This window comes from Xenia sp. Carnegie-2017, unplaced genomic scaffold (assembly GCF_021976095.1).
Source record: "Xenia sp. Carnegie-2017 unplaced genomic scaffold, XeniaSp_v1 HiC_scaffold_21, whole genome shotgun sequence".
Lineage (NCBI taxonomy): Eukaryota > Metazoa > Cnidaria > Anthozoa > Malacalcyonacea > Xeniidae > Xenia > Xenia sp. Carnegie-2017.
This window is the reverse complement of record NW_025813484.1, coordinates 7,248,941-7,321,029: the sequence shown is the minus strand read 5'-3', so window position 1 is coordinate 7,321,029 and position 72,089 is coordinate 7,248,941. Positions and strand designations below refer to the sequence as shown.

At 35.5% G+C, this 72,089-nt stretch overlaps 3 protein-coding genes across 4 annotated transcripts; all 3 read left to right on the top strand.

Moving 5' to 3' along the window:
• The first annotated feature begins 33,423 nt into the window (after positions 1–33,423).
• On the top strand, positions 33,424–56,219 carry LOC124443504. The gene is made up of 4 exons (XM_046993957.1): positions 33,424–33,791; positions 34,051–36,421; positions 55,521–55,523; positions 56,154–56,219. The coding sequence occupies exons 1-4, from the start codon at positions 33,424–33,426 to the stop codon at positions 56,217–56,219; spliced, it is 2,808 nt and encodes a 935-aa protein (XP_046849913.1).
• On the top strand, positions 43,195–44,989 carry LOC124443791. Of its 2 annotated transcripts, XM_046994319.1 has the most exons (7): positions 43,195–43,328; positions 43,437–43,623; positions 43,747–43,814; positions 43,901–44,072; positions 44,247–44,418; positions 44,531–44,682; positions 44,754–44,989. In XM_046994319.1, the coding sequence occupies exons 1-7, from the start codon at positions 43,233–43,235 to the stop codon at positions 44,966–44,968; spliced, it is 1,062 nt and encodes a 353-aa protein (XP_046850275.1). In that variant the 5' UTR covers positions 43,195–43,232; the 3' UTR covers positions 44,969–44,989. The 2 variants fall into 2 exon arrangements, with proteins under 2 accessions (XP_046850275.1, XP_046850274.1); XM_046994318.1 differs by having other exon boundaries at positions 43,437–43,814.
• On the top strand, positions 52,871–55,396 carry LOC124443793 (zinc finger MYM-type protein 1-like). The gene is made up of 2 exons (XM_046994320.1): positions 52,871–53,411; positions 53,749–55,396. Exons 1-2 carry the CDS (start codon positions 53,259–53,261, stop codon positions 54,046–54,048), a joined length of 453 nt encoding a protein of 150 aa, XP_046850276.1. The 5' UTR covers positions 52,871–53,258; the 3' UTR covers positions 54,049–55,396.
• Positions 56,220–72,089: the final 15,870 nt, after the last annotated feature.

Here is a 72,089-nt window from a genome sequence, read left to right as displayed (position 1 = left end):
GCAGTAGTCACCTTTAATGTCAAGTTGTCTTTCTTTAGGACTCTTCTAACAATGACGATCTACATCTAGAAACATGTAACGATACGTCCAGTTCAAAACGACGTTATTACAGTTATTGATGTTGACTGACGTTTTGACTTCTTTAGCAGTGGTCACCTTTAAAGTCAAGTTGATTTTCAGGACTTTACTAACCATGACGATCTACATCTAGAAACATGTAACGATACGCCAGGGTTCAAACCATTTACGTTATTACAGTTATTGATGTTGACTGACGTTTTGACTTCTTTAGCAGTGGTCACCTTTAAAGTCAAGTTGATTTTCTCAGGACTTACTAACCATGACGATCTACATCGAAACATGTAACGATACGCCAGGGTTCAAACCATTTACGTTATTACAGTTATTGATGTTGACTGACGTTTTGACTTCCTTAGCAGTGGTCACCTTTAAAGCCAAGTTGATTTTCTCAGGACTCTACTAACCATGACGATCTACATTAGAAACATGTAACGATACGTCCGGGTTTGAACCATTTACGTTATTACAGTTGTTGATATTGACTGACGTTTTGACTTCCTTAACAGTGGTCACCTTTAAAGTCGTTGATTTTCTCAGGACTCTACTAACCATGATAATCTGCATCTAGAAACATGTAACGATACGTCAGGGTTCAAACCATTTACGTTATTACAGTTATTGATGTTGACTGACGTTTTGACTTCCTTAGCAGTGGTCACCTTTAAAGTCAAGTTGATTTTCTCAGGACTCTACTAACAATGACGATCTACATCTAGAAACATGTAACGATACGTCCGGGTTTAAAACCATTTACGTTATTACAGTTATGTTATTGACTGACGTTTTGACTTCCTTAACAGTGGTCACCTTTAAAGTCAAGTTGATTTTCTCAGGACTCTACTAACCATGACAATCTACATCTAGAAGCATGTAACGATACGTCCGAGTTTAAACCATTTACGTTATTACAGTTGTTGATGTTGACTGACGTTTTGACTTCCTTAGCCTTCGTCATCTTTAAAGTCAAGTTACTTTCTCAGGACTCTACTAACAATGACGATCTACATCTCAGAAACATGTAACGATACGTCCGGGTTCAAACGATTTACGTTATTACAGTTATTGATGTTGACTGACGTTTTGACTTCCTTAGCAGTAGTCACCTTTAATGTCAAGTTGTCTTTCTTAGGACTCTTCTAACAATGACGATCTACATCTAGAAACATGTGTAACGATACGTCCGGGTTCAAACGATTTACGTTATTATAGTTATTGATGTTGACTGACGTTTTGACTTCTTGTAGCAGTGGTCACCTTTAAAGTCAAGTTGATTTTCTCAGGACTTTACTAACCATGACGATCTACATCTAGAAACATGTAACGATACGCCTGGTTCAAAACGATTTACGTTATTACAGTTATTGATGTTGACTGACGTTTTGACTTCTTTAGCAGTGGTCACCTTTAAAGTCAAGTTGATTTTCTCAGGACTTTACTAACCATGACGATCTACATCTAGAACATGTAACGATACGCCTGGGTTCAAACCATTTACGTTATTACAGTTGTTGATGTTGACTGACGTTTTGACTTCCTAACAGTGGTCACCTTTAAAGTCAAGTTGACTTTCTCAAGACTTTACTACCATGACGATCTACATCTAGAAACATGTAACGATACGCCGGGTTCAAACCATTTACGTTATTACAGTTATTGATTGACTGACGTTTTGACTTTAGCAGTGGTCACCTTTAAAGTCAAGTTGATTTTCTCAGGACTTTACTAACCATGACGATCTACATCTAGAAAGATGTAACGATACGCCTGGGTTCAAAACGATTTACGTTATTACAGTTATTGATGTTGACTGACGTTTGACTTCTTTAGCAGTGGTCACCTTTAAAGTCAAGTTGATTTTCTCAGGACTCTACTAACCATGACGATCTACATTAGAACATGTAACGATACGTCCGGGTTTGAACCATTTACGTTATTACAGTTGTTGTTATTGACTGACGTTTTGACTTCCTTAACAGTGGTCACCTTTAAAGTCAAGTTGACTTTCTCAAGACTCTACTAACCATGATAATCTACATCTAGAAACATGTAACGATACGTCAGGGCTCAAACCATTTACGTTATTACAGTTATTGGTGTTGACTGACGTTTTGACTTCTTAGCAGTGGTCACCTTTAAAGTCAAGTTGATTTTCTCAGGACTCTACTAACCATGACAATCTTCATCTAGAAGCATGTAACGATACGTCCGAGTTTAAACCATATACGTTATTACAGTTGTTGATGTTGACTGACGTTTTGACTTCTTTAGCCTTTCGTCATCTTTTAAAGTCAAGTTACTTTCTCAGGACTCTACTAACAATGACGATCTACATCTAGAAACATGTAACGATACGTCCGGGTTCAAACGATTTACGTTATTACAGTTATTGATGTTGACTGACGTTTTGACTTCCTTAGCAGTAGTCACCTTTAATTTCAAGTTGTCTTTCTCGGGACTCTTCTAACAATGACGATCTACATCTAGAAACATGTAACGATACGTCCGGGTTCAAACGATTTACGTTATTACAGTTATTGATGTTGACTGACGTTTTGACTTCTTTAGCAGTGGTCACCTTTAAAGTCAAGTTGATTTTCTCAGGACTTACTAACCATGACGATCTACATCTAGAAACATGTAACGATACGCCTGGGTTCAAACCATTTACGTTATTACAGTTATTGATGTTGACTGACGTTTTGACTTCTTTAGCAGTGGTCACCTTTAAAGTCAAGTTGATTTTCTCAGGACTTTACTAACCATGACGATCTACATCTAGAAACATGTAACGATACGCCAGGGTTCAAAACCATTTACGTTATTACAGTTATTGATGTTGACTGACGTTTTGACTTCTTAGCAGTGGTCACCTTTAAAGCCGTTGATTTTCTCAGGACTCTACTAACCATGACGATCTACATTTAGAAACATGTAACGATACGTCCGGGTTTGAACCATTTACGTTATTACAGTTGTTGTTATTGACTGACGTTTTGATTCCTTAACAGTGGTCACCTTTAAAGTCAAGTTGACTTTCTCAAGACTCTACTAACCATGATAATCTACATCTAGAACATGTAACGATACGTCAGCTCAAACCATTTACGTTATTACAGTTATTGGTGTTGACTGGCGTTTTGACTTCCTTAGCAGTGGTCACCTTTAAAGTCAAGTTGATTTTCTCAGGACTTACTAACAATGACGATCTACATCTAGAAACATGTAACGATACGTCCGGGTTTAAACCATTTACGTTATTACAGTTGTTGTTATTGACTGACGTTTTGATCTCTCAAATATGTCACCTTTAAAGTCAAGTTGATTTTCAGGACTCTACTAACCATGACAATCTACATCTAGAAGCATGTAACGATACGTCCGAGTTTAAACCATTTACGTTATTACAGTTGTTGATGTTGACTGACGTTTTGACTTCCTTTAGCCTTCGTCATCTTTAAAGTCAAGTTACTTTCTCAGGACTCTACTAACAATGACGATCTACATCTCGAAACATGTAGCGATACGTCCGGGTTCAAACGATTTACGTTATTACAGTTATTGATGTTGATGACGTTTTGACTTCCTTAGCAGTAGTCACCTTTAATGTCAAGTTGTCTTTCTTAGGACTCTTCTAACAATGACGATCTACATCTAGAAACATGTAACGATACGTCCGTTCAAAACGATTTACGTTATTATAGTTATTGATGTTGACTGACGTTTGACTTCTTTAGCAGTGGTCACCTTTAAAGTCAAGTTGATTTTCTCAGGACTCTACTAACCATGACGATCTACATCTAGAAACATGTAACGATACGCCTGGGTTCAAACCATTTACGTTATTACAGTTGTTGATGTTGACTGACGTTTTGGCTTCCTTAACAGTGGTCACCTTTAAAGTCAAGTTGACTTTCTCAAGACTTTACTACCATGACGATCTACATCTAGAAACATGTAACGATACGCCGGGGCTCAAACCATTTACGTTATTACAGTTATTGATTTTCACTGACGTTTGACTTCCCTAGCAGTGGTCACCTTTAAAGTCAAGTTGGATTTTCTCAGGACTCTACTAACCATGACGATCTACATCTAGAAACATGTAACGATACGTCCGAGTTTGAAACCATTTACGTTATTACAGTTATTGATGTTGACTGACGTTTTGACTTCCTTAGCCGTCGTCATCTTTAAAGTCAGTTACTTTCTCAGACTCTACTAACAATGACGATCTACATCTAGAAACATGTAACGATACGTCCGGGCTCAAACCATTACGTTATTACAGTTATTGTTATTGACTGACGTTTTGACTTCCTTACTAGTCGTCACCTTTAAAGTCAAATAGACTTTCAGGACTCTACTAACCATGACGATCTACATCTAGAACATGTAACGATACGCCAGGGTTCAAACCATTTACGTTATTACAGTTATTGATGTTGACTGACGTTTGACTTCCTTAGCAGTGGTCACCTTTAAAGCAAGTTGATTTTCTCAGGACTCTACTAACCATGACGATCTACATTTAGAAACATGTAACGATACGTCCGGGTTTGAACCATTTACGTTATTACAGTTGTTGTTATTGACTGACGTTTTGACTTCCTTAACAGTGGTCACCTTTAAAGTCAAGTTGACTTTCTCAAGACTCTACTAACCATGATAATCTACATCTAGAAACATGTAACGATACGTCAGGGCTCAAACCATTTACGTTATTACAGTTATTGGTGTTGACTGACGTTTTGACTTCCTTAGCAGTGGTCACCTTTAAAGTCAAGTTGATTTTCTCAGGACTCTACTAACAATGACGATCTACATCTAGAAACATGTAACGATACGTCCGGGTTTAAAACCATTTACGTTATTACAGTTGTTGTTATTGACTGACGTTTTGACTTCCTTAACAGTGGTCACCTTTAAAGTCAAGTTGATTTTCTCAGGACTCTACTAACCATGACATCTACATCTAGAAGCATGTAACGATACGTCCGGTTTAAAACCATTTACGTTATTACAGTTGTTGATGTTGACTGACGTTTGACTTCCTTAGCCTTCGTCATCTTTAAAGTCAAGTTACTTTCTCAGGACTCTACTAACAATGACGATCTACATCTCGAAACATGTAACGATACGTCCGGGTTCAAACGATTTACGTTATTACAGTTATTGATGTTGACTGACGTTTTGACTTCCTTAGCAGTAGTCACCTTTAATGTCAAGTTGTCTTTCTTAGGACTCTTCTAACAATGACGATCTACATCTAGAAACATGTAACGATACGTCCGGGTTCAAACGATTTACGTTATTACAGTTATTGATGTTGACTGACGTTTTGACTTCTCTTTAGCAGTGGTCACCTTTAAGTCAAGTTGATTTCTCAGGACTTTACCAACCATGACGATCTACATCTAGAAAGATGTAACGATACCCTGGGTTCAAACGATTTACGTTATTACAGTTATTGATGTTGACTGACGTTTTGACTTCTTTAGCAGTGGTCACCTTAAAGTCAAGTTGATTTTCTCAGGACTTTACTAACCATGACGATCTACACTAGAAACATGTAACGATACGCCTGGGTTCAAACCATTTACGCTTATTACAGTTGTTGATGTTGACTGACGTTTTGGCTTCCTTAACAGTGGTCACCTTTAAAGTCAAGTTGACTTTTCTCAAGACTTTACTACCATGACGATCTACATCTAGAAACATGTAACGATACGCCGGGTTCAAACCATTTACGTTATTACAGTTATTGATTTTGACTGACGTTTTGACTTCCTAGCAGTGGTCACCTTTAAAGTCAAGTTGATTTTCTAGGACTCTACTAACTATGACAATCTACATCTAGAAACATGTAACGATACGTCCGAGTTTAAACCATTTACGTTATTACAGGTTGATGTTGACTGACGTTTTTGACTTCCTTAGCCGTCGTCATCTTTAAAGTCAAGTTACTTTCTCAGGACTCTACTAACAATGACGATCTACATCTAGAAACATGTAACGATACGTCCGGGCTCAAATCATTACGTTATTACAGTTATTGTTATTGACTGACGTTTTGACTTCCTTAGTAGTGGTCACCTTTAAAGTCAAGTTGACTTTCTCAGGACTCTACTAACCATGACGATCTACATCTAGAAACATGTAACGATACGTCCGAGTTTAAACCATTTACGTTATTACAGTTATTGATGTTGACTGACGTTTTGACTTCCTAGCAGTGGTCACCTTTAAAGTCAAGTTGATTTTCTCAGGACTCTCTACTAACCATGACAATCTACATCTAGAAACATGTAACGATACGTCCGAGTTCAAACCATTTACGTTATTACAGTTATTGATTTTGACTGACGTTTTGACTTCCCTAGCAGTGGTCACCTTTAAAGTCAAGTTGATTTTCTCAGGACTCTACTAACCATGACAATCTACATGTAGAAACATGTAACGATACGTCCGAGTTTAAACCATTTACGTTATTACAGTTATTGATGTTGACTGACGTTTTGACTTTAGCCGTCGTCATCTTTAAAGTCAAGTTACTTTCTCAGGACTCTACTACTAACAATGACGATCTACATCTAGAAACATGTAACGATACGTCCGGGCTCAAATCATTACGTTATTACAGTTATTGTTATTGACTGACGTTTTGACTTCCTTAGTAGTTGTCACCTTTAAAGAAGTTGACTTTCTCTCAGGACTCTACTAACCATGACGATCTACATCTAGAAACATGTAACGATACATCCGGGCTCAAACCATTTACGTTATTACAGTTATTGATATTGACTGACGTTTTGACTTCCTTAGTAGTTGTCACCTCTTTAAAGTCAAGTTGACTTTCTCTAGGACTCTCTACTAACCATGACGATCTACATCTAGAAACATGTAACGATACATCCGTTCAAACCATATTTACGTTATTACAGTTATGATGGTGACTGACGCTTTGACTTCCTTAGCAGTCGCTCTTAAAGTCAAGTAGACTTTCTCAGGACTCTACTAACCATGACGATCTACATCTAGAAACATGTAACGATACGCCAGGGTTCAAACCATTTACGTTATTACAGTTATTGATGTTGACTGACGTTTTGACTTCCTTAGCAGTGGTCACCTTTAAAGTCAAGTTGATTTTCTCAGGACTCTCTACTAACCATGACGATCTACATTTAGAAACATGTAACGATACGTCCGGGTTTTCTGAACCATTTACGTTATTACAGTTGTTGTTATTGACTGACGTTATGACTCTTTTAACAGTGGTCACCTTTAAAGTCAAGTTGACTTTTCAAGACTCTACTAACCATGATAATCTACATCTAGAACATGTAACGATACGTCAGGGCTCAAACCATTTACGCTATTACAGTTATTGGTGTTGACTGACGTTTTGACTTCCTTAGCAGTCGTCACCTTTAAAGTCAAGTTGACTTTCTCAGGACTTTACTAACAATGACGATCTACATCTAGAAACATGTAACGCTGCATCCGTTCAAACCATGTACGTTATTACAGTTATTGATACTGACTGACGTTTTCACTTCCTTAGCAGTAGTCACCGTTAAAGTCAAGTTGATTTTCTCAGGACTCTACTAACCATGACGATCTACAACTAAAAACATGTAACAATACGCCCAGGTTCAAACCATTTACGTTATTACAGTTATTGATGTTGACTAACGTTTTGACTTCCTTTGCAGTCGTCACCTTTGAAGTCAAGTTGACTTTCTCAGGACTCTCTACTACATGACGATCTACATCTAGAATTATGTAACGATACGCGCAGGTTCAAACCATTTACGTTATTACAGTTATTGATGTTGACTGACCTTTTGACTTCCTTTGCAGTCGTCACCTTTAAAGTCAAGTTAACTTTCTCAGGACTCTACTAAGCATGACGATCTACATCTAGAAACATGTAACGATACGCCCAGGTTCAAACCATTTACGTTATTACAGTTATTCACGTTGACTGACGTTTAGACTTCTTTACCAGTCGTCACCTTTAAAGTCAAGTTGACTTTCTCAGGACTCTACTAACCATGACGATCTACATCTAGAAACATGTAACGATACATCCGGGTTCAAACGATTTACGTTATTACAGTTATTGATGGTGACCGACGCTTTGACTTCCTTAGCAGTCGTCACCTTTAAAGTCAAGTAGACTTTCTCAGGACTCTACTAACCATGACTATCTACATCTAGAAACATGTAACGATACGCCAGGGTTCAAACCATTTACGTTATTACAGTTATTGATGTTGACTGACGTTTTGACTTCCTTAGCAGTGGTCACCTTTAAAGTCAAGTTGATTTTCTCAAGACTCTACTAACCATGATAATCTACATCTAGAAACATGTAACGATACGTCCGGGCTCAAACCATTACGTTATTACAGTTATTGTTATTGACTGACGTTTTGACTTCCTTAGTAGTTGTCACCTTTAAAGTGAAGTTGACTTTCTCAGGACTCTACTAACCATGACGATCTACATCTAGAAACATGTAACGATACGTCCGGGTTTGAACCATTTACGTTATTACAGTTGTTGTTATTGACTGACGTTATGACTTCCTTAACAGTGGTCACCTTTAAAGTCAAGTTGACTTTCTCAAGACTCTACTAACCATGATAATCTACATCTAGAAACATGTAACGATACGTCAGGGCTCAAACCATTTACGTTATTACAGTTATTGGTGTTGACTGACGTTTTGACTTCCTTAGCAGTCGTCACCTTTAAAGTCAAGTTGACTTTCTGAGGACTCTACTAACAATGACGATCTACATCTAGAAACATGTAACGCTACATCCGGGTTCAAACCATGTACGTTATTACAGTTATTGATACTGACTGACGTTTTGACTTCCTTAGCAGTTGTCACCTTTAAAGTGAAGTTGACTTTCTCAGGACTCTACTAACCATGACGATCTACATCTAGAAACATGTAACGATACATCCGGGCTCAAACCATTTACGTTATTACAGTTATTGATATTGACTGACGTTTTGACTTCCTTAGTAGTTGTCACCTTTAAAGTCAAGTTGACTTTCTCAGGACTCTACTAACCATGACGATCTACATCTAGAAACATGTAACGATACATCCGGGTTCAAAACCATTTACGTTATTACAGTTATTGATGGTGACCGACGCTTTGACTTCTTTAGCAGTCGTCACCTTTAAAGTCAATAGACTTCTCAGGACTCTACTAACCATGACGATCTACATCTAGAAACATGTAACGATACGCCAGGGTTCAAACCATTTACGTTATTACAGTTATTGATGTTGACTGACGTTTTGACTTCCTTAGCAGTGGTCACCTTTAAAGTCAAGTTGATTTTCTCAGGACTCTACTAACCATGACGATCTACATCTAGAAACATGTAACGATACATCCGGGCTCAAACCATTTACGTTATTACAGTTATTGATATTGACTGACGTTTTGACTTCCTTAGTAGTTGTCACCTTTAAAAGTCAAGTTGACTTTCTCAGGACTCTACTAACCATGACGATCACATCTAGAAACATGTAACGATACATCCGGGTTCAAACCATTTACGTTATTACAGTTATTGATGGTGACCGACGCTTTGACTTCTTAGCAGTCGTCACCTTTAAAGTCAAGTAGACTTTCTCAGACTCTACTAACCATGACGATCTACATCTAGAAACATGTAACGATACGCCAGGGTTCAAACCATTTACGTTATTACAGTTATTGATGTTGACTGACGTTTTGACTTCCTTAGCAGTGGTCACCTTTAAAGTCAAGTTGATTTTCTCAGGACTCTACCAACCATGACGATCTACATTTAGAAACATGTAACGATACGTCCGGGTTTGAACCATTTACGTTATTACAGTTGTTGTTATTGACTGACGTTATGACTTCCTTAACAGTGGTCACCTTTAAAGTCAAGTTGACTTTCTCAAGACTCTACTAACCATGATAATCTACATCTAGAAACATGTAACGATACGTCAGGGCTCAAACCATTTACGTTATTACAGTTATTGGTGTTGACTGACGTTTTGACTTCCTTAGCAGTCGTCACCTTTAAAGTCAAGTTGACTTTCTCAGGACTTTACTAACAATGACGATCTACATCTAGAAACATGTAACGCTGCATCCGGGTTCAAACCATGTACGTTATTACAGTTATTGATACTGACTGACGTTTTGACTTCCTTAGCAGTAGTCACCGTTAAAGTCAAGTTGATTTTCTCAGGACTCTACTAACCATGACGATCTACAACTAAAAACATGTAACAATACGCCCAGGTTCAAACCATTTACGTTATTACAGTTATTGATGTTGACTAACGTTTTGACTTCCTTTGCAGTCGTCACCTTTGAAGTCAAGTTGACTTTCTCAGGACTCTACTAAGCATGACGATCTACATCTAGAATTATGTAACGATACGCGCAGGTTCAAACCATTTACGTTATTACAGTTATTGATGTTGACTGACCTTTTGACTTCCTTTGCAGTCGTCACCTTTAAAGTCAAGTTAACTTTCTCAGGACTCTACTAAGCATGACGATCTACATCTAGAAACATGTAACGATACGCCCAGGTTCAAACCATTTACGTTATTACAGTTATTCCCGTTGACTGACGTTTAGATCTCTTTACCAGTCGTCACCTTAAAGTCAAGTTGACTTTCGTGACTCTACTAACCATGACGATCTACATCTAGAAACATGTAACGATACATCCGGGTTCAAACGATTTACGTTATTACAGTTATTGATGTTGGCTGACGTTTTGACTTTAGCAGTGGTCACCTTTAAAGTCAAGTTGACTTTCTTAGGACTCTGATTAACCATGACGATCTACATCTAGAAACATGTAACGATACGCCAGGGTTCAAACCATTTACGTTATTACAGTTATTGATGTTGACTGACGTTTTGACTTCTTTAGCAGTCGTCACCTTTAAAGTCAAGTTGACTTTCAGACTTTACTAACCATGACGATCTACATCTAGAAACATGTAACGATACGCCTGAATTCAAACCATTTACGTTATTACAGTTATTGATGTCGACTGACGTTTTGACTTCTTTAGCAGTGGTCACCTTTAAAGTCAAGTTGACTTTCTCAGGACTCTACTAACCATGACGATCTACATCTAGAAACATGTAACGATACGCCAGGGTCCAAACCTTTTACGTTATTACAGTTATTGATGTTGACTGACGTTTTGACTTTAGAAGTCGTCAACTTTAAAGTCAAGTTGACTTTCTCAGGATTCTACTAACCATGACGATCTACATCTAGAAACATGTAACGATACGCCAGGGTTCAAACCATTTACGTTATTACAGTTATTGATGTTGACTGACGTTTTGACTTCTTTAGCAGTGGTCACCTTTAAAGTCAAGTTGACTTTCTCAAGACTTTACTAACCATGACGATCTACATTTAGAAACATGTAACGATACGTCCGGGTTTAAAACCATTTACGTTATTACAGTTGTTGATGTTGACTGACGTTTTGGCTTCCTTAACAGGGGTCACCTTTAAAGTCAAGTTGACTTTCTCAAGACTTTACTAACAATGACGATCTACATCTAGAAACATGTAACGATACGCCAGGGTTCAAACCATTTACGTTATTACAGTTATTGATGTTGACTGACCTTTTGACTTCCTTAGCAGTGGTCACCTTTAAAGTCAAGTTGATTTTCTCAGGACTCTACTAACAATGACGATCTTTATCTAGAAACATGTAACGATACGTCCGGGCTCAAACCATTACGTTATTACAGTTATTGATGCAGACTGACGCTTTGACTCTTAGCAGTCGTCACCTTTAAAGTCAAGTAGACTTTTCAGACTCTACTTAACCATGACGATCTACATCTAGAAACATAACGATACGCCAGGGTTCAAACCATTTACGTTATTACAGTTATTGATGTTGACTGACGTTTTGACTTCCTTAGCAGTGGTCACCTTGCCGTTGATTTTCTCAGGACTCTACTAACCATGACGATCTACATTTAGAAACATGTAACGATACGTCCGGTTTGAACCATTTACGTTATTACAGTTGTTGTTATTGACTGACGTTTTGACTTCCTTAACAGTGGTCACCTTTAAAGTCAAGTTGACTTTCTCAAGACTCTACTAACCATGATAATCTACATCTAGAAACATGTAACGATACGTCAGGCTCAAACCATTTTACGTTATTACAGTTATTGGTGTTGACTGACGTTTTATCTCTTTGCAGTGGTCACCTTTAAAGTCAAGTTGATTTTCTCAGGACTCTACTAACAATGACGATCTACATCTAGAAACATGTAACGATACGTCCGGGTTTAAACCATTTACGTTATTACAGTTGTTGTTATTGACTGACGTTTTGACTTCCTTTAACAGTGGTCACCTTTGAAGTCAAGTTGACTTTCCAGGACTCTACTAACCATGACGATCTACATCTAGAAACATAACGATACGCCAGGGTTCAAACCTTTTACGTTATTACAGTTATTGATGTTGATGACGTTTTGATCTCTTTAGCAGTCGTCAACTTTAAAGTCAAGTTGACTTTCAGGACTCCTCTACTAACCATGACGATTCACATCTAGAAACATGTAACGATACGCCAGGGTTCAAACCATTTACGTTATTACAGTTATTGATGTTGACTGACGTTTTGACTTCTTTAGCAGTGGTCACCTTTAAAGTCAAGCTGACTTTCTCAAGACTTTACTAACCATGACGATCTACATTTAGAAACATGTAACGATACGTCCGGCTTTAAACCATTTACGCTACAGTTGTTGATGTTGACTGACATTTTGGCTTCCTTAACAGGGGTCACCTTTAAAGTCAAGCTGACTTTCTCAAGACTTTACTAACAATGACGATCTACATCTAGAAACATGTAACGATACGCCAGGGTTCAAACCATTTACGTTATTACAGTTATTATGTTGACTGACCTTTTGACTTCCTTAGCAGTGGTCACCTTTAAAGTCAAGTTGATTTTCTCTTAGGACTCTACTAACAATGACGATCTACATCTAGAAACATGTAACGATACGCCAGGGTTCAAACCATTTACGTTATTACAGTATTGATGTTGACTGACGCTTTTGACTTCCTCAATGGTAGTCACCTTTAATGTCAAGTTGTCTTCAGGGACTCTACTAACCATGACGATCACATCTAGAAACATGTAACGATACGTCCGGGTTCAAACGATTTACGTTATTACAGTTATTGATGCTTCGACTGACGTTTTGACTTCTTTTAGCAGTGGTCACCTTTAAAGTCAAGTTGATTTTGTCAGGACTTACTAACCATGACGATCTACATCTAGAAACATGTAACGATACGCCTGGGTTAAACCATTTACGTTATTACAGCATACGTTGACTGGACGTTTTGACTCTTTAACAGTGGTCACCTTTAAAGTGAAGTTGACTTTCTCAAGACTTTATCAACTACGACGATCTACATCTAGAAACATAACGATACGCCAGGGCTCAAACCATTTACGTTATTACAGTTATTGATGTTGACTGACGTTTTGACTTCCTTAGCAGTGGTCACCTTTAAAGTCAAGTTGATTTTCTCAGGACTATACTAACCATGACAATCTACATCTAGAAACATGTAACGATACGTCCGTTTAAACCATTTTACGTTATTATAGTTGTTGATGTTGATTGACGTTTTATTTCCTTTAACAGTGGTCACCTTTAAAGTCAAGTTGACTTTCTCAAGACCTTACTAACCATGACGATCTACATCTAGGAACATGTAACGATACGCCAGGGTTCAAACCATTTACGTTATTACAGTTATTGATGTTGACTGACGTTTTGCCTTCCTTAGCAGTGGTCACCTTTAAAGTGAAGTTGATTTTCTCAGGACTCTACTAACCTTGACGATCTACATCTAGAAACATGTAACGATACGCCAGGGTTCAAACCATTTACGTTATTACAGTTATTGATGTTGACTGACGTTTTGACTTCCTTAGCAGTGGTCAAATCTTTAAAGTCAAGTTGATTTTCTCAGGACTCTAACTAACAATGACGATCTACATCTAGAAACATGTAACGATACGTCCGGGTTTAAACCATTTACGTTATTACAGTTGTTGTTATTGACTGACGTTTTGACTTTAACAGTGGTCACCTTTAAAGTCAAGTTAATTTTCTCAGGACTCTACTAACCATGACAATCTACATCTAGAAACATGTAACGATACGTCCGAGTTTAAACCATTTACGTTATTACAGTTGTTGATGTTGACTGACGTTTTGACTTCCTTAGCCTTCGTCATCTTTAAAGTCAAGTTACTTTCTCAGGACTCTACTAACAATGACGATCTACATCTAGAAACATGTAACGATACGTCCGGGTTCAAACGATTTACGTTATTACAGTTATTGATGTTGACTGACGTTTTGACTTGCTTAGCAGTAGTCACCTTTAATGTCAAGTTGTCTTTCTCAGGACTCTTCTAACAATGACGATCTACATCTAGAAACATTTAACGATACGTCCGGGTTCAAAACGATTTACGCTATTACAGTTATTGATGTTGACTGACGTTTTGATCTCTTTAGCAGGTCACCTTTAAAGTCCGTTGATTTTCTCAGGACTTTACTAACTACACGATCTACATCTAGAAACATGTAACGATACGCCTGAGTTCAAACGATTTACGTTATTACAGTTATTGATGTTGACTGACGTTTTGACTTCTTTAGCAGTGGTCACCTTTAAAGTCAAGTTGATTTTCTCAGGACTTTACTAACCATGACGATCTACATCTAGAAACATGTTACGATACGCCTGGGTTCAAACCATTTACGTTGTTACAGTTGTTGATGTTGACTGACGTTTTGACTTCCTAAGCCGTCGTCATCTTTAAAGTCAAGTTACTTTCTCAGGACTCTACTAACAATGACGATCTTTATCTAGAAACATGTAACGATACGTCCGGGCTCAAACCATTACGTTATTACAGTTATTGATGGTGACCGACGCTTTGACTTCCTTAGCAGTCGTCACCTTTAAAGTCAAGTAGACTTTCTCAGGACTCTACTAACCATGACGATCTACATCTAGAAACATGTAACGATACGCCAGGGTTCAAACCATTTACGTTATTACAGTTATTGATGTTGACTGACGTTTTGACTTCCTTAGCAGTGGTCACCTTTAAAGCCAAGTTGATTTTCTCAGGACTCTACTAACCATGACGATCTACATTTAGAAACATGTAACGATACGTCCGGGTTTGAACCATTTACGTTATTACAGTTGTTGTTATTGACTGACGTTTTGACTTCCTTAACAGTGGTCACCTTTAAAGTCAAGTTGACTTTCTCAAGACTCTACTAACCATGATAATCTACATCTAGAACATGTAACGATACGTCAGGGCTCAAACCATTTACGTTATTACAGTTATTGGTGTTGACTGACGTTTTGACTTCCTTAGCAGTGGTCACCTTTAAAGTCAAGTTGATTTTCTCAGGACTCTACTAACAATGACGATCTACATCTAGAAACATGTAACGATACGTCCGGGTTTAAAACCATTTTACGTTATTACAGTTGTTGTTATTGACTGACGTTTTGACTTCCTTAACAGTGGTCACCTCTTAAAGTCAAGTTGATTTTCAGATTCACTAACCATGACACCACATCTAGAAACATGTAACGATACGTCCGAGTTTAAACCATTTACGTTATTACAGTTGTTGATGTTGACTGACGTTTTGACTTCCTTAGCCTCGTCATCTTGTAGAAGCTTCAAGTTACTTTCTCAGGACTCTACTAACAATGACGATCTACATCTAGAAACATGTAACGATACGTCCGGGTTCAAACGATTTACGTTATTACAGTTATTAATGTTGACTGACGTTTTGACTTCCTTAGCAGTAGTCACCTTTTAATGTCAAGTTGTCTTTCCTTGTGACCTTCTAACAATGACGATCTACATCTAGAAACATTTAACGATACGTCCGGGTTCAAACGATTTACGATATTACAGTTATTGATGTTGACTGACGTTTTGACTTCTTTAGCAGTGGTCACCTTTAAAGTCAAGTTGATTTTCTCAGGACTTTACTAACCATGACGATCTACATCTAGAAACATGTAACGATACGCCTGGAGTTCAAACGATTTACGTTATTACAGTTATTGATGTTGACTGACGTTTTGACTTCTTTTAGCAGTGGTCACCTTTAAAGTCAAGTTGATTTTCAGGACTCTTACTAACCATGACGACTACATCTAGAAACATGTTATGATACGCCTGTTCAAACCATTTACGTTATTACAGTTGTTGATGTTGACTGACGTTTTGGCTTCCTTAACAGTGGTCACCTTTAAAGTCAAGTTGACTTTCTCAAGACTTTACTACCATGACGATCTACATCTAGGAACATGTAACGATGCCAGGTTCAAACCATTTACGTTTTACAGTTATTGATTTTGACTGACGTTTTGACTTCCTTAGCAGTGTCACCTTTAAAGTCAAGTTGATTCTCAGGACTCTACTAACCATGACGATCTACATCTAGAAACATGTAACGATACGTCCGGGTGTAAACCATTTACGTTATTACAGTTGTTGTTATTGACTGACGTTTTAACTTCCTTAACAGTGGTCACCTTTAAAGTCAAGTTGATTTTCTCAGGACTCTCTACTAACCATGACAATCTACATCTAGAAACATGTAACGATAACGTCCGAGTTTAAACCATTTACGTTATTACAGTTGTTGATGTTGACTGACGTTTTGACTTCCTTAGCCGTCGTCATCTTTAAAGTCAAGTTACTTTCTCAGACTCTACTAACAATGACGATCTACATCTAGAAACATGTAACGATACGTCCGGGCTCAAACCATTACGTTATTACAGTTATTGTTATTGACTGACGTTTTGACTTCCTTAGTAGTTGTCACCTTTAAAGTCAAGTTGACTTTCTCAGGACTCTACTAACCATGACGATCTACATCTAGAAACATGTAACGATACATCCGGGTTCAAACCATTTACGTTATTACAGATATTGATATTGACTGACGTTTTGACTTCCTTAGTAGTCGTCACCTTTAAAGTCAAGTTGATTTTCTCAGGACTCTACTAACCATGACGATCTACATTTAGAAACATGTAACGATACGTCGGGTTTGAACCATTTACGTTATTACAGTTGTTGTTATTGACTGACGTTATGACTTCCTTTTCAGTGGTCACCTTTAAAGTCAAGTTGACTTTCTCAAGACTCTACTAACCATGACGATCTACATCTAGAAACATGTAACGATACATCCGGGTTCAAACCATTTACGTTATTACAGTTATTGATGGTGACCGACCCTTTACTTCCTTAGCAGTCGTCACCTTTAAAGTCAAGTAGACTTTCTCAGGACTCTACTAACCATGACGATCTACATCTAGAAACATGTAACGATACGCCAGGGTTCAAAACCATTACGTTATTACAGTTATTGATGTTGACTGACGTTTGACTTCCTTAGCAGTGGTCACCTTTAAAGCCAAAATTGATTTTCTCAGGACTCTACTAACCATGACGATCTACATTTAGAAACATGTAACGATACGTCCGGTTTGAACCATTTACGTTATTACAGTTGTTGTTATTGACTGACGTTTTGACTTCCTTAACAGTGGTCACCTTTAAAGTCAAGTTGACTTTCTCAAGACTTACTAACCATGATAATCTACATCTAGAAATGATGTAACGATACGTCAGGGCTCAAACCATTTACGTTATTACAGTTATTGGTGTTGACTGACGTTTTGACTTCCTAGCAGTGGTCACCTTTAAAGTCAAGTTGATTTTCTTTAGGATTCTCTCTACTAACCATGACGATCTACATTTAGAAACATGTAACGATACGTCCGGGTTTGAACCATTTACGTTATTACAGTTGTTGTTATTGACTGACGTTTTAACTTCCTTAACAGTGGTCACCTTTAAAGTCAAGTTGATTTTCTCAGGACTCTACTAACCATGACAATCTACATCTAGAAACATGTAACGATACGTCCGGGTTCAAACGATTTACGTTATTACAGTTATTGATGTTGACTGACGTTTTGACTTCTTTAGCAGTGGTCACCTTTAAAGTCAAGTTGGTTTTCTCAAGACTTTACTAACCATGACGATCTACATCTAGAAACATGTAACGATACGCCTGGGTTCAAACGATTTACGTTATTACAGTTATTGATGTTGACTGACGTTTTGACTTCTTTAGCAGTGGTCACCTTTAAAGTCAAGTTGATTTTCTCAGGACTTTACTAAGCATGACGATCTACATCTAGAAACATGTAACGATACGCCTGGGTTCAAACCATTTACGTTATTACAGTTGTTGATGCTGACTGACGTTTTGGCTTCCTTAACAGTGGTCACCTTTAAAGTCAAGTTGATTTTCCTTCAAGACTTTACTACCATGACGATCTACATCTAGAAACATGTAACGATACGTCAGGGGTTCAAACCATTTACGTTATTACAGCATTGATTTTGACTGACGTTTTGACTTCCCTAGCAGTGGTCACCTTTAAAGTCAAGTTGATTTTCTCAGGACTCTACTAACCATGACAATCTACATCTAGAAACATGTAACGATACGTCCGAGTTTTCTAAACCATTTACGTTATTACAGTTGTTGATGTTGACTGACGCTTTGATCTCCTTAGCAGTCGTCACCTTTAAAGTCAAGTAGACTTTCTCAGACTCTACTAACCATGACGATCTACATCTAGAAACATGTAACGATACGCCAGGGTTCAAACCATTTACGTTATTATTACAGTTATTGATGTTGACTGACGTTTTGACTTCCTTAGCAGTGGTCACCTTTAAAGCCAAGTTGATTTTCTCAGGACTCTACTAACCATGACGATCTACATTTAGAAACATGTAACGATACGTCCGGGTTTGAACCATTTACGTTATTACAGTTGTTGTTATTGACTGACGTTTTGACTTCCTTAACAGTGGTCACCTTTTAAAGTCAAGTTGATCTTCTCAAGACTCTACTAACCATGATAATCTACATCTAGAAATATAACGACGTCAGGGCTCAAACCATTTACGTTATTACAGTTATTGGTGTTGACTGACGTTTTGACTTCCTTAGCAGTGGTCACCTTTAAAGTCAAGTTGATTTTCTCAGGACTCTACTAACAATGACGATCTACATCTAGAAACATGTAACGATACGTCCGGGTTTAAACCATTTACGTTATTACAGTTGTTGTTATTGACTGACGTTTTGACTTCCTTAACAGTGGTCACCTTTAAAGTCAAGTTGATTTTCAGACTCTACTAACCATGACAATCTACATCTAGAAACATGTAACGATACGTCCGAGTTTAAACCATTTACGTTATTACAGTTGTTGATGTTGACTGACGTTTTGACTTCCTTATCCTTCGTCATCTTTAAAGTCAAGTTACTTTCTCAGGACTCTACTAACAATGACGATCTACATCTAGAAACATGTAAGATACGTCCGGGTTCAAACGATTTACGTTATTACAGTTATTGATGTTGACTGACGTTTTGACTTCTTTAGCAGTGGTCACCTTTAAAGTCAAGTTGATTTTCTCAGGACTTTACTAACCATGACGATCTACATCTAGAAACATGTAACGATACGCCTGTTCAAACCATTTACGATTGCAGTTGTTGATGTTGACTGACGTTTTGGTTTTAACAGTGGTCACCTTTTAAAGTCAAGTTGATTTTTCAAGACTTTACTACCATGACGATCTACATCTAGAAACATGTAACGATAAGCCGGGGTTCAAACCATTTACGTTATTATTAAGTTATTGATTTTGACTGACGTTTTTTCTTCCCTAGCATGGTCACCTTTAAAAGTCAAGTTGATTTTTCTAGGACTCTACTAACCATGACACCTACATCTAGAAACATGTAACGATACGTCCGAGTTAAACCATTTACGTTATTACAGCCAATGATGTTGACTGACGCTTTATTCCTTAGCGTCGTCCTTTAAAGTCGTTATTTCTCTCATATTAACAACACGACCATCTGTTGCAGTAACGATGTCTGGCCTCAAACCATTACGGAAGTTATTGTTATTGTTATCCTGACGATTTCGACTTCTTATATGTCATTTAAAGTCAAGTTGACTTTTCTAGGGACGTAATTGACGATTACAACAGTGCCATGTAACATAGCTTGGGCAAACTGTTTACGACGGAGTTTTAAAGTTAAAAGAAAGACTTTGATGTTTTATTTTAGAACAGTCACTTACTCCTATTTCAGGTTTTGTCACTGAATTTTTTTTTTCAAGAGGCTTAAAGCTACAGCCACGACGAATTGCCCCAGGCATGTTGCTGCCTTACAAAGACTTTTGAAAGGAGTTGTTTAATTTCTAAAGCGCCTATGAAACGAAACCCAGTAATTTTATTGAAGAGATATTTTAAATTGACAATGAACATTCTAAACCAGTTTATGCATATCACTTTTAATTCTTGAGATATTAAGGTTCTTGCTATGTCCATATTATCTAACTTGTGACGTCACATTGCATAATGAGAACTAAAATTTTTAGGTATATTTACTGATACTTTACTTCACAACGACAGAGTTCTTTTCATTGTGACGGGGTTAATGGTACAAAATGCTGCCTACTAGTATCAACGTGAAGTTGTCAGGAAACTGAAGAGTATTTGAAACATTGTGGGAACTTATTATGCATTATGATGTCAAAAGTTAGATAAATTGGAAATAACAAAAACGTCAAAATCACGAGAATATGCATTTACTGTTTTAGAAAGTACACTGTAATTTCAAAGTTTCTAGTCATTGCAAACATAGTTTAACTTACAAAATTTTCGTTGCATTGGCACTTCTAGTAAATTGTTTTAAAAGAAATCAGTTGTGCAACTAATATGTGAATAAGCCCCCTCCCTCCCATTAACTTTCTGGGGACAGCCCTACTCACAGTTCACAGGGCCTGCCCTAAAGTGATCCATTTGACAAGTCTGGTTGTGCTTGATTCTGTCATTTTTCTTTAAGCTTGTTTACGATGTATTCCACTATGACTTTCACGAGTCAATAGATTGGCTTTCTCCCACTACATACCGTTCTCGAATACATTTTCAAACATATAAAAAACCTTTTTACTAATTTCTATAATTTCTGACAGAGGAATCAAATCAAGTTGATGATGCCGATTCACTTCAGGAAACAAATCAAGATGAACTTAATGGACTTGAATTAAAAGACCTTGAGGTCAGCAATCTCTTTGAGGACAGCAGGCAGAATATGGACTGTCATCTTGATTTTATGTCGGTTCCTCCAGAATTTTGATGACTGTAATTTGCTATGGCATGTCGAAATACAATTTGTCTTTTTACAACCATTGAAATTGTTACAATGATCATAAATATTACATCCATATGCAATTTTTTAGCAAACTCAATAATTGGGGGAGAACGTATTCATACATGCATGTTCTGCAAAATTAAATTCTTTTTGAAATCCATTGTTTTCTATAGATTAAGACATGCATTTATAAATTTGAACCCTCCCCCCTTCTTTATCAACGAGTTTGCTACGCCCCTGTTATGGAATAGACAGAGTAAATTAGAACATAAATAGAACATTTTTTATCATTAGTCCATAGTAAAATGTAGACTTACTCAAGTAAGTTAATTAAGGTTCAAATATCGTCACGTCCAATATAATGCCAATGTCATTAATAGGAAAGTACATACAGGTTAGAGATATTATGGGGAAACAACTTGATTTTTGTATCCAATAATTTCTAGTCAAGTAAGGAGAGAGACACACATCTGTTGTAACCAAATAAGTTTTTGTTGTCAATAAGTTGTTGGAATTGTCAAGGTTAGCCGAGAAATTCATTAAGTATTCAAAAGTAACAAATTCAATAACCATTGGGAAAAATCAAGCATTGTAACTGTACAATAACTTTATTCGTAAGTATGCTTAACATATTGGCCAATGGGCAATGTGTAAATTGGTTATATTCAACGAAATTTTTTGTCACTCTTTTTGTTTCTAAGCACAGTAGATCGGGGATTCATCGTATATAATCACATTCTGCTTCTCCTGGCCTTGATAACTTTCTTATGTAATCAACACCTTGGTCCTTTGCGATTATAATTCTTGGAAAAAATATTTTGAAAAAAAATTCTAAGATGTTGCTGTTTCCTAGAGCAAGTAATATAATGACTTTAAAAAAGGTCATATATTACTTGCTCTACGAAACATCTATAAAATGGTCATTTTCAGCCGTTTAAAGATTTGAATTTTCAAAGTTTTCTCATGATTTTGCCTCCTCTGATCATTTGCTCATCTAATCATCTAGAGCATATATTTTTTGAACTAAGAATTCTCTTTGGAAAAGAAAAATATCATGTATCACAATTTCGTAGAGCATTGTAAACCTTTGTAAGTCAGGGCCTGAGGGGATGTTAAAGTATAATGCAGTGACATCATCAATGACATGCGTGGGCGATTAATGTGTGGTATAAATATGTCAATATAGCGACGGCTTTAGGGGCTTTAACTTTTTTTCTCCTCGCTTTGGCTTTGCCAATGGGCCTGTAGCCTTAGACTTTGTACAAAGTATTTGTACTAGGAGTTACTGTCGCAAGGGAAGTGCTGCCCCTCCACCAAGTAAGGTAAAACAGTTTGGAAACTGCTATTGCGTGTTTTCCATCATTTATCATCTGCCATAAACAATACAATAATGAATGGTAAAAATAAAAATACAGCAAGAAACCGCAACAACTCGTATACTTTGTCATTGCATAAAGACAAGCTAATTGTGTCATCTTTTATTTTCAAATTGTCATATAAATCAATTTATAGAAGTAGATGCAAGAAGTAACACTGTATGTATGTATAATTATGCTAATTTCAAAATGGAATAATTGGATGAACAGTTTTCAAAGCTCATTTTACAAAAATTTGCATATTGTCATTTAGAACTCGGCCAATAACAATTAAATCATGTTAACCGGAGCTTAAATTTTATTTTGTAAAATATGATTCTGTGAAAAGCCACATGGTTGATGTAAACATTGTGGACATTTGAACAGATTTTAACCTTGAAAAGTTTTTTGACTTTGAAACGACATATGGTTCATGTTGAAAATGTTTCATATTTGTCAAAAGCTTATAGTTTTGTTTGCTTAAATATTTTAAGACAATTCACAATTCTGATTTTGTTCTTTAGGTTGAAATAAAAACACGGCATGATTTCTTGTTTGATTTGTGTCACTTTCTTTTAGACTGCTTTTTGTGAAGCTCATTCGCCTTATTAATTGTAACCTGAGAGATAATTTAGTCTAGCGCAAATCAATTTTTTACAATACAACCAATACAATATGATGCATGGTTTACTCGCCATGTTTAATCATGATCGTGACTAAAACACCACACAAGTACATACGAGTACATACGAGTAACACATGAGTACAAGTAACATACGAGTACATACGAGTAACATACGAGTAACATACAAGTACATACGAGTGACATACGACTATTTTCTGGTCAACAAATGAGAAACAACACAATTTCTTCAATACATTGATATTTGCGTTTATTTTTCCTTGTATTTGTGTGGACTTTGGGGCAACCATTTGATGGATTTAAATGCTGAAAAGGTATTTTACTTTCATACTACATAGTCTACATTCATTTGTATGTTTTAGTTGAATTTGTTATAGATATTTTGTCGATGCGATTTGACCGGTATTTTAGCGCTTTTTGAAGCACTTTCACCTAGGAAATACATATTTATGAAAGCGATTATACATTCATTTTGACTCTGAAGATGACTACCGCTAAGGTTGTCGAAACGTCAGTCAACAACAACAAAAACAGTCCGTCTCAGGACTATACGTAACAGTGCAACTCTCATTTAATTCAAATATATATAATGTACATTTATTTCATGTAGCACGTTTTGAAAGCATTATTTATACGTTGTTTATTTAATCGCTCAAATACTGGCAAATCGCATCGACAAAATATCTATAACAAATTCAACTAAAACATACAAATGAATGTAGTATAAAAGTAAAATACCTTTTCAGCATTTAAATCCATCAAATGGTTGCCCCAAAGTCCACACAAATACAAGGAAAAATAAACGCAAATATCAATGTATTGAAGAAATTGTGTTGTTTCTCATTTGTTGACCAGAAAATAGTCGTATGTCACTCGTATGTACTTGTATGTTACTCGTATGTACTCGTATCTCACTCGTAAGTACTCGTATGTTACTCGTATGTACTCGTGTGGTGTTTTAGTCACGATCGTTTAAAGGGGTTATATCACGAATTTTAGCCCCCCTTTTTTATTAGCTTAATTGAAAATTTGGATTATTTGAAGAACTATGACATGTCGCTGGACTTAAACAGATAAATATAAGTTCTTTAATTTTGCCTCCAAAGTCGGGTATTTTTGCGAATTTTTACGACGCCATATTGATACTTGTGACGTAAATAGTTGAACACGTCTGTTTCCGTCAATATAATATTATATTATAGGAGGTGATTTTGTTGTCGTTTTCTTATGTTAAAACAAATAATGACAGTATTTCAATAAAATATTAAAAACAAGTTGTCCGGAAAGTATGGCTTCAAATCAGTGCTCAGATAATTGAATTCGATGTCTGAATGCGTATCTGATTCGAGCTGGAATCCGTGGGTTATGTCGAGCATTTAAACGACTTCGCATATGACGATGAACCGCTCGCAGGAGATGGTGATGAAGTGCATACCCAGATGATCCCGATGGAATTCTCCTGCGACCTTAGAACAACGAAGTGAAGGCGTAATTCCACCTCGGTGAATGGTAAGTTGTTGTTTCTCCTGTTTGTAATATACATAAAGTTACTTTATAAACCACAATGCCCCACGTTTCAGGTGTAATTGTCAATGCTGTCATACCGATTTGTTAGAAGGCGCATTAGAGTACAGATGCTGTAAGGAAATAGGACCAGCTTTGCAGAAAATGACATTCGATGGCAGCATTGAGAAAATATCATGCATAACACAGCATGCCAAATTTGGGCCTTTAGTTCATGAGGCTGTCCTTGAAAACGTCGGGCCACTATTGAGAGATAGGAATGGACGTGCTTATCGCCGCCAAGCATCGCAATCATTAAATATGTAAGATTGTAAATTGTATGAGAAAGAATGTTATCATCAACATTGTTTCATCAACAATAATTAGTCCAACCTTTTTATTTATTTCAGGTACTTGAGAGCTGTGGCATACAGATGGTTGATGCGATGGTTTTGTGGGTCTATGGGATGGGAGAATACTCGGCCTTAACCTGCTTGTGTTTACCACTTTATTCGGAAAGCATATCCAAGTGGTAACACAAAAGGTTACATACCATCAGAGAGGCGATGATGGAAAGGTCTTTTAACTTGTGCACTGTAGAGACTGTTGGCCTTCTTTGCTGAGTTTAGAATGGTCAGGAAATATGCCTAGATGAAAACCAAATAGGAGAGATACATGGATGCACTATACGGTAAAGAAAAAATCTTTCTTCAATGTCAGTCTGGGAAAAAAAAAAGAAAATTATATGGAATTAAATCATAGCATAAATGTAAAATGGAAAATAGCAAGCCACATGAACTTATCTTATAAGGTCTTCACACTTGAGTGCACTGCATCCACAAAGGGCATGTTGAGCATTAAACTACTATAAAAAATTATTCATGAAAATTAATTAGTTGCACAATCGAGTGAGATAGTCATTCAATCTGACAAGTATACATACCCATTCAATGTTATATTAATACTGTAATCATCAGGAAAGCCAGTATATCAGTGCCCAGATAGGAGGCTAGAGGGTACTATCACTTTCTGTAACACGATTTCAAGAAAATTCATTATTATGAAATACAACAGATCTAATTCTTTATAAGATAAAATACCTGACTGTATTACTTGTGGTATCTTTCATCTAAATCTGTCCACTCTTGACTTAGACTCTTCGAAAGAGTAGTCCATTAGCCATGATTCTTCTTCGAAAGCTCTTCAGCACTCCCTGCATTTTCATCGTCTATATCAATGCTGGTAACCACGGATGTATTACGATTTTTCCCTGATGATTTCGCGTCGATATTCATTTTGCAACTTCTGGGCCTTTTTCTTCAAAGATGCTTTTGTCTTTTTATACCAGCTTAAAGTCTTTTGTAAAGATGTAAGTTTTTTCTTAAGACGATGACACGATTTACATGGAGACTTGGATTCACAAATATCTTCATCAACTGCATGTAGTTCTTCTTCAAATGGCGAATCGTTTGCTTCCCCAGTGCATACTTCAACATGCTCAGCTCCATCACTAGTAGATGGTACTTCCTCATCGAAGAGAACATGTTTCCTTCAGCGATGGCTTATGGAAGTATGTCGAATAATCTACAAAACATATATCAATTTACGTATGACAAAGAAAAATTAACATAAACAAGCGTAAACTTACTTGTCTGCGCTTTCGATCGAGTTATTTCGTCCTGTAATGGTTCAGGAATCCAGCCACGTCAATGGTTGGGATAGCATCTTTCTTCAACCTTCTTTTGAGCTTGACTTGCACGCTCAAATTTAAGTCAAACAAGATCTTCAAAATGCGCAGAACACAGACACGAGGTGAAGGAAGCCTCAAACCGGTCTATGTTTGCGCACAAAATTTACCCATTTTCTATGTCTTTGCGGCTCTGTTTCTTTATTAGGAAACAGATGCATCGACATTCCTTCTGTTTTGAATCATTGGCGCAACTAATTTGATTAGGTCCGCCAGCAACACAACGTTTTCCTCCGCGTTTCTTATTAAGATTACTAGTAGAATACGCCATGTTGATATATGTGTTCAACTATCACGTCACAACTCATTAGCATACCGATCAAAAGTTCGCAAAAAATGCTGAAAATCGTGACTTTGAACGTCCATAAAATCACTTTCACCAATCCAATTTCAATTATAATTGCAGATTTAAAATCACTGAAATAAGGTCTTTCAATTTAGCTAATAAAAAAGGGGGGCTAAAATTCGTGATATAACCCCTTTAATCATAGCATTCCAATTTCTATCCAATCGGCATGCACAAACGACGCACAGTTCACCTTTTATGGAGGTGAGAGTTAGCTGTCACTCAATCGATTCTCGTCAGTCATACGTTTTCATCATAAAATTAAAAGATAAATTCCTTGCCATTTTGAATGAAAGCATTTTTGATTCTTTTAAATGTCTTGATTGTTTTGATTCTTTTGAGTTTTAAAATGCTTTTTGATTAAGAAAGTATGATACGTTGTTACTCAACCGGACAATCATCCGCATGTTTACAAACGTAGAAACGGATTATATTATAAAACTGTAGTTTTTGTTTCCATTATTTCCTTTATAACATTTTGATAGAACCTTTTCCGATGATTCTGTGCGACTGCGATAAAATGATGTATAGTTATCGCAAAAGAGTAACGTTCATCATATTCATAATTCATATTTCATGGTTGAACTCGCACCATGCGTTTAAATTATTTTTGACGTTTTTGTTAAATCCACACCGATATTTCAGAAGTAATAATAAAAGCTCGAACGAAAATAAATACATGCTTACACTATATTTTGCTCACCGTCTGACCATAGAGCGCAAGATAAAAATGTGAACCAGGCTGGCTAAATACGGCACGGTGAATCGATTTCATGTGTTTTCGCCAAACAAGATATGTGTAATTGATGTGGTAATCACTCGATTTGGTATCTACTGTATAACGTTGTTTTAGGCCATATCTATTCGGCTTCCAGACATTTAAAATCAAGAAGAAACGACAGGAGTTCCGAGGAAGGTTCTACCTTATTGTGATTGTTCTTCCCCCTCATTCCGTAAAATTCCCTCCCGGAAATGTTAACAGACAGACACAAATCGAGATTTTACCTCTATATAGGTCGAGTAGAGGAATGGGCCGAGACATGTCAAGATTAGTGTGCTGCCACGCTGATGCGTGGCAGCAATAATATAAAAAAATTATTTTACGTTTGTCGTCATGGTTACAGCATGTGCCATGTGTTTCGACTTTGGAAGCCAACAACAATATTTTTGAATTTTGATTTGACGCTATAATTTAAGTCGTTCGAAGTAATTTGCTAAATTGGTGTGTGAATTATTGCCGTAAGTTCGAAGCATAAACGTAAAACTGTAAGCGAGACTTGGGCGTGTTTCATACGTCGCATTTTACATGAGCCAAATACATTTAAAAGATAATGGGAATTTTATCTCTCATTTTTCCTTTGCCTAATGCATTCGGCGTAGGGTTAAATGAAGAGCTTTGAATGTTGATGTGAGCACTTAAGGATAAAAGGTTAGTTAAATCTTTCAATGGGCGCTCATACATTTAATGTCTATTCGAAATTAATATTATACATCGAAATGGCTACTTGCACAAACAGCACCCTTTTCTGGTGGTTTGCTGTGAGTCAGAACAGGTAAGGTCTCTGCATCTAAGTCTGAAATAAATCATTGAATTCTGTAAACTACTGTCAAGTAATCATAAATGATCACAGGGAAGAAGAGTTTACTGAGGGGTCGCAAACTGGGATGTACACCCATCATAGCCTTGGTTAGAAAAGGTGCAAGAGGGATGTCATTTTCACTGCAATTTTCGTGCATTCTTTGGCAAAAGCAAAATGTTTCCATTGTTGCGTAAAGACATTTTGAATTGAAAAACTGTTAAGCCGACCGGTGCTTTGTACCCCACTCATGTACCCACTCTATCTGCTAGTCTTCAGTCTCGGATTTCAGAAAAGCAATTTGTCGTGCATTCATGATCGGACACGAATACTTTTTGGCATCTTCTATTGAAAATATTTTTTGAATCATATTGGTGACTACGTTATGCAACGTGTTGAAATGAAGAATTAGACGTTTAGGTCATATGTGGTGAGTAAAATTGTATAACACATTAATTTTGAAACGATATTGTTAGCCACTTTACTATTGTATCAAAGTTCTTCGGTTTGGCTAAATTGTGGAATACCAGGTACGCGGATACGCAATGAGCATGCTATAATGCCATATTAAATCCATTATGGGATGATTCCAAGTTCCCAGACAATAGAAATAAATCATCTATCTATCTATCTATACAGAAATCAGTAATCAGCTCTTTCCGGCGGACACGAAAAACGGCGGACAGGCTATGTCCCCATTGAGTTTATTGTCTATGAATTTCGTTATATAAAACGTACAAAGACAAATTTACCTATGAATTTTGGCTAAACATTACAGTGTTTGTAGAGTAATAGAAAATATTACGATGCTTCTATGGTATCGACATATATGGTATGGATTATTTCGCTAGAAGCCTGGTATCGAGCGATATTGATTACACAGTAATCTGTAGTCGCCCATCCCTTATATTGAATTTGAATTAGGAAGTGTTCGTGCCATTCCTTCGTACAAATATTTTTCTGGCGATATATGATCATGATATAAGGAATATTCCTTTCATCTAATATAACGGTAAGAATAAGATTTGACATTCATAGATGGCGATTCGAAATAATTTTATTTTATTTACCTATCTGTATAAAGTAGAACAAAGATGGTTTGTCATTTAAATATTTCTAAGAACAATGATCATTGTAGTTACAGTTAAACTCTAAAACTTGTACGAAAATTGCTTTATTATTCGTGATAAGTATTTGAACATGGTTATTGTCAAACCATAAAATACAACAAACATAAACAAGATATTCAATTTAGATTTCAAACATTGTTTAGGGAAGGAAATGAATATAAGTGAAGCATAACATTAAATCACTGTGTTTAACATGATTTGTTCTTGTTCGAAAGTTATTTTTGTCATCGTTTAATCTTAAAACGATCGTTGTAGAGGGTTTTCATCACTTAGTTATGTACATCAACATATTTTGAACTTTTGATATGATAAAACTTGTTTGTTGATATGTGTTGATTTGCTACTGAAATAACATACTAAAGTCAATATTTTATATGTGTTCTTCATCTTTTATAACTGATCAATGATTGTGGACAATGTGTGGTCGCTAAATATATTTTTGTTACAAGATTTATCTATTTACTTAGATTCATTCATGTACAGGAAGATCAATAATTGTTGAGTTGGGGCTCATATTAATTTATGTATATGATATGTTTTTATTCTTCAGTTCCTAGCTATTTCATGTAGTTTGCCTATTTTTTTTAGAATAGTAATCTAACCAATGAAAAATAGTTTTGGTCATAGGCGTTCAGATTCTTACATCTTTTACACAATTTTGAGTCAAATTGCATAAAAATTATGCCCACCAATTTTTCATTGGTTTTCTTATTACAATGTTTTGTTGAGCATTTTTATTGCTTTCATCACTTTTGTTGACTTCTTGACACACTCCCTTTTTTAGCAAGAAAAACTGCAGCAGGACTGTAGGATGATTGTTAATTTGGAGATCATATCATGTATGCATAATAAAGGCTACATGTGTTAAGTTCCTTTGAAAACCATTGTTGTCTAGGGATCATTACATCCAAATGTTTATGTCATCCCAACCACAGTATGGAGAATATACAGTAGGACCACTTTCTGTGCAACTTACTTCTGTATATATAAATATATTACTGGGTGTAGTTTGCCAGCTCAGTGTACTTATTGGTCAAAAAATGGTAGTGTCTGACTGCCATAATGGTAATCACTTGCGGAATAAGATATGTATGTCACAAAAATATTCAATGCAATCTATTTTTTGTTCTCTACAAAATTATACTATATGTTCCTATAACTGTGCCTCAATTACATTATGTCTTCTTTAGGTCCTAATTAATAGTTAAATTATTAGTCCAAATAAATTACACCTGCTCATTTTTTTATCATAATACCTTCTAAACAATGATAATGGTTATGAATTTTTAAAGAATAAAATTTTCAGTGGTTTAGCCAGACTGATAAAATGTTTAGTCCTTTAATGTACGTTTTTATATTCTTTTACTGTGAAAATAATAGACATTTTAACTTGTGAGTCTTAAAGTGTCCCTTCCACCAAAAAATTTTTTTAGCAATATCAAATCTGTCGAAGATTTTAAGCCTCGTTGAGGAAAAACTTTTTGTAAAAACGTTAAATTCACTAAAATCGTATATTCTATGTGCGTGATAATGAGAAGTCTGAAACTAGCTAATTTTCTGACGTCATCCAAGGTACTCGTGTTACACGAGTCGTGTATTCAATTGCAATCAAGGCAATGCTGGCTGAGGCACAATTTAAGTCTATAAGCGCCTAAAAGCATTGCCTTTGCACTAGTAAAAGCAGAAAAAAGGTAAATAGTTGCGTTGCAGCCAATTGTACGAATGAGTCAAGCCTTTGCTCTCGTATGAGTCTTAACACTATGTCTTATAATTATAAAAGGCCCTAGGCCAAGCGAAGACGGAATATCTGGGTTTTAAAGCAAAGCGCGTATTTCAGCCTTCCAATGCTTCAACACTTTGTTCGGCTCGATTAAAACCAGAGGATTTGGAGCGTCAGTTTAGTAGTTTGCCGTATCAAAAGAACGCTAATTTTCCAGGGCTTAAAAAACACGAGATTAGAATTTGTGTCTTTCCGACCATCCATGCTTTGGAGTCAAAATCCGAATCATTATCGCTCAAGATTCATTGCTTTCAGAGTTTTCTGTCACGTATCCCGGAATAAAGTTTTTGTCAGAAATATCTGACTGAACACTCAATTCTGATTTTGATTCATCGCTTTCTTCGCAAGACATAATTTTCTCGATTATTATAATTAAACATCGTAAAAGAACGTATATGTTTGATATAAGCTAAATATGCCCCAATGCTGACTATATTGGATGACGTCAAAATACCTTCTAGTGCCAGTTTCTTTTGTATTATAGAAAACGACGGCGTTAGGCCAAAAATGCGCAACTTCAAGATGCCATAAAAGTTTGTTGATTTGACCAAATTTCTGAATTTTTTTCTCAGAAAGGCTTAAAATCATAGACAGATTTCATGTTGCTAAATAAATTTTTGTTGGCAATACTAAAAAAGTGTCTGAGTGAGACAGTGTCTGTCTATCTGTCGTGATATCTTTAGCTGTGTCCTCGTTCATAGTCGCAAATACGAGCGATAACGAATAATATTGTTTGGTCTAGTATAGTCAATGCTTGGAACTTGATAGTTACACTGCCAAAAATGACAAAGAATTTAAATATATTATGACCCAATGCAAAATAACTACATCAGCAATGATATATGTACAATGTGCAATGCCTCCTCATCTTAACAATAAATATAAAAATTTAAATTGGAACAGAATCATCGGCAACATAGTCCTTTCAATAAGCAAATATTCGTACAACACAACAAACCGATTTGATATATCTTTTCACCACACCATTGTTAGACAAATAAGATATAATATTAATTTAAAAAAATCGTCTTAATTCAAAATGGCGAAGAACTTATCGTTCAATTATTGAAATTTATGAGATATATAAATACATGGCAATTATATAGTTTTTTCAAGCTTTCTTTGCACGATATTAGCACGTGAACACCAGCACACATAACATGCACTGAGCGTAGAAAAGCAATAAAAAGGAAAGATAATAATAATTACTGGGTATTTTTATTAAACATTGAGCACAGAGAACGTTTTGTACCAAAGAGAAGTGCCAAAGGAGGGAATGATTTCATTTTGTGGCATTTTGACATAAAAATATTTTTTATTTCTCATGTTATTATTAAGGAATGACCTTGGGACTTGACCTTGGGAATGGGCTTGGGACTTCATTTCATTTAATGAAAAATACAACACTAAGCAGTTGCACTACTGACTACTGTTTGTTCCATGTACTGTAACTCTGGTCAAGGCTACCCACATGTACACACTCGGTTGCGCACTATTTTTTACGTACCTTGTACTTCTGGGGACGGTTGCACGAAGCCTGGATAGCTTTGTTTGTCGGATAGTAAAATTTTCAAACTTGTAGAAAAAGGTGTTTATATTTTCCTTAGGGGAAAGAAATTTTGTGATCTTTGAAGCAATATTTGATTTCAATGATTGCTCAGTTCAATTCACATATTATTCCCTTTTAATAGATTTTGTAAAAGTTCAAAACAATTTGCCATCTTATGGATAGAGCTATTCTGCCTTCATGTAACCGGTCCCAGGTTTTTTTTATAATCACAATGAATTTGTACCATAGAAGTCTTACCTACTTTTTTTTCTGCAGGGAGCAACACTATGTCTGTCTTAAGCAGAAACGAGAAAACTAATGGTTTTAAGTTGATGAGATTAATTGTTGATGTTGGTGGAGAAGCTTTAAGAATAACATTGAGGAAACAACTGTCAGGTAATGATTTATTTTATGTATTAAATAAGACAGAAAATTATAATAAGCTTTTGTCGCTAAAAGGTAAGCAAATAAAGCAACATCAATGGGATCTACTGTATCCTTCTCCTCCAATATTACCAAATGAAAATAAGTTTGACATTACTTTACTTTGTATTCTCCTGTGTAATATTTGTGGTTTAAAACCACCTCGTGATCCAATATGGACGTCATGTAATGTCACTGATCATTCAACTGAAGCAGATATTACCCGTATCAGGTTATTTCGTAATGACGTTTTGCTCACTTACCTAACACTTCAGTAAGCTTTGATGAATTTGAAAATTCATGAATCAATGGCGAACCATTAGTTCGTTAGGAATAGTCAGTAGAGAATAGATTAAATTGAAAAAAGTGGCGTGGAAAATTGATAAAAGAATTTTGAGGAATGGATAGATTAATCAGAGAATGATAAATGATCGAGGAAAATAAAAAGAATCAGGTATAATCGATGTAGATCAATCAACAAATGATGATAGGTATAATCAATGGAATGATGGAATCAGGAATAAAGCGTGTCGAAATCTCCATCAATCAGAAGATATTTTGACAAAAAACCTTGTAAGTTGTAACTTTGAAAGTGAAATTCAACATCATTATGAAAAATTTTTAGAGGGAACACGGCAATGGGTTTTTGATGAGTTTTTAGCTTGGTTCGAAGACGACAGTTCTCAAAATCGTGCATTTGTTATTTCTGCTGTTGCTGGCATGGGAAAGTCTGTAATTGCAGCTACTTTATGTAAGCGTTATCCACAATATTTGACTGCAGCTCATTTCTTTCAACACAACAACAGTCGTTACAATAAAGCCAATGTACTTCTTCAATCTTTAGCGATGCAAGTTAGTCGAAATTTTCCTGCTTACAAAGAACTTCTTGTGAAAAAACTTTCGGGGAAACTCTATGAGCCTTTGAATAACATGAATGTTGAAGGATTATTTTCCCTTCTTTTTACTGAGTTATTTGTTAAAATTTCGGAGTTTCCTAAGCGAATTCTAGTGGTGTTGGATGCTCTTGATGAATGTGGTTATCCAGAAAGAGATGACCTTGCTAATTTGCTTGCTAATCACTTACACAAACTTCCGCCTTGCTTTCGCTTTGTAATTACAACCAGACCTAACGAAGTTGCTTTGAATAAGTTCAAAAAATTAAATCCACTGTTCATTAATTGTAGCGATAAACGCAATTTAGGGGATGTTAAATTTTTGATTGAACAAAGAATTGGCTCTACTGACAGCATTCCTAATTTTAAAAATGTTTTGGTCGAAAAAGCTGACGGACTTATGTTGCTTGCATCGCTTCTTAGCAGTGAAGTGAAAAATAAGGATTTGTTGAATGCGTCTATACCAAAAGATCTCAATGAATATTACGAAACTTGCTTAGCAAGATTGTGTAAGGAGTTAGATTCGTTTGATATCAGTAACGAAAAGTTTCAGTCAATTTTAAGTGCTCTGGCTGTTGCTAAAGAACCTCTTCCTTGGGAAATGATCGATGACGTTCTTTGTTTGAATTCGAATCGCATATCACTTGGGGTTAAAAAGATTATCTCTTGTCTGTTTGTTACCAATGAAGAAGGATGCGTTTTGTTTTTTCACAAATCCTTAAATGATTGGTTGTTGGATGATCGAAAACATGATTACTCAGTAAAAACTTCTTTTGGTAATCGACTTGTTTTAGAATTTTGTTTAAAATCTTTGCATAACCTAAAAGCTGAAGGTGTAAACTATGACATCATCAAACATGCGTCAGTGAGGTATTCAGTCAAGTATTGGTTGCTTCATTTACTTGATATTTCTGATAATGATTATATCGTTGAAAATGTTGGTAAATATCTTGTTGACTTGGAAGTTTTAGTTGCTTCTATGTTGGTTGACTCTAGTCTTACTTTTGAAAATTTTGAGTTATTCAACGCACATGATGTGTACTTTCTTATTTCTGAGAACACTCGATTTTTATTTAATGAAGTTTATTCTGTAATGACGTACTCTAAGCGTATAGGCAATAAAGTAATTTTTTTGCAAAACGTTGCCAACGAAGTCAAAGATCTGTCGTCTCAAGCCACCACAATGCTTCAAACACGTTTCAAAGATTCACCATATTTAGAGTACAGAGACACGGGTTTTGTAAAGGCTCGCTTATTACGTTTATTTCTTGGGTTGAAGTCTGTTGATGTTTCACGAAATCATGATTACGTTGTCTGTGGTTATGTAGGATTCGTTTTGCAACTTTTTTCATTGAGAACAAACAGATGTTTATGGATAAAAAATATTGCTGGTCAGCTTAAGCAATATGAAGAGGAAGAATTTTGCGTTGTCTTTCATCCATTCAAAGATTTGATTTTTGCTTCGCAGCTTGATAAGATACTAAATATTAATGGTAAAATTTCCTCCAGTTCGTTCCATTGTGATGATTCTACTTCTAAGTTCTTTACCAACAAATGTTTTTCGAAGGATAAGTGCACAATGGTCACTAGTTACAAAGATACTTTGACAGTATGGGACGTTGAGAAAGGTGAGAAGAAATGCAGTATTGGATGTACTGATGTGGTGACCTCACTGTGTTTTTCTAATTCTGGAAGATATTTGTGTGTTGTTGAGGAAATAGTGGTTCAAATATTTGATGTAGCGAATAATTATGAAATATTCGTTTACGACAATCTTTTACCGTCTAGTTTTTCAATTAAGTTGTTCACTGTTGGTCTTCATTCTTGGTATTGTTGCTATCTTTATTTGAAGGAACATTTCATTGTAAATCCCACTGGTGAGAAACTTCCTGACTTAGATCCTGATTCCCAAACTTCGTTTTTTCCTCTTGATCCTTTTGATGACAACATATCAGGCTTTTCCTTTCATGTAAGAAGCATGTATTTTTATTTTTTGTATAACGACAATGTTCTTTTGTTTGAATACGGAGCTGGTTTTTATCTTTATTCAATACCGCGTGCATGTTTAACTAACAGTTACAGTTTACGTAACGAGAAATTTTGCTCAAGTGGAAAATTTCTGTATCGGAGGAATGAAGAAAAATCAAAGGTAATTATATACAATCTCAACACATTTGACTTTGTTGTCAAGAAATGTTTTATTAGTGACATGGTTGCTGTTGAAAATGGAGTTATTTTGCTTACGGCAAAAAATACTCCTGAGCTTTGGAATGATGATTTGACAAAACTTGTTTATAGTTTCGATGAACTAAAAGGTACAAACAAAATTTTTGAGGTGAGTGATGTATCATTTGCTTGTCAAAAAACTGATTCTTTTGTGTTTTTCAATGTTGAAAACAAGGGAAAAGAAATATCAATGAATTTTGAAAATTATCGAAATGTGCACGTATTTGCATGTAGCTCTAAGTATCACGTGTTTGCTAAAGTTGAACTACAGGATCAGATAATTTACCGTATGTGGGATGAAGACAAAGAAGTTATTGGATGGAATGACATAATTCAGGAGGAGGTCGACAAAGTAATGGCAGATAAAGACATTAAATTTATACATGATATTACTGGCAGTATTCATTACGCAGATTTTTCAACTTCAGCAGATAAATTATTAATAGGTGACATGTATGATTATGTGAAAGTATTTGACGTGAAAAACCTACAAACTATTTATAGTTGTACTAAGTATTTTGTGATGTCAAAGTTTTTCTTTGTTGATGATTGGTATATAATTAGTTGGGACTTATTTTTGATTGATTTGAAATGTTTTAAGAATGATGAATATCACGATTCATATTACGTCAGTGTATTTCCAAGAACTTATTACTGTCGTAAACTCAAACTTGCTTTACATTTTTCTTCCTTAAAGGCCGCTGTAGAATGCGTAAAAATCATCTTGCCACGAGGATAAATTTGATCTTTGATGATAAAATTTCTCACCATTTTGGATAATGATTATATTACTTTTAAGAAAATCTTGTTCAGTTTTTATGCATGATCCCTATCATTGTTGACATTTAAATTAATGTCTGTTTGCGTATGATTTCATAAAACGCCCTTTGTCTAATTTTGATTGTTCTGTACAGAGACCGCAGTGTACGATAATGTCAACATTGAGAGACATGTTTTAAAGCTGAAGTAAATCAATTAAAGATTGAAATTCAATGACAAAGACAAACCATAAACACAAATGATTTCGTGTCTAAGATAATAATTTTCTTGCACAAGAAAATAATTTCATTGACTTTTGTCTTATCACACAAACATATAAAATTCAAACTTTTGTTTGTTATTGTACCATTGGTTATATTTTGTTTATATCTACACCATGTAAACATATAATTTTCATTTAAATGTATTCAGTGTAGGATGGTTTTAAAATTGCACGTTTTTCGATGCTCTTTTACACCAAAAACAAGCTTTTACTAATTAAATCAATACTATCTTGCACTGAAATAATTTCTTAATAGTTTTTAATCATTGCATTTTTTTATACAAAATATCTATGTGTTAAGTTGTTAAGAGAGACAAAGACAGCCCAATTGTTACTTCGGTTATATGAATATTTTCATCTTTATCAATTTGAAAAACGTAAATTTATAATAAAACAATGGTTCCTTTGCTAATATTTTCAAGAAAAATTAAAAATTTTGCAGTCTTTTTCACTGATTGCAGTCTTTTTCACTGATTGTTAAAAAGTAAATCGTAAACTCCACAAGAAAGTGACTTATGATTGACTTTCATCATCTTGATAAACAATTTAACCATTGAGATGGAACACTTCAAACCATGTGTTACTGTATGAACATGAAACGTTAACAAAAGTGTAAGAAAGTTTTGCAATATCGAGAGACATAAAACAAACGACAATGTCGCATATAGAGAGATGTTTAATGACAAATTTTGAACTTTTACTGAAAAATCGATATCAAGCATTGTTAAAGTTTGAACACTTTTACTTTGTGAATCGATACTTTATGGGAATTATTTTTTAACAACATCAACTCAAACATCAGTGGACATACTGCAAGTTACTTTGCCAAAGTTTGATATGTTTATGGCTTGTCTATAAAATTCCATCGTCTACTCTTAATTCAAACGATAATACAAGAAGGAGAACTTTATTTCAGGTGACGATTTTCAAGTGACATAATGAAAGAAAGGACAAATTTATGTACCATGGTTCTCTGTGGATTTATTGTTGTACTTTGTAACGTCACCTGGTCACGAGTTCATTGAAATATCATCTGTTGTCAAAATTGGAAGATATGAACTTTTACATTTATAAAATAGTGAAGCTGGCTGTTCACTTTGTCCACTTTTTACAAAACTGAAGCGTGAAAATTATCATCTCATGTGGACGTTTTGATGTGAACATAACGTATAAGTAATCATGAGAGTGAATAAAAAGAGTTTGATTTTATTACATTGTGGCTATTGGAGATGGCTAAAGGGAATTTTTGGTGCATCTATAGTGCGAGCTGCTTCTCGATTGCCTTTGCGCATGCTCTGAAATATATGTGTACTTGAATGACACTGTAACATTTGTGATATGGATTAAGATCTCATCAGCAACATGTCATGAAAATTCAAAGCAAACATCAACTATGGATGGTTGTAGAATAAAAGAGATCAGTTTAGTTCATATAAATGGTTAACAAATCATTCACAATAAAAGTAACTTCAACAACGAAGAACTACATCAAGTTATGAGAATGAAAAATATGGAAAAATTTCAACGTCTTTTTTTTCAAGATGTCATGGTTCTAAATCCGCTGTGTTTTATTTTTATGTAGTGAACTAAACAATTTTAAATCATTAAATTTCGTTTTGTTGTGTACATATCTACGTATAGTGAATCGATATCTTTCATAACAACTCATAATCGGACATGCACCGTAAATATTTAATATTGCTGCTATACATATCTGCGTATACTTAATAACATCCCATAAACGGACATCTACCGTAAGCAGACATTAGGTCGTGGTCTCAAGGATGTCCGTTTACGAGTAGCTTGACTGTATGCAGACTTTTCATTACTTCACTTTTTCTTTACATTTCTAGATTTTTTTGGCTTTTTAAATCTTAAATGCTAAATAAATGAATCCCAGATAACTCAACACCATTTTTTAGACTAATACTGCTTTTCCAACAGCCATGTGAATATCACTGGTGCTTTAGAAAAGGAGGTGTGGTATCTTGAATTCAAAAATACCAAATTTTAAATTAGCACTTAATAAGTTGTGTAATAACTTTCGCTCACATTCAGCAACATTTGTCATTATTAACTGTCATCTTGTAAAGGAAGTTGAAAAATACCCACATTTTATCAAAACAGAACAATTGCAGTTGCCATTTTAAAGACTGGTTGGGATTCATTCATTTAGCACTTATAAAAAATTACTTAGAGAGAAACTTTCTTTTTGCGCAGTGTTTGTTGAACTTTGTTTTTTAACACTTATTAACATAGTTTTATTATATTATTATGTTAATGTAGGAAATAATCGTTGTATAAATATGTTTTCTACAAAATTGTTACAATATATGTGTGTTGATCTATATGTAGTGTCTAAAATAATTTTCATATTTGTCCACTACACCAAACCTATATTGGGACTTTCGGGAAACTAGGCTCACTATTTCCCGAGGGACAGTACATTAAATGTTTTGTTATATAGGGAAAAAATCATAAATTTCGACAACTCGTCAAATTAATGTCTTTTTGGGTGGGGGGGAATTGGCCGGCAAAATTTCGTTGCAAAATGCTGTGGTTGACCACAGCATTTTAGGTTGACTTCCGAGTGTTTTCTTAGTTCCTTTTTATTAATAGTTGATTTTCGTCGCTTAATAAGCTCGATAAACGTTTTTTCAGTTTTCGGCTTGGTGGCTGTTTTATTCGTTAGGATATTAAAATGAGCGGGCAACACCTTTTCACTTGTTTTACTGGCAGGAAATTGTGTTTTATTTCAAGTCATGTGACTACTAATGAACCAATCGCAATTACTATACGCAGCACCTATATAACAATACAACTAATTGTATAAATAGAAATAATTCGAAAATTGATTTGCCGATTTGAATGGATTGTAGGATTCCAAATCTAAATCAAACGACTTTTATGCACATCATTAGTCTCATAGAATTTAGTGGGGAATGGTGATCAGGAATTAAATTTTCAAAATAAGTTGAATTTTATAATACTGTTTTTTGATACATGCTGTATTTGTTCATTTTTGGGAACACCCCGTTTAATGTTTATATGTACGTAAAGAATGGTTCACAAGGTGAGATCATCAGCTACAATTACATCTTTTACACGTAGAATCTTATCAATTTTCTTACATTAAAGGACATGGGACGTATATTTTAAGTTAGGCTTAATTAAAGGGAAATATCGCATAGACTTCTAATATACCTTTGTTAGCTCAACCAAAGTTTTTGTCTTCATGTAACAAAGGTTTTTCTGACTCCAATTTAAAAGTTCCGCGGCCATTTTGATTTGTTTTGAATATAATGTGATATGCAGATTTATGCAATGACGTCACAACTGGGAGGCATATCTGGTAACACAATATACTTTTATATGTGTTTTGATGAAGTCATTGTGAATTATTCTTAAAAAAACGTTTTTTCACACTTTTTTTACATCATGTACATGCAATATATATAATGAAATAAATAAAGAAAAATAAGTTCTATATTTATATATTCAGTATACATTTTGTATGGTTGTATCGGAGCTTGTTCGTATCCATGTTCATTTCCACTCGTAGGAAATCGTAGACGATTAAAAACATCAACAAATATGACAGCTAAAGCTTCATGAAACATATTCGCCAAAGTCTGAGAGATGATTACAAATAGAAGAAAGTTTTAAGAATTGTATTTTTGTAGACAGCAGATTTTGTTGTAAATTTTAATGTTATGTTGTGTAGTGTGTGACTGTGTCATATTATAGATTATAAGATATAACGGATATTATGTTGATGTAAAATAGTATAGTCATGTTAAGAGAACACTTCCTCACAATGCGTCATTGCGGTAGGATGTAGGTAGAAACAGGATGGTAAAGTTGTGCGTCATATGTGGACGCCCAAAACCACTTCGAATAATTATACATAAATATAGCTTGCAAGCGTTGGTTCGGGAGTTCGGAAAAGTTGTTGTTATTGGTGTATGAACTGGTCATACAAATTTGATGAATTAGAGTCGTATTGCAGAAGGCAGATTGTGCGAAAGATTTCAGCGATCATGTACTGCGCAGTATATGGATGTTACAGTAACAGCAAAAATAATTCTGACAATTCTATTCATTTTTTCACTTTCCCAAACGGCGTAAAAAATACAGATGAAAAAAAACGAGAAAAAATTTGGATTGAATTTTGTAAAAGAAAGGGTTACAAACCTACAAAGAACTCGACTATTTGCTCTCTGCATTTTGAGAACGATGCCTATATACCATCCTGTTCGCCGTCTTTTCTAAATTCAATTAACTTTTCGGGGAAAAAGCCATGCTAAAGGGTGATGCTATACCCACATTAAATAAACCCAAGACCGCAAGTGATGCTGAAAAACTAACTGCAAAGAGTCGATGCACAGGCAGTCACTCGAGAAGAAAGGTAAAATGTGAAAAAAGTCTTTAATATTTAGGAAAAGAAATTATTTCTACTTTCACAGAAACTTGCTAACTTTAGTTTCTGGCTATTTTGCTTCATGACAGGATATTGATGCCATGGTAGGAGAATACATAGAGAACAAATGTGCCCCGGTCGAAGAAGAAATTGTATACGCAGATGCATGCAGTTCTCGTGGGGAGGTTATTTTCCATGAGAATTCAGATTTAATCCAAACAACGCACCATGCTAGTTCTTTGTCAAAAAGAAAAATTACACAAAATAAAAAAGACAAAGCGACACAAATTGGAAAGCCGTGCAGATACTACAATAATCAAAAACAATTTAAAAGTGTCGCTGTTCAAACATTCATAACGGCAGAGAGACTAAAGGCAGACCTTTTTACAAAAAGTGCAAAAATGACATCCACTAGTTCACAGACAGATGAAACAAAAGCCACTCTGGGTTGTGTACAGTTGCCATTTGGCACATCTGATACTGGTCTTGACGATAACAGATTTTCCAAAACTGTGGACAAAAATGATAGAAATGAATATGATCAGGAGCAAGATACAGATACTGAAGAATTCGTACTTGGAGATACAAATAGTGAAGACTCAGAGTTCGAAGACAATATTAACAGCAATGTAGAATCTAAATGCACGAGTAAGATTTTGTCACGCAACAAGCTTCCGCAAGATCAAAGGAAATTTATTGTGTTTGAAGATTCCCTGGTTGAATGTTTCGATCGCTGCTCTAAATGTGGTAGTAAATGCCTTGTTAGCGTAGCAAACACCATTGGAACCTTTTCCAGAATATCTGTTCAATGCTTACTAGACGAAACCCATAGCTTTACATGGTGCACAGGCCCCTTGTGTAATAGACTACCGGTATTTCACCTGATGCTGGCCTCAGGCATCTTGGCCACAGGGCTAGAATGGGCTAAGGTTCTTCGACTTCTCAGTGCATTGAAAATAAAATGTTTCACACGTCGTGAATTTTCAAGATTGCAATCGGCGTATGTTATACCTGCCGTGTTCAATGTTTGGGGTGGTGAGAAAAAGATTGTTACAAAAACTAAAAGGACAAACTTGCTGTATTGCGTCAGATATGCGAGTAGATAGCCCAGGTCACAGCGGGTTGTTTGGTTCCGGGAGTTCTTTGGACGTCGATAACAATGTCATACTTGATACACAGATCATAAAGGTAATGACAGAGGTTATTAACATATTATAATGATCGTCTGAAAATATTCCGTTGATATAATATAGTCTTCTTTCGTATGATATTTCTCTATACTTTATCAATACTCAGAGCACTGAAGTCAAGAATTCCAACGCCATGGAGCTAGAATCCATCAAGCGTCAACTTGCATACCTCGAAAATGGTGATGTTAAAATTACCAAGCTTGTGACTGACAGACACATCCAAGTTACATCTTACATGGCTAAGGAGAAGCCAGAAATAGAACATGTTTATGATGTTTGGCATGTGGCCAAAGGTGCAGCTAATTCTCTGTTTGCAAGTATTAATCACTCAAATATAAGTGCATCAGTTGTGGATCAAATCACTGGAATTGTGAATCATGTGATTAAGTATGATGTATTTAAATTGAACCTTTTAGGAGAGAAAAAGAGGTTACTTAAACTTGCAAAAAAGAAGAAATTTTGTGCAATTAAGCCTTGGATTGGGGTAACTACATTTAAAAAATGTATATCATGCCATTCCAGAGAAGTATGAGTGATACTTGTAGCTATATCTTAAACTTTATCTAACAGTCCATCATAAATCATTTGTATTGGGTGGCAAGCTCCAGCAGCACTGAAATTGAAAAAGAAGAAAAGTGGAAAAGTTTGGCAAATCACATTGCTGATATTCATACTCATGAAGACAACAAGGTGTTTACCAAATGCTTGCATGAAGCTACTAAACGGCAATGGTTAAAAAAAGGTAAAGGGTAGTATCTAGCTCCAATTCATTCATGGAGACTTCATCACTATACACAAAAAAAAATAAGTGCACGGGGCACCTGTTCTTTAACAGGTCTCGAAGCATTTGCATGTATATTATAATCTTGCTTCCTATCAATCTATTCATAAGACTGACCTCTTTATACTTTTTAAGGTAGTGCAGCTCATAAGAAACTAACTGAACTTATTTCAAGACCAAGATTGATAAGTGCAGTTAGAAAGTTGTCAAGTCACCAACAAACATCAGGCTTGGAGGCAAAGCATTCACTTGATAATCTTTTTGCATCAAAAAATACATACTATCCATATCACTCAATCATGGCCAGGTGAAAACATGCATTTTTTCTCACATATTTTACTTTAAAAAAGGGTTGCTTTGACCAATAAAGAGTAATGTGTTATTCCAGCCTATACAGTTACCCATTGTGAATTTTTCAGGTTATTTTGTGCAAATTTACATTACAATGAAAATGCTAATAGACCCCAAGCAACAACACAAAAAGGTGATAAAAGATGGTCAGTTGCATACCCTAAAGCTCACAAAGGAGAAAAAGCTGTGGCCAAACCAATAAGCGACTGTCCTACCTACAGTAAGAATTAATAGACAAATCAGAATCATTAATGACAAAATGTTAATGCAAAATACATTTAAAATTTTCAGATTATGTGCAAGATGTTCTGACTGAGTGTCTGAGACTTCGTAAAGATTTCAACACCACAAAAATAGCATTGGAGAATGCAAAACATTGCTTCCGAAAGAACCTCCCTCACTTGTGGAAACATACTTGTGTGGGAAGCAAAGGCAGCCAAAAAATGAAGTCATTCTTCGCAGACACAGTAGATTTACAACGCCTGCTTTGCCCGACGATAAAATAAATGACAAAGTATGTCTTTGCAAGGAAAATGTGCTACAAGCCGATGTTATTGTAGGAATAAGAATCGTCCATGTACGGAAAGTTGTGGTTGCCAAACCATGAAATGCAACAATACATGATGAAAATTTAAAAGCCTTGAAATCGCAAATACCTCAAATCCAATTTCAATTTACTTGGCATATTTGAAATGAGTGTAAAGTGCATCAGATGACCAATACTTCCCTCGTATGCATTTGTACATGCAAGATGGAAATGGCCTTCGACATTTCTTGCCAAGAATATGGAAAATCCATCTCGAACATCTTCGATACGCAACATGACGGTATATTTTTTGTATGACTGCAAGTTCGTCATCACCTAACGGACTGTTTTCTTCAATATACTGCCAAGTATCTATTTCAAGGACATTTGCCGATATGTTTTGATTGAAGAAAGCAAGTTCAGTCACGCAAGACAAGCCTGCATCCTGTGCCGATTTAAGTTTGCCATCATATTCGTCATATTCAACCGCTTTTTCATGAAAGCAAAAGCATTCAATCGTTTTTGCCATAAACTCACAATGGCCGCATTTACAGCAACTGAGTGAAGTTTTACGCCAACTATACATAGCTTCAAACTCCTCGTCTATCTGATCATCTACTTCGCTCGACGAAGAACTTTCTGAGTCAGAATTCTCACTCTCTACAAATTCATCTGGCATTGACTCAAACATATATGACTGAACCATAGCATCTTTGTTAATATTTTCCATTTTGAGTGCTGTAACAGCAGTGTAAAGTCCCAAACTTTGCGTAATAAATGAGAATGCTTGTCAATTTGCAATATAAACAATATTCATCAGCGACAAAGTCTCCCTGTTGTGACGTCACATATGAAATATAATTATTTTGGCTGCTCATTTCAAGATGGCGGAACAGCCCTTGAAATAAGCAAACTTTCATTCTAAATTGCGCTTTAAATATATATTTTCAAACCGGAAAAATAATGTTTTACGGAATACTAAACTGCAATGAATGATATCGCGACATGAAAAAATATATGTCCCATGTCCTTTAAAGTTTTAGAAAACAGATGCTTTACCTTAACCGAACGCATTTAAAACAAAAGGTAATGAAGAAACTCATCTCATTTTCTTCTGTCTTTAATGCGTTCTGTGCATGTAAAGTTCGACGTTTGAAACAGGCCTTAGATTGAAATTAAAAGATATCACAAAAACACTTCAATCTTGAAGAAAAAATAACATTTATATTTTTTGATAAGCATCCTGAACACCATGTGATTTTTGTTATTGTGTCTATAATTAATTAAAATTGTATTGTTAGTCCTGAGTTCAGGACATTCGTACGGGTTTGATGAAATGGCACATATGCCATGTTGTTCGTCATGGTCATTTTACCCAAAAACAGTTGAGATTACTTCCGGTAAATGAAGTGAATACAAACTGTTATACGGGTTTTCGACTATAACACCATACACTAGTTTCTATCTGATTTTCTCATCGTGGAATGTTTGGGTGTCAAGGAGAGGCGTCTTCCTTTCAAATTTTGCTTCATTTCATTATGGGTTATCCGTTAGCCGTTGGCATTTGATATACAGACATAAGATTGAGTTTATATGAAATGTAACAAATTTGATGTTTCTTAAATTTAAATTTGCCAGGAGAGTTTTTCCAAATATCGACAACCTTATTCCCATTTTCCCCGTATGTTTAAAGCTCAGTTAATTTTTCTCGTGTCATGGGCGTGTATGCTACTGGACGTAAGTAAGGAACCAAGGCCGTTATACAGTGTTTAGCGCCCAGGATGGTATATCAATTACAGCCAAGGCTCTATAAAAGTCGTTGATTAACTTATTATACGATGGAAGACGTTTTCCCGAAGTAATTATTTCATTATATTTGTGCAAAATGTTGATTCTATATCGGAAGTAATTATAATATAAAGACAATACGTGAAAGCATAAACAATAGAGAAGTGTCCATTAATGTTTGAGTCAAAAGAGTGATGAATCCCAAAGGTGTTTGGTTTTCTACTTTATTTAAAATTCATATTTTTGCATGCTGTTTTCATGATAGCTTTGCTTCCATACACTTGTGTTTTATTTGAACTGTGTCTTTGCTTGTTATGGATGTCTGAGACAGTGGCCAGGTTTGAATTTTTTGGGGGTGCAAATTTTAAACATTTCTAGACACGATTGACTCTGAGATGATGAGCTAACAACACAAGATATGGATTCAAACGTAAAGCAAGTTGAATCATTCATCGTAAATGTGGAAGTTAAATGAATGTAACCAAATTCTGGTTTAAAGTGTCATTACCCAACTAAAAAAATTAAAGCTGACCTTGAAAGCTTCATTATTAAAATTATTTCTACTGTTGTTATTTGGTAAACAGAAATCAAGTCAATAATTAATGTCGTATTTTGTCCATACAATCATTGCTGTGTAGTATATATAAATGAAAAGACAAAATCCTGCACATAAATACGGAAATACATGTTCGACTTGAGGTATTAATGGCTTTCTTCAACCTGTGTTCAGGCTTACCTACCTTTCTTGTTGCAAGAAGATGGAAAACAGCTTCTGTCTATTACTTTTTCTTCACTGGTTCCCTGATGAATATACTCTCCTGCTGCTAGAGTCATCATTTTAATAACTTTTACTTTTTAATGTAAAACTTCCGTGAAAACTTTGCAATATTGTGGTGTGTGGCAAAAGTTTGTATGAGTTGAACAGTCCGTGTCAATCGTAGTGTAAACTGTCCGTGGGTGTGTAATATTAACGCTCCTTTTATGTTTCATGATTTTTTAGCGATTTATTATAAGTTTTTCGAGGATTATTGAGAGAGAATTTTACATTAACTCTAACTTATATTAACTAAGACATTTGTTTAATTATTTAAATGAAACTAACGATTTTTAAATTCTAATTAACGCGTTAGTGAAATGTGTCTACCTTCGTTTTACCCCCAGCAGTTCTATTTTTGAATAAATATCTGAATGCGCACACGATAATAAGTAATTTCGCGTGAACTGCATTGAACTGTAATTGGGTAACAAGATTAAGAATAATATGTCTATAAGAAGTATAAACTATATGTGAGTATTGTCTGCATTGTAGGACATTCATAAAACCAAACATCTTGTGCTTAACTATAACGCTTTTCGTTAACACTGGCACTGTTGTTAACGTTATGAAGATTTTATAAGTCTTATAAGATTTTACAGTGAATACACAGACTACAGCTGATACAGCACTGATGCCACAGTACAATTTATATCAATAAACTTAAACGTGGTCATCCCTCTTTCTTTGTTTTTTCGCAATATCCATGAAATAAAATTAATTTTACCATATTCTCCACGTAGTTGACAAGGGAAACAAATGACTATAGAAATTTTCAGGTTCTCATTTTAAAATTACACTAATGAATCAATATTGCAGCCTGTTTATTGGCACCTACACGTGACGTTATTTCGTGTTGTAATATCATGTCTTTAATATCATAAATGTCTTTAATATCATAAATGACAAATTTTTGGAAAGCTTAGAACATTATTTCGTGCCTGCAGTGGCGTGGTGGCAGGGGGGCCAGGGCCCACCTAGCTGTTGACTTTGAGGGGCGCTGAATTGAATACGAGTCATCAAGTTTTAAAAATGGGCTATAAAAAATGAAAAACCCATTTGAAACAGAACAGTTATTTTTGCAGTTATATATTCAGTGAATGAAGTTAACTTTAGGGAATTAGGGAAAAAGTAGACAGACCAAAATAAAACCTTATCACGGGGTCGATTAAAGAATAAGATATTGACGAGCATTCTATATTTAGATGTTTCGTTTGTCGCCACAACGCCTGCATGATTTGTCACGATGACTGTAGACAACATATATGCAGGGGAGAAACTAGAATGCTATTTCGGGGGGTAAATATTCATATATTCAGCTTTGCCCTGTTGATTTCTATTGAATTTAACATCGCCAACAAAAGAAATCAACAGCAAGGCAGAGCTGAATATATGAATATTTACACCACCCCCCAATTAGCATTCTAGTTTCGCCTATGCATACACGGCCAAATTGTCCTCTTAAGGGGCGCAACAAGGCCTTAAATGTGTAATTTTTGCCTATCTTAATCAATGTTTTTTGCTTCCCTCACAGACTGTAATCGTTACTGGCATTGTCTCTTATTAATCCGAGCGTAGTAATATATTTTTTAAAAATGACAGTAGTGCAGTCATTGGTAAATTGCTATCATAATGCATAGTCTAACATAAAGTAGCCCTTAATGATGCCGCAGCATGTACTGCATTGTTGGTATTGTGTTATTTACATTTCCATCATTACGACGATTCATTTGTCATTTTCAATAGTAAAGCAAGTTATTATACGGTAAAACTTTTAAATCACTTTAAGCTTCTTCGAAAATGTTCAAGATTCATTTATCCGCAGTTATCGAATGTGCATAACAGCATATATTTAATTGAAATTAAGATATTTTTTAAACAAAAACATTTGAAGACCAATTAAATTCATGTCTCAAAATGCAAAACTCTCATTTTGAGCAGATGTAATACCGATGTAATTCACACAACAAACATTTCATTTGATAATTCCATTTGTGTTGGGAAGTCTATTTTGATATTATTTAATGTATATCATGGATCATGGTGCAATGTTAAAGACTAACTGCAATGTCTAATTCTTTCAACACCACAAAGAAAAAAAAAGTCGGGTGCTGAGTATCGAAGATTAAAGAAAGCTAGACAAGAAGAATTTTCAAAACTTCGAGGAGTTTTGCTTGATTACTTTAAACCTATACAAAATGACCCACCATGCATTTTGTCACAAACATCAAAGGAGTTAGAATTAAAACTCAGGGAAACGCCGAACATCAGTGAAGACCTTAAACAAGTGCATGCGCAAGAAAAATCTGAGTCGACAGATGTAAACGATCAAGATGAGCATACTTTCAAATCAATCAAAAGCAATGATTCTGTTGGTGAATTCCTTGATATTGACAGCTTTGTCAATTCAAATCAACGTAAGGAAGGCGAAGGCATCTCAGAATCTGCTGAAAATGAATTGAATCGAAATATTTCTGTTGATACGAAAGGAAACACGTTTGATCCTGGGACAGTTGTTGATCTTAATCTCAGCATTGGCGAAAAAAGGCGTTTACATAAAATGAGTCCATGCCAACCATCCCAGTTTGTTTTGAAACAAAGGAGGATAGTACAAGGAGATCACACTCGCTATTGCTCCCAGCAGGTTTTTTTCCACGATGATGGAACAAGACGAAAATGGATTTCCTATTCACTAAGTGAAGACAGCTTGTTTTGCATACCATGCATTCTGTTTACAGATGTAACGTCTAGGGGAAAAAAAATATTCGGTCAAATCAAGGAAAAGCTTTTGCAAACATTGGTTTCTCCAAATGGAAAAAGCAGCATATTAGAATTCTGGAGCATGAAAAATGCAATTCTCATCTAAACGCAAAAGCTGCAGAAGCTCTTTTCCTTCAAGAAAACTCAATATCGGATCAGTTTCATCACCAGGGGAATATCGAGTCTGAAAGACGTAAAAAGGAAGTTGTTTTAAACAAAACAGTTTTGAAACGTGCGATACATGTTATTATGTTTCTTGGAAGACAAGGGCTTTCCTTTAGGGGTCACTGTGAATCACTGAAAAATTTCCTTGTTAATACAGGAAACTTTTTGGAAACGCTTAAATTATTGTCAGAGTACGATAAACCAATCAATGAGCATCTTGAGAAAGTTCGTGATCACCAAGTGAAGCAATCGACAAAGGATGGTGGTAAAACTGATGAAAAAAGAATCAAAGGACGTGGCTCATGGAAAACGTTTTTGAGCAACGATATTCAAAATAAGTTAATCAATATAATTGGTAAAGAAATATCTTCTGTAATTGTACAAAAAATACGCAACTGCAAAGCATGGGCATTGATTGATGACACAACACCCGATATAACTCATACAGAGCAATTGAGTATATGCGTAAGGCTTGTTAATGAAACTGGCGAGTGTTCTGAACACGTTTTGTCATGCCAAAAAGCAATTGGAACAACTGCACATGACCTATACACTGCTATTGCAACAATATTACAATTGCATGGAGTTTCATTTGAAAAACTTGTTGCCCAAACGTATGACGGAGCATCCACTATGAGCGGATGTTATAATGGTTTGCAGGCAATTGTAAAAGAGAAAATCGGAAACGGCATTATATTTGTTCACTGCTATGCGCATACGCTAAATCTCGTCTTGTCCGATTCAGCTTGTGTTGCTATTGATGTCATTACTCTTTTTGACTCTCTCGAAAACTGCACGTTCTCTTTAATAATTCTCATAAAGTACACGAATTGTTTCAATTGGTTCAAAAGAATGAAAACCTCAAATTTTTTCGATTAAACGTCTTAATAGGTTCGATGGAATGCAAGAGAATTTTGTCTAAACGTATTTCTTTTGAGGTTCGAGTGCATCATGCGAGTGCTCCAAAAAGTAGCTGAGGAAAGATCGTTCACTGAAAGTCAGCGAGCAACTTCAAATGGATTGCAAGCAGCTTTTCAGACAAAGCAATTTGTTGCGACTGCCTGTCTTTTCCAAGAAACTTTTGGAATTACTGGACCTTTAAGTCGATATCTACGGAGCGTAAATGCTGACTTTGGAAAAGCAATGGATATGGTTGATAGCTCAATTTCTAGAATTCAAATCATACGTGACAAACCAGAAAAAATCATTGAAATGTCCGATTCCTTTTGCGTTAGATGTCGAATGGAGGTCTACACGACCTCGTCGTCGACGACCAATGGACGGAGAACAAGCCAGAGATGATTTGGCAGATTCACCAAAAGCACAATGGAGGCGAGACACATTTTATAAAGTGCTAGATTCCATTCAATCTTCAATGAAGAATCGTTTTGAAAAGAATCGACCACTAATGAATTCATTTGCTTTATTCGCACCCAATCAATTTGACGAGCTCTCGAGCAAGTACAAGACATCTCACGACTTCAATCTGCAGTGAAAGCTTTTTGTGATGTGTATAAGATAGATCCCCTAAGATGCGCTACTGAACTGTTAAGCTTTGCAGAAACATTTAAAAAATTTCACTGTTCTCAGTTTAAAAGTTGACACAAAATGTTGATCTTTTTTTAGACTTTTGGGTCCTTAAAGATTGGTTTTTTCGCGTATGATGGTGAGGTGCTGTGATTGGGTCTAATTCACCTAAATTTATGCGAAAATAATTGTAGCCAATCTGCAATGCCTTTAAACATTCAAAAATATGATGAATGACAGGGTAAGTGTCCCATGCATTGGTTTTGAAAAACATTTAAAAGATTTCACTGTTCTCAGTTTAAAACTCAAAGTGACCATGATCATAATGAGCAGAACTTTGAAACTATTGATGATGGTGATGGTGATGATGAAAATCATTCTGATACTGACATAAGTAAGCATTCGAATAATGCGTCAATTACCGAGAAGGCTAAAACTCCGTCATTCTTAGATGCCTTGAAGCTGCTTTGTTTTCCAAAGTACCATTTAGTCGACGCATACCCAACATTATGCAGTGGCGTAGCTAGCGGTCTGGCCCAGCCCGACCAAATATTTTCCCAAAAATGAAAAATTTGTTTTCTTTAAAATTGGATTTGAGAAAATTTTAAATTCTGCGACTGTTTTTGGAATAATCCACAGTCTATTAGTGTAATATTTGTCAAATTGCGTTGTTATTAGCAAAATTATCATATTTTTAAACGTTACTTAGCAACAATAACTAGTCCATTTCTAGTACCAGGCATTACGCAGTTTAGTCGGGCTCTGAAAATTCAGCCCGACCAAGTAGTAAAATCTATAGTGGGATTATCTGTAATCTAATTGGTTGAGAGTAGCTGTGAACACACTCAAACGTTTAACAACATCTAGTCGGGCTCATTTTCAAAAGCGTGACTTGAATTTTGAGCTTTCGAAATATAGGTTCGGAAATCGTGATAACTTACATTACAATGGCTTCGGCTAATGAAATCGATATAATAAGTGAACTACAAACGAAACCGTTTTCTGTTCGACAATCAGGCGAGCAAAATATACTCGTAAAGCAGCGGCCAATTCCAAATTTACAAGCGACTCAGGCAATAGAAGCTTTTAGGAAAGTTGGTACTCGAAGAAAGATTGGCTTTGTGGTAGCTCAGAAAAGAATGCATTGTTCTGTTGGCCTTGTCTTTTGTTTTGCCCTGGATCGTCATCTTCATGGACGCAGACGGGATTCAAAAACATGAAGAATTTCCTATCCGATTGTAAGAAGCATGAGAAGGCAAAATCGCACATGGGTGCTTACAAGACCTGGAAGACCTACGGTTTTCAGCCTCGTGTCGACTGTCTCATGTCACAAGCTAGACGTGAAGAGATTCAGCGTCATAACGAGGAGGTAAGGCAAAATAGGGAAATGTTGAAAACCATAACAGAAGCTGTTTTATACTTGTCTTTACTTTTATAAATGCAAGAGCTTGCATTTTGGGGGCATGATGAATCTAGTAGCAGCATGAATAGAGGAAATTATAGAGCTACTTGAAAGTTTTGTCAAGATGGATTCTGTTTTTGAAAGGCGATTACATGGCAGACTTGCTGAAACCCACCTTGCTGGGGGAGGGCGGTTTACTGAAGTCTCTCCTGATATTCAGAATGATTTGATTGATTGTCTTGATAAGATAATAGAGGATGAGATTTTAAAGGAAATAGATTACTGCACTTTCTTAAGTATACAGGTTGATGAGGCAACTGATGTTTCTACCAAAGAACAATTGAGTGTAATTGTTCGAATGGACAAAGGGGAAAGTGTCATTGAAAGACAGCTTGGGTTTGTTGATGTTAGTTGTGATAGGATTGCAACTGCTATATCATCAGTGCTTAAGGGTAAGTTAAGTCAATATAATAATGTGAAAGAGAAATTTATTGGACAGACTTATGATGGTGCATCTGTTATGTCTGATCATCTCAATGGTGTTCAAGCTCAAGTTCAGCAGGATTATCCTTATGCTCAATTTGTTCACTGTGCTGCCCATTGACTAAATCTAGTATTATGTCAAGCTGCATCCTTCATTTCACCTGTTAAGATTTTCTTTGTTAATATTACTGCTTTCTGCACCTTTACTAGCAATTCCCCCAAAAGAAAAGCTTTACTATCATCCCATAGGCTTGAGTTTCCTAGTCCTGGTGACACAAGATGGTATTATAGGGCTCGTGTCATCAATGTCTTGCATTCTAACTATGAGAAACTGATAGACATATTTGAAAATCTTACTGATAATCCAATAGGTTGGGATGATGAAACGTTAAGTAAGGTTACTGGTTTACTTGGCTACCTTAATGGCTTCTTGTTTTGTTTCTTGGTACTTGTTTTCCAGAGAATTCTTGAGCAGTCATCCATACTTTATTCTATCTTGCAAGACAAGGACACTGACTTTCATTATGGAGTGAGTAGGGTTGAGAGATTCAAGGCCTTTGTTGCTTCTCTGAGAAATGATACAGAATATTGTCAGGTGTACAACCTGGCTGTTGAGAAAGTGGGGCCACCAGTAACCAGGTATGACCAACGGCATAATTACAAACAAATGTATTTTGAAATTCTTGACACAATTGTGACTATGCTGACTGAGCAATTTCAGGATATGGAGCGTTTTAGATTTTTAGACCTTGTTAAACCTAGGGTGTTTAAGATGTGGAAAGGTGAAGTGCCCTCAGAAAAGATAAATCTTCTAAAGGAGGTTTATGGTGATATGTTTGACATACCAATGCTAGTTAGCCAACTTTGTTTTATTTACAGAGATAAAGACTTTTACCCTGATTCATGCGATGAACTATTGAAATATATTTTTCAGTTCCATCTTCAATCTAGTATTGCAGAAGTTGTAAAACTGTTAAAGATAAATGGGATTTTGTCAATCACAAGTACTTCAGTTAAGAGGTCATTTTCTTGTTTGAAGAGGGTAAAAAGTTATCTTAGAAATACTATGAGCCAAGGACGTTTTAGTTCTCTTTGCAGGATTTCCATTCACAAAGACATACTGTCAGAGAAAGAAGACGCCAACACATTGCATGATGAGGTAGTAAAGAAGTTCATTGAGAAACCACGAAGACTTGCTTTCTTATACAAATAGGTATTCATATATGGCTGATAGCAAGATGATGATGTCTTACGTCCATGGCATGTGAGAATTTTTCCGGGAACTTTTTAATGCAGGCAATGATGATTGTCATTTCAGCACGACAATGAACGGCATCACAACTTTTGATAGTTGTTGATGACAAATCTGAGCCTTTTTCGGTTCTTTTGTCAAAGTTTCTTTACAAGATGTACATAGGTATCTATTTATGTATGTGGTGTTGAGAAAATAAATCACATATCTGCAACTATTTTTGAACTGTTTCTCTGCTTTACTATAAGATCCTTCGGCAATTTAAATTAACCAAAATGGTTCTATTTCCTGCATAAATATCACGCATTTGCTTTCTAAGATAGCCGTTTCCGACGTTCTAGGGAGTTTAAATTCGGAAAATTTTTTCGCTCGGCGCCAACCATGGTGGCGCCTCGTGAGCCCGACCAAATGTTTTTCGCTAGCTACGCCACTGACATTATGCAAAGTTTATTCAATTACAGTGGCCATACCCATTAGCTCAGCAACTGCTGAACGTTCTTTTTCTTCGCTGAAGAGAGTAAAAACGAGGATTCAATCTACGATGGTACAGGAACGCCTGGAATCATTGCTTTTAATGGACGTTGAAAGGGAAACTCTCCTTTCTATCGACATAGATAGAATCATAACTTTACTTGGGAAAACCTCCCCAACGCTTGCAAAGGTATTAATATAAATATATTTTTCTATGAAAAACAAAAAACGTGACAGACATATAATTGCTTGATGAAACTTGGTTTTTAAGTTACTTTCTTTTTATGAAGATTCATGTTTGTGTTTTATAAAATAAAAATAACTAAAATACTTGAAAATAGCTATAAGAAAAGGTGAAAGGGGCGGAAAATTTGTGTTGGCCACCGCAGTAAAAACTATGCCACCACGCCACTGTATACGCGTACGCTATTATGTTAGGATATCATAACAGGCCCGGGCTAAAATTGCTCCATGTAATCGGCATATTAATGTGGTAAAGATAGGCAAAAAGCCACATTACTTCTGACTGTTCTATTTTTATATTCCACTTGAATGAATTCCCCCAATGATATTTTACACCATTATTACAATAAAATCAAATTAATAGATGCTTTTCTTTTCTAATATGTAACTGGAACATCTTTTTTATAAAAAGACTGACAAGTAAAAGGAGAATATATATTACTTACAAACCATGGAAAGAATTCATCTCAAAAGCATCACAATTTTAGAGGCTCTCTAGTGCAAGCGGTGTTAAAATCGCATCATCAATATATAACTGCTCAACCGAAGTTGTGGAATGCGATTCTTCTCCAAGTTGCGGTTCAGCGCACAATGATTCATTTTGAATATTTGTTAGTCCAACGTTAGTCCAATTTCTTCAAAATGTAATTGCTTTTCCACAACATCTACTAATTGGTTAGCAACTATAAAACAAATATTTAAAGTAAATGGTTTGAGAACGGGAATATCGTTACATGTTTGTAAAAGTAGATCGTCCAGGTTGGTATAGTCCTGAGAAGTACTGTTTTTGTTGTTGTTAACTGACGTTTCGACAACCTTAGCGGTAGTCATCTTCAGAGTCAAATGAGGAGTAAACGTCAGGTTAGCCGTATTTGTTATCTGGTTCTTACGTCATTGTATTGTGTGTACAGGAAATGTGTATTGTCATTGTGGATTAGTGTAAAGTGAAATATTTTATTTTTAGTTGTGATGTGTGATTTAGGTGTGATGTTTTTAGTTGTAATGTGTGGGTGTCAATTGTGTATTGTCATTGTGAATTAGTGTGAAGTGTAATGTTTTTAGTTGTTTTTAGCATCTGCATTTTGAGCAAATATTTTCCCGAAGACATTTGTTATCGAAGGTATTACAATGCATACCCTATCACGTTCAACCTAGTTAAAAGTGTTTTCAACGCTGTTTACAGCTTTGTGTAAAATTAAACTAATTAAAGACAAATTCTTAAAATGTAGTGGTTGCTTCCATTCCCATGAAGTCGTGATGACAGAGCTTCGTCTTTTAGAGAAACACCTGCTTCACTAATTTACTGATATTTACAAATTTTCTGTTTAACATTTTTAAAGCATCGAGTAGCATTCCTGTAAGCCTGTATAGTTTATTTCGCAGGTACAATAGTTGGTAGTTACATATAGTATAATTGACGAGTTAAATAACTTCAATGAGAAGGGATGCACATAACCCGGGTGTGAATTAAATTAGGTGTTAAAATTTACTACCAACTTTATGGGTAAAACCATACTTTATAATTACTAATAAGTGAGATTGGGGTTAGAGTTTGTAAAAAACGTTTTTCAAAACCAATGCATGGGACACTTACCCTGTCATTCATCATATTTTTGAATGTTTAAAGGCATTGCAGATTGGCTACAATTATTTTCGCATAAATTTAGGTGAATTAGACCCAATCACAGCACCTCACCATCATACGCGAAAAAACCAATCTTTAAGGACCCAAAAGTCTAAAAAAAGATCAACATTTTGTGTCAACTTTTAAACTGAGAACAGTGAAATTTTTTAAATGTTTCTGCAAAGCTTAACAGTTCAGTAGCGCATCTTAGGGGATCTATCTTATACACATCACAAAAAGCTTTCACTGCAGATTGAAGTCGTGAGATGTCTTGTACTTGCTCGAGAGCTCGTCAAATTGATTGGGTGCGAATAAAGCAAATGAATTCATTAGTGGTCGATTCTTTTCAAAACGATTCTTCATTGAAGATTGAATGGAATCTAGCACTTTATAAAATGTGTCTCGCCTCCATTGTGCTTTTGGTGAATCTGCCAATCATCTCTGGCTTGTTCTCCGTCCATTGGTCGTCGACGACGAGGTCGTGAGACCTCCATTCGACATCTAACGCAAAAGGAATCGGACATTTCAATGATTTTTTCTGGTTTGTCACGTATGATTTGAATTCTAGAAATTGAGCTATCAACCATATCCATTGCTTTTCCAAAGTCAGCATTTACGCTCCGTAGATATCGACTTAAAGGTCCAGTAATTCCAAAAGTTTCTTGGAAAAGACAGGCAGTCGCAACAAATTGCTTTGTCTGAAAAGCTGCTTGCAATCCATTTGAAGTTGCTCGCTGACTTTCAGTGAACGATCTTTCCTCAGCTACTTTTTGGAGCACTCGCATGATGCACTCGAACCTCAAAAGAAATACGTTTAGACAAAATTCTCTTGCATTCCATCGAACCCTATTAAGACGTTTAATCGAAAAAATTTTGAGGTTTTCATTCTTTTGAACCAATTGAAACAATTCGTGTACTTTATGAGAATTATTAAAGAGAACGTGCAGTTTTTCGAGAGAGTCAAAAAGAGTAATGACATCAATAGCAACACAAGCTGAATCGGACAAGACGAGATTTAGCGTATGCGCATAGCAGTGAACAAATATAATGCCGTTTCCGATTTTCTCTTTTACAATTGCCTGCAAACCATTATAACATCCGCTCATAGTGGATGCTCCGTCATACGTTTGGGCAACAAGTTTTTCAAATGAAACTCCATGCAATTGTAATATTGTTGCAATAGCAGTGTATAGGTCATGTGCAGTTGTTCCAATTGCTTTTTGGCATGACAAAACGTGTTCAGAACACTCGCCAGTTTCATTAACAAGCCTTACGCATATACTCAATTGCTCTGTATGAGTTATATCGGGTGTTGTATCATCAATCGATGCCCATGCTCTGCAGTTGCGTATTTTTTGTACAATTACAGAAGATATTTCTTTACCAATTATATTGATTAACTTATTTTGAATATCGTTGCTCAAAAACGTTAGCCATGAGCCACGTCCTTTGATTCTTTTTTCATCAGTTTTACCACCATCCTTTATCGATTGCTTCACTTGGTGATCACGAACTTTCTCAAGATGCTCATTGATTGGTTTATCGTACTCTGACAATAATTTAAGCGTTTCCAAAAAGTTTCCTGTATTAACATAGAAATTTTTCAGTGATTCACAGTGACCCCTAAAGGAAAGCCCTTGTCTTCCAAGAAACATAATAACATGTATCGCACGTTTCAAAACTGTTTTGTTTAAAACAACTTCCTTTTTACGTCTTTCAGACTCGATATTCCCCTGGTGATGAAACTGATCCGATATTGAGTTTTCTTGAAGGAAAAGAGCTTCTGCAACTTTTGCGTTTAGATGAGAATTGCATTTTTCATGCTCCAGAATTCTAATATGCTGCTTTTTCCATTTGGAGAAACCAATGTTTGCAAAAGCTTTTCCTTGATTTGACCGAATATTTTTTTTCCCCTAGACGTTACATCTGTAAACAGAATGCATGGTATGCAAAACATGCTGTCTTCATTTAGTGAATAGGAAATCCATTTTCGTCTTGTTCCATCATCGTGGGAAAAAACCTGCTGGAAGCAATAGCGAGTGCGATCTCCTTGTACTATCCTCCTTTGTTTCAAAACAAACTGGGATGGTTGGCATGGATTCATTTTATGTAAACGCCTTTTTTCGCCAATGCTGAGATTAAGATCAACAACTGTCCCAGGATCAAACGTGTTTCCTTTCGTATCAATAGAAATATTTCGATTCAATTCATTTTCAGCAGATTCTGAGATGCCTTCGCCTTCCTTACGTTGATTTGAATTGACAAAGCTGTCAATATCAAGGAATTCACCAACAGAATCATTGCTTTTGATTGATTTGAAAGTATGCTCATCTTGATCGTTTACATCTGTCGACTCAGATTTTTCTTGCGCATGCACTTGTTTAAGGTCTTCACTGATGTTCGGCGTTTCCCTGAGTTTTAATTCTAACTCCTTTGATGTTTGTGACAAAATGCATGGTGGGTCATTTTGTATAGGTTTAAAGTAATCAAGCAAAACTCCTCGAAGTTTTGAAAATTCTTCTTGTCTAGCTTTCTTTAATCTTCGATACTCAGCACCCGACTTTTTTTCTTTGTGGTGTTGAAAGAATTAGACATTGCAGTTAGTCTTTAACATTGCACCATGATCCATGATATACATTAAATAATATTAAAGTAGACTTCCCAACACAAACGGAATTATCAAATGAAATGTTTGTTGTGTGAATTACATCGGTATTACATCTGCTCAAAATGAGAGTTTTGCATTTTGAGACATGAATTTAATTGGTCTTCAAATGTTTTTGTTTAAAAAATATCTTAATTTCAATTAAATGTATGCTGTTATGCACATTCGATAACTGCGGATAAATGAATCTTGAACATTTACGAAGAAGCTTAAAGTGATTTAAAAGTTTTACCGTATAATAACTTGCTTTACTATTGAAAATGACAAATGAATCGTCGTAATGATGAAAATGTAAATAACACAATACCAACAATGCAGTACATGCTGCGGCATCATTAAGGGCTACTTCATGTTAGACTATGCATTATGATAGCAATTTACCAATGACTGCACTACTGTCATTTTTAAAAAATATATTACTACGCTCAGTTAATAAGAGACAATGCCAGTAACGATTACAGTCTGTGAGGAAGCAAAACATTGATTAAGATAGGCAAAATACACATTTAAGGCCTTGTTGCCCTTAAGAGGACAATTTGGCCGTGTATGCATAGGCGAAACTAGAATGCTAATTGGGTGGTGTAAATATTCATATATTCAGCTCTGCCTTGCTGTTGATTTCTTTTGTTGGCGATGTTAAATTCAATAGAAATCAACAGGCAAGCTGAATATATGAATATTACGAAAATAGCATTCTAGTTTCTCCCCTGCATGTATGTTGTCTACAGTCATCGTGACAAATCACGCAGGCGTTGTGGCCACAAACGAAACATCTAATTATAGAATGTTCGTCAATATCTTATTCTTTAATCGAACCCCCTTACAAGGTTTCATTTTGGTCTGTCTACTTTTTCCCTAATTCCTTAAAGTTAACTTCATTCACTGAATATATAACTGCAAAAATAACTGTTCTGTTTCAAATGCGTTTTTCATTTTTTATAGCCCATTTTTAAAACTTGATGACTCGTATTCAATTCAGCGTCCCCCAAAGTCAACAGCTACCCCCCCTGCCACCACGCCACTGCGCGTATACATGACAACAATTTCAACTCGGTTTGAGCTATCCGGGCTATAATTCAGCCCGGGCAAACCACTACTGAATTTATAATTCCCGCATGCGTGGCAATATTAATGTTTTTAACAACAACAAAAATGTATTATATTCTGAAAGTTCTCGGAGTTGACGAAAACCTCCGGGAAAATTGAGTGAGAAAAACAAGATATTTGCGATGGGTCAAAAATTGCAAAAAGCTGGACAACTTAAGACGTTGCTTAAAGGTTGATAAGTTCAATACTTCTGATTTTAACCATGGAAAATTGAGGCAGTTTGATTTCGTCTCGCTAAAATATAAGGTAGTGACCAAGTGTTAAAGAATACAGCGCTCGTCCATTTTCTTGCCGCCATGTTTTTAATGGTTTGCATTGCACTCTTTGAAACTGTTTTAAATTGAACAACATCTTGCGAGCATGCTTGAGCAAGCATTGTGACATTCAGCCTGGCCGTTTGACCGGGTTGAAATTGATCATATAATCACACAAAACTTCAGGCCGGATGGCCTTGCTGAAACTCAGCCTGGGCTGAAATTGCTCCATGTAATCAGCCCCTAAATGTTGTATGTTGCATGTGAAAATTCTGAAGGGGCTACCTTTGTCCAAGAAAGTATCGCAAATTAGGTTATGGAGAGAGAAATATTGCTTATTCATAGTTGTAACGTGAAAGCTGACTTGCTGCACTATTTTGCAAAAGATTATATTTTAAAGAAGTGTGTGGATGTCAAGATGATTGATTCCAGAGGTGTTGAGGAAATAGTTGAAGCAGTCGGCGTTGTCAGGTAAGCATTTTCTCTGTTTTGGAATGAAATATATAATGGTTTTATGTTAGGCGAGGATGAACGAGTCCCAGTGATTCGTCACGACGGCAAGCGATAGCTAGAATTCTTGTGAAAGTTTATACTCAAGAGCGCAATTTTCCAAGCAAAATATCGCGAGATTTCTTGTGCTCCTGCCTTTTTGGCGAAGATTATGTTTCAGAAGATATGTACCTAGGTTTCTTTATGAAGTGTATTCCAACCACTGAGTCTATTGTGGTTGAAAACGTACTTTCTCATTCTCTTGCAGCTGATGATGAAGATGTAGAGTATTTTTTAACAGCACTTGTGTGCAAAAAAATAGCAACTAATGAAAATTTTAAAGAATCGGTTGTTGAAATTGCTCACAAAGATCTTGTGTAAAAACCCCGGTACGTGGCTGATTGCTGGGGTGACGTCCTGCATTTGCTAAAACCACTCATTATGTCGACAGACGGCCTGTTTCAGATGTACGAGTCACTCCATCCTAGTACACAAAACGTCGATGTAAAAACTGATGCTTAAAAGGTAGATTAAAGATTTGGGTGCAAACAGACTAGCTAAATTCTTAAAAATTTTAACTGGATCTGATGTAATTTTATGTGAAGCAATTGAAATTGCATTCACTTCCCTTACTGGTACCTCATGGAGACCTATATTTCATACTTGTGGTGCTCTTATAGAGTTGCCAACCATTTACGATATTTTTTGCGATTTTCGAGAAGAATGGTGCAGTATCATGGCTCAATCAGACATTGAAATGGGCTTGGTATAACTGCTAATGTAGCTTACTTTATAGTTAAAACCGTATGACATGTTGTAGTTTACTTGGAAACTTTGTTACGACGTTTTCAAACTTTTGGCTAAGATAAACTACGTTATGTTTATGTTCTGCTGTAATTGTCGTTCGCTGGTATGAACTTCCCTCGCTAGAGTGGACACCCCTCGTTTATTTCATTGTTGCATCTTATAATTAGGGAGATATTAGGAATGTTTTATCTCAAGAATATATATAAACATTAAGCAATATAAGTCATTGATAGTTCCCAAAAGATCGTAGCATTTGTTTGTGAATGAAATATTTTTTAAAATGTAACTTAGTGTTTTGCAATGTAAGCCTAGCCTTAGTTCTGTGGGGAGTTCCAATCCACTGCGACGTCTGCATATGAAATCAATGTTGTTAATTTTTTTACTCCTCCTTGAAAAAAAGATTCCACATACTGTGTATGCAACCTGAGACACAAAGTTTTTGTTTTGTAATATTTTAGTTCATGTTCCAAAAAAAAAGTTTAATAGCTACTCAGCTTCTTGTTAATCTCTGAATTACTACCAGGCTTTCTCTCCAGTTCTGCGGATCCTCCAATCCAAGTATGGCTGAGTTATTCAAAATTATATAGCCAAAATATTCTTGATATGTGCGAGATTCGTCGTCATTTGGTAGTTTAATATGGTGCACAGTCTCTAGAATGTCCTGATGAAGACAGACTCGGGCAAAAAGAACAGCTGGTTGGGTATGCCGTGGGCTGTACTTTACCGTGACCTACGAACGTAATGACTGTTCCACGACTCTTTAACGTCATTAAGAATTTGTTATATTACATTAATAAATAAAAACCTAAGACATTCGACATGCAATTTTTTACTTGTGTCTAAAATCCCTTTAGTAACAAGGTCTTTGAAAAAGTTTATCCACCACGACGCCCATGCTCGTTGTTGTAGTTTCGTTCTTGAAAACCAATAAAAATGTTAGCTAATATGGGCGCTAAGGTTTACCCCGTCAATTTGGTCATAGTATTTGCCTTCAAATAAAAAATGAGTCTGGGCAGTAGTGACGTCAAAAAGTTGTTTGAGTTCTGTTTTGTTCATTTTCAACATGTGGGGTTGTTAGTAAAAATTAAATCTATACTAATAGACTATCTATGGTTTCGTTGAGTGGTATCTTCGCAAAAAGGCTTAATTTCAACGTCATAAGAAATAAAACCTTAGAGTCATGTGGAGAGTTCGTGTTAAAGGATAAAAAATCATCGACAAAGGCGAAAGAATCTTTAGCAGAATTGTAGTTAGTGATGAGTGGTTGGAGTAGTGACTGAGTTATTTAGCTAGATTGTAGTTATATGAATTAATTGAAGATACTATATGAGTCTTATGGGAGGTATGTCATTAAGATTATTTAGTTTATGGAGTTTAGAAAGACCATATAATGGAGCTGGTGCGAACCTCTGGGAAACATTTCTTGAAAGAATCTTTCGCTAATAGAGTTTTTCTTCTTTAATTTACGTAGTAGTCGTTGTAGTTTTGCTTCACGGGAAATCTTCACGGGAAAGTGTCTTGATTTTAGATGTATTGCTAATGATGGTGTGGGATGAATTAATGTATACCTGACGGTGTAAAATGACAACATCATTGCCCTTGTCAGGTTTAAGGACAAAGAAATCATCATTGTTTCGAATGTTGCGTAGAATGTTGTATTTCTTTAGATCTTTAGGTGTTGTGCGTCAGGACGATACGTATTTCTTTAGATCTTTAGGTGTTGTGCGGTAGGACAATACGTATTTCTTTAGATCTTTAGGTGTTGTGCGGTAGGATGATGCGTATTTCTTTAGATCTTTATGTGTTGTGCGGTAGGACGATACGTATGTGTGTGCCTAATATCCAAGTTCCGTTTTTAAGTTTGAGTAGTCTTCTTGCTTGAAGAGTTTATTTCATAATGTATAATGGATTCGTGCGAATGTTGCCAGAATGTCAGAAGAGTGGAGTTTTCGAGGTTTGATGCTGAAATTAAGACCGTTTTTTAAAGTATCAAATTCCTCTTCACTCAGTTTTGCCGATGATAAACTTTTGACAGTGTCTTTATATGTTTTTGGTTAAATTATTGAGTTCCTCAGGGTGTGTCGAAAATATTTTGTTACACTGTTTGTCAACATTCTTCTTGAGGGCTTTATTCAAGATGTGCCAATCTATTTAGCTCTGAACGGTTTTAAGTTTCTCCGTCTTATTCATCAAGTCCTTATCAATTTTCCTTAGCTCTTAATATATTTTTGCTATAGCGCTTCGTAGTAAACGTATACGAATGTTGTATGTATATAATTATATTTTGTCACTCCTTGCAGTCGCCATATTGTAAGAGCGCAAAGCGTTCTGGGTCAAAAATTTGATTTCTCGACACCGCAAGGACCGCAAGCCGAAACCACAGCCGAAACCTCTACTCGTGCCGTTACAAAGCACGAGTAATAAAGACGATTTATTAAAAATATAAACGAAAAAAAACACGGAAAGGGTTAAACTGTTAGTTGGGAGAGATTCTTGCATAAATAACTTTTAAAACATGTTGATGACAATATTTTACGGCTATCAAGATTAATTCATGTCCAATTGATTCGCATTGTTTTATCCATGTTGGATAGTTGAGGTTGGTAGAAAGTTTTGAAAGCCCTCAAATTTTGATTCATGCACAATATGTACCATACATTGATTAGACCTCATTTTTGCTACACATATAGTGTGTAAAAAAAGAAGTGGATATTTTGTGTTCTATGCAAAAAAGAAAGGTGCTCCTTCCATTGACGTGTTTGTGCTTGCATAACAATCAGAAATGATTAAGTACTTGTTTGATTGAATTTCCCACTGTTAAAAAAGTTTCGCTGCCATTTCAAACAAAAGCAATTAAACATCATGTTTTTCCGTGCTGTATCATGTATAGAGAATCATCAATTGTAAGGAATTCTCACTCGTGGATTAATGTATTTTACATTGTAATTTCATTTTACTTAATTAATGCTGCATTTTATGACATAATAAAAATACCATTGAAAAGTCACAAACAAAAAGCTGCTTTTTTTGCTATATTCAAAGTTAAAATGTATGTGCAAAACACAATGTTAGATGCATGATTACCTACAAATGTTTGATTTACTTTTTTTATACATTTTGTAGAAGCTATATCCAGTCCATTCGATCAGCGGTTTTGAGTGGGTTAAATGCAGCAAACTTGTTATTAATAACGAATTGAATACATACTTTTAATCTTACTTAAATGTGCTCTAAGACGTAATGATAATATTTGTGATAACACTCCCCTAAGAGGTGAAAAACATTGAAATTTTTGCCATGTTGGTTGCTGTTTGCATTAACAAGTAAAGTCTAAACAAGATTCATAAGATAGAGAAACATACTACGATTACTTTCAGCATATATTAATTTTAGTGGATTGGATGAAAAGTTATGACATTATCCACTGACATAACTAGTTAACTTGACTTAACTTAACATAACTTGGGTGTTGAAGAAGCTCTTTAAAAAGCTGTTTACGTTTTCTATCTTTATTTAAGTATTTTATTTATTCCTAAAATACAACAAAATTAGATGTTGTATTAACAATTTCACATACCGGAGTTTCTTGGTTTACATTATTTACATATTTAACAATAGCCAATCTCTACAAGACAATTATGCAAATCTTAACAAGTAAACGCCGCAGTTGCGGCTTCTCTTTTGCCTTAATACCTGAATGTTGATGAAGTGACAATTTTCGTGACATATACCACACACTGACGTTATATATATATCAATGTGTTAAGGACGTAATGCTGAATTTGGAACATGTTATCATATGAATTTCTGCCATGTAAAAGGTCATCTTCTTTATCGTACTTGCAATCTTTTCAAAAGGTTTTGCCATGGCAATTTCTTTATGCACATCTGGACTGGAGACCATTTTTAAAAGGAAGGCTTTATAGAAGGATAGATACTTAATACAGAAATTATTGTTAAAGGACTTGCTGAAAAGATTATAGTCTTTTCAAATTGGTAAAAAAACCCCATGAATGAAATTTAGACATCTTATTGTACTCTACAGGGCACTTGTATGAAAATGTTATTCTAGTGCACATGTAATTATATGTAAATAAGTCAGGCGCTTTAGCGCATGTTATCTTGCCCAAAGACTTTAGTTTCAAAATTGTTGAAACCCTTGTCTTGCATGGGCTTAATCCGACCCTGTTTTTTGTTATTCATTTTTTTATCTATAAAGAATGAACAGGTTTATCTTTCTAGTTGACATTTAGCAACCCACATCAGGTCAATGTTAAACAAACCCTACAAACATCCATCGTACTGAAATGGAAAGCAAAATAGTATAACGTATTCACCATTGCTCAAAATGGTGAAATGTAAAAAATAGGAGTGGCAACACTGCCTCAGGCAGTACTTCATGTAAACTTTATGCTAGTTTCTTTCTCAAATACAAACGACATTTTCCCATAAGTATCTGTGTAAACTGTAAAGGTTAATATACGGGAAAACTTTACTTATGTCGGTTGAATTGAAATACGTCGTTTAACAAACCTGGATGATATGTTTTTCTGAAGTAATTTGTCGAATTTTTCACGAACATGTGCATGGTTTATGGTTGAGGGCGAGCGATGGCAAAATATTGCACACACTTGGCTTCTTGTTCAGGTAAGGGTTGAATGGTTCATGAATTATTTCTTATAATTCATCTCACGTTCGTTTTACGTTAGTACACTCATGTATGTCATTTGAGAGAAATGCGAATTGTTGTGTATAAACAAGACTGAATTCATGAAGTTGTTTTAATACTTAGTTCAACAAGGTTTGTACAACACTTCGTTGTCCTTAAAAAGTCATAAATTTATAAAGTGGTACTTAAAGATCTTGAATTTTAAGTGTTTCGGTCAAATTTCTGTGTCTAGTTTACTTTTCGTTAATAAAGTTAACATTTTAATCTACAAACATGGCGGCTCACGTCAAATGAAAAGACAACATTAATTTGAAAAAGTTCTTTGATTTTATTTTTGATATTGAGCTCTTTTGTTGTTGTGTTTTACATGCAATATTAATTTTTACTCGCCTTCAATTGTTTTAAGTACATCCTTGAAAGTCCTTCAAAAGTACTTGAACTCAATTTCCCTTGCTTTGTAGTGGGACCTTCTTATATAAATACGTTGCGCGCTTTGCGTTGCATCATTTGAGAAATTTTGCTTGCAAGAAAGTTTTTTCCTGATTTACTTGCTGGCAGCTGCAAGAGACATAGTGAAGTCGTCAAATGTAAATTATTTATCAACGTTTTAAAATCCCAATAATGTTTTGAGAAAGGTTTTCTGTTTATGGCTTTGTTGTACATGGCTGGCCTGTGTTTCAAGTTCTTTAAACTGTCGATGACGATGGTCTGTCGCCACAGCTGGTGATCAAAGGTTAGTTCATTTTTTCCTCCGTTTTAACGTGGTCTAAAGTTTCATCAGCTTAATACATGACTTAATGTATGACTGATAATTTTTGAAAGTTAAATTTAAATGCAGGCCGTCCTTACACAGTTCATCAGGGGGGAGGGGGTGTGTAATCCGTTCGAACAACTGGTCAACTTACTTGTACCGAATACACTATAGAACGAAACCTAGACAATTTTCAAGGATGTGTTATTTTATTAATTAATATCGTGGTAATCTCAAAGTAATCACACAGTAATCGACCCAGTTCTCTTCGCACTGTGACACTGTTCATGTATTGTTTTGTTTAGTGGTCAAAAAATCTTTTTCCTTCAGACTAATCCGTACATCGTACTTCTACTGACTGCAAATCCAAATAACTTTTTCAGGGTATGACACTCCCTACCCCCCTCCCCACCCGCTTCATAATTTTTGCTCTGTATAAATGATATGAAATGGTATAAAATGGTATGAAAATTATCAACACAACGTGTGCGAAAATTGATCAAAACCTGAGTTCGCATTATTGTTATAGTATTAAAAGACGGAAAAATATTATTCATACTTGCACTGACATGTGCAAGTCGCGGAGACGTTTGTTAGAACTCTCGAGCAGATCAGATCATAAACTCGGTTTTTATAAGCTTGTGAAAAGTGAAAAGCGGCTATGCAAACGCTGGGAAAAATTATTGCCTTAAGTTGAATGTTGTAACGCATAAAGGAATTTTCGTTTTAATGATATATTGATAGCCTTTTCATACACAAACGTACCTTCTCTTGACTCTTGTGTTTTTCTTTGACGTTAATTGACGTACTATGACGTCATCAATCTGATGTAAGTACGGACGAAATTTTAAATGCTTGGAGATGCCCTGAAAGTCGACTTAGTGAAGTTCAAAATGAGTCATTTACGACGTAGTTTCTTCTAATTGGTGTAGTGTTGTTGTCGACGCTCAATTTTCATGAAAACTATTGAACAAAAGAATGAGTGTAAGATTGTTTTAATAAAAGCAAGTGCTTCACAATTTTTCACTGTTTGTTGGTGGAATAACATTTTTTCATAAAATAAAAATGTATTAACAGGATGTAGTATTCAATCAATTACATTGCTATTGGGATCTGTCGAAAAATATATCAAGAAATTCTACTTAATCTCCACCATCAATGTGCATTAGTTACGTAGTACACACATCAATAATCTTTGAATGACAATTAGCTTACTGCTCTTTTGAAAACGTGACGAATATTAGTTATAGCGAAAGAAGACAACCAGTCAAAAGAGAGATTTAGCAAACATGACGTATCGTCTAAGACGCCGTGAAAATGGCGTAAGTATGGCGTGGCTCCAACCATATATCGGATAATCACGCCATTTTTACGTCATTTTCAGGACGTCTTAGACGATACGTCGTGTTTGCTAAATCTCTTTAATATAAGCGCATTTGGTGTTAATGTTACGAATTGTTGTTTAACTTTATTTTATCGGTTAAGTGGCAAAGGCAGCTCACTTTTTTAGTTTGGAGTTGCGCAGTAGACTACTATTTGAGAAGAGTAACGTGTCTACAGCCATCATGAGGTTATTCTATTTCGAAGCAATTAAACTACGAAGTCGGTTCATGTGCTAGTCATACACCATAGCTTATAAGTCGTACACTACAAAGACAGCTCATTAAAATTCTACAGAGCAATGTTCATAATGTATAGACAGTTCATAAACTTATCTTCATCAGTTTTTAACCATGTTAAATGTTAATTTAAATGACTCTTTAAGTTGCTGCAATTATACGATGAGCTTTTAGACAACTGATGAAATACTGGTAACCTCTCGGAGTTTTTGAAAACTTGATGATTTCTATTTCACTTTGCCAAAAGAAGTTTGTAGTTGCACTAATGTATTTACCATTTTACTCTAATTTTAAAGCTACCACACGTACACTTAGCGTACCTACTTTTACATTTGTTTACATGAAAACGATTGCAATTCGTTTTATATGAAATACAAGTTTAAGTTGGCTTAACTACATACCAACATTCGTTATGCACGTTAATATTTTTAATGAAATTCATTGAATTAAATGAATTACACATTGACTAGCACATACTAATTTGAAATGTGTATTAAAATATTCATAAACTAAGATAACAAAATACTATCAAAATTTGCATTAAGAAAATATGCATCCACAAACATTTGACATGAAATATAAAAAATAAAAAGAAATTAATTTATTCAAGCCAAATCTTTTTTTCCTTAGAGGCTCACAACTAACTCGCTTTTATGGTCTCCCCAAAAACTTCATACACATAGAGAAAACTATAATGCCCCTCCCATTCGACCTATAGTCTCGTCCACCAACTCATATAACTTTAATCTCTCCAAGTGCTTATGCACTTTACTTAACCCTGTCATACCCAACGATTACACTACATCAGACTGTTTTAATTTTGTTAACGAACTACACCCCCAAAACCACAACAACTACTACTTCGTTTCTTTTGACGTCTATTTTAAATGTCTTATAAGTCAATTCTTATATTAACTGTCACAATTCACGAGGAGACACGTCATCATCAGACAACCAATTAATTTCGTCGAAGAGAAAATCATCATCATGGCCATCGTCTTGCCCAGTCTCTTGGATTGGCAATCGAAGTATACGCCTTTAATCATGTTCAGTGGCTTGATTTTCTGAGACATTCTGCCTTTCGTTGTAATGAGTGTCCATCGATCGTAGAGTGGATGGCTCTGTGTTGTCATTATGTATGTCAGCACTGCATGAATTGGACGATGACTCGTGAGAGGAAAAATTGCTTAATGATTGAACTAGAGAATACTCGGAGTCGTTATTAGATGATACTAAATTGGATGACTGGGGCTGGGAAGACTCAGAAAACTCACTGTCCATGAAGTTTTCATCAGACGAGTCTACGTTCGATGATTGGTCTTCAGAAAACTCAGAAAACTCACTATCCGAGGAGTTTTCATCAGACGAGTCTACGTTCGATGATTGGTCTTCAGAAAACTCAGAAAACTCACTATCCGAGGAGTTTTCATCAGACGAGTCCACGTTCGATGATTGGTCTTCAGAAAACTCAGAAAACTCACTATCCGAGGAGTTTTCATCAGACGAGTCCACGTTCGATGATTGGTCTACAGAAGACACAGAAAACTCACTGTCCGAGGAGTTTTCATCAGACGAGTCCTCATCAGAGGATTCTGTTTGAGATGAATGATCTGAATAATAATCATCTTTTATTGCATGGCTATCACCCACTGCACCCTCTTGAGATAAGTTATTAGTCATTGTTGTTTTCTAAATGAGGAAAATTTATTTGGTTAAGTTTAAAAATAAAGAATCTTTCAGTAAAAATGAAAAATATTAAATCGCAAATGATTCTTTATTTTAGCTGTCAACGTTTTAGCCGTCTTCCATATCAAAAATGATAGACTGATAAAAATATTGATCTTAAAGTTGAGATCTTAAGCTTGAGAATAATTGTGGTCTCTCAAGCTAACTGTATTGTTGCACTTTTGCTGTATTGCTGAGGTTTTTCTTTTTTCTTGCCGAATTTTTCTTCACATGCTAAATAATTGACAATTTTTTTAGCAAACTCTGATGATATGACAAAATTCAACATGATTTATAAAATAACGTTCTTAACTTTCAACATTTTAATATCCACCCCCCTAAAATCAGTCTGCCGCCATGCACGGTGTTAACTGTTTCACAAATCAGTAGCATACGGAATCCTAGTCTTTCCTGCAATCTGATTGGCTGTTGCAGCAAATATATAAAGTCAAAAGAAAATATATGTCGTCGGTGCACTTTGTAATG

Excerpts from the sequence above, each read along its gene's own strand:
- LOC124443504 (XM_046993957.1), top strand. The coding sequence starts at position 33,424 with ATGTCTGTCTTAAGCAGAAACGAGAAAACTAATGGTTTTAAGTTGATG. Across the intron at positions 33,792-34,050 it reads GCAGATATTACCCGTATCAG|GTATAATCAATGGAATGATG; the intron begins GTTATTTCGTAA and ends AAATGATGATAG.
- LOC124443791 (XM_046994318.1), top strand. The coding sequence starts at position 43,233 with ATGCGAGTAGATAGCCCAGGTCACAGCGGGTTGTTTGGTTCCGGGAGT. Across the intron at positions 43,815-43,900 it reads CAATTAAGCCTTGGATTGGG|TCCATCATAAATCATTTGTA; the intron begins GTAACTACATTT and ends TTTATCTAACAG. Across the intron at positions 44,073-44,246 it reads ACGGCAATGGTTAAAAAAAG|GTAGTGCAGCTCATAAGAAA; the intron begins GTAAAGGGTAGT and ends ATACTTTTTAAG.
- LOC124443793 (XM_046994320.1), top strand. The coding sequence starts at position 53,259 with ATGAAGAATTTCCTATCCGATTGTAAGAAGCATGAGAAGGCAAAATCG. Across the intron at positions 53,412-53,748 it reads TTCAGCGTCATAACGAGGAG|GTTGATGAGGCAACTGATGT; the intron begins GTAAGGCAAAAT and ends TTAAGTATACAG.